Raw genomic sequence first — 72,089 nt, 5'->3', positions numbered from 1 at the left:
AGCATATAAAGGGTGGAGTTCCACTTTGTAACTACCTCTTGCATCAGCTGGTGACCGGCCAAATTCAACATCTCTTGCAGGTGCTGCAATTTTCTACATGCACCTGCTGAATGGCAAAAATGCCCAGAAATTTTGCGGGTCACGGAGAGCATCTCCTGCACGGCCCTGTCATTTGAAAAAAAAATTTGCACCACCAAGTTCATAATGTGAGCAAAACATGGGACGAGTTGAAATTCACCCAGCTGTAATGCTCTCACAATATTGGTGGCATTGTCAGAAAGCACAAATCCCAAGGAGAGACTTCCCTGAGTTTTTCTAAGAGGTGGTCAGCAGTATGCCTCTTAGTGAAACAGGTTATACACAGAGTAGCCTGCCTCTGAATAAGCTGCTTTTTTTAGATGCTGCTGTTGCTGCTGAAGGCAATACACCCACCCAGTGGGATGTTACAGTCATGTAATCTTGCATTTGCCCTGTTCCACTTTTCTAAATATCTGTGGTTCAGTGGACAGTGGGTAACACAGCATTTTGGAGGACACTAATTAAGTTTTTTTTAAAGGTCCCTGTACTGGCTGGGAATTGCTTTTCTAGTGAAGTGGAACCTAGCTGGGATTTGGTAGTGGGGACAGAGAACCTCAAGTAACTGTCTAAAACCCACTGCACTAATGGCAGATATCGGATACACATCTAATACCAGCATAGATATTATGACATCAGTGATCCACTGTGCAACTTGGTGACTGCTGTGAAATTTGCTCCCCCTTGCAAAGGATTGTTTAACAGTCAATAGTTTTTTTTAGAACTACTACTAGTAGTCTTCCTGGTCCCCTTCTGGGATGAAGATCCACTCCCAGCAGCAGCAGCAGGTGTAGCGCTCAAGGATTCTTCCGTGGAATCCAGGATAGGCGAGGACTGCGTTAACCTTATCATATTGGATGCAGGACTGCTTCCAATCATGATTGAGGATATTGTTGATGAAGGTGTTGGTGGGGAAGATGCAAGTTGCTTGGATCTAGCAGAGAGAAGGACGTTAGCCGATGCTGGACTGCTTGTTGTTACTTTTTTAGCCAAAGTTTCAGAATATTGCAAACACTTTTGATGAGTGCACTGTAGATGACATAATAAGGAGGAGGTTCCAAGATGGTTAGGGTCCCTACCTTTACATACTCTGGCATGACAATGGGTAGAGATGGCTTGACAATTGTCTGGATTTGAGTAGAAATGATTCCACACATAAGAAGTGGATTTTTTTTGTTTTATGCCCAGGCATGACAATGGACTTTTCCTTATCATGGACAACAACTGTTTCCACTGGGGCCTGATTTACACACACAACATCCTCATCAACAACATCCTCATCAACAGCATCCTCATCATCAGCATCCTCATTATCAGCATCCTCATCACCAAGATCCTTATTAGCATCAGCTACACAAATATCCTCCTCATCCTGGTGCACTTCCATAGAAGCATCATCAATTTCATCATCAAGTCAGCATGTTGACTTGTGCTGCTCATCCCCACATTTGCAGGATGCATAACAAGTGGTGGAAGGTGGCTCCTCTTAGAGTACAGTATTGGAAAGGTCTGGCTCACACATGGCGCCTGCCAACACACTTAGACTCTCCTCAGGGATATGTGACATTTCTGAGCACACAGTTGGTTCCTGTGCCTCAATGATGTTCATTTTTTTGAAACATCTACAGGGAGAAGGGGTTACATCATCATAAAAGGCAGAACCACCAGTCAGTCAGCCTGGGGCGGTGGGTGCCGGGTTCATAGTGTAATGTGGTGTGAAAAAATCGAAGTATAATATTGTCTTTTGCAGTAGAACTACAGGTCCCAGCAAGCCTCCCCCGCATGCATGTATGTGTAGAACCACAAGTACCAGCAAGCGGGGCATTAATGGCCCACTGGTACCTATAGTACCCCTGTAAAAGACATATATATAAAAAAACAGATACTGTTTGTTTTATTATTTTACTGTTCTGCACCTTCACCTGGGGGCCAGCAGCCTTTAATTTCTTTTTCATGGCTGCCACCTGCCCCAGGACTTCCATGGCGACTTCACCTGGAGGGCGCCACCAATCCAGGACATCCGAGGCATATTCTTGCTTCGGCAGGTCTTCTCTCCTGCCACCGTGCCAATGGACTGGCCAGAGGATGCCTTGCGCTGGCTTTATATAAGCCAGGCAAGAGGGTGGGACGATGATGTCACAAGCCATGATTGGCTACCGGTGGCCATCTTTGAATTTGAAAATGGGCACGCTCGGTTCTCACCATTGAAGTCAATGGTGAGCACCATTCATTGGCTGAGAGGCGGAAGGCTCACCTCTCTCAGCCAATTAGCTTTCAGCAGCGGGGTTTCCATAGTGAAATCCCACCACTCTGCTCTAATACGCGTAGTACTGCCCTTGTAGGACAGTACGAATGTCCGTGGGTCTGTGCGCTATTCTTCTTTTGTTTTACCAAGACCCCATGGATTTCCTACTTTGGACTGAAGAGGACCAATCCACGCATAGGAGACTGTGAGTATGGATATTTTTTCACTGGTACTCTATGGATAATCTACTGGAGAAGGAGACAGATGGTTACAGGGTGAGTATGTGTGCATGTGTGTGTACATGTGTGTGTACATGTGTAAGTGCATGTATGTTTAATAAACTTTTACTTTGTATGGTGTGTGTTTCCTGTGTTTATTTAAATATTTATTTTGCTGTAGAACTACAGGGACCAGGGGGCCTGCAATGCTCCACATGTTGGTACTTGTGTTTCTCCAAGTACCAGCATGTGGGGGAGGCTTGCTGGAAACTGTAGTTCCACAGCAAAAGACAATATTTAACTTCTATTTTTTACACCACATTACACTACCAACCCAGCACCCACCACCCCAGGGGTTCCTTTATTGTGGGGGTCCCCAGCTCCCCAGGGGTCCCCAGCCTGGGGTGACTAGTGGTCAGGGTTGATGCTTCAGCTCGGTGGTCTGGTGAAAGGTCTCCCCTGGCTGTTGCATCAGCCCCCCGCTAGAGAACCCTACTAATTTTTTTCCCCTGTATTTTCAGGACCGGATCAGAGCCCAGTACTGGTTGTGCTGAATATGGGGGACCCTTATGTCGTTTGTCCCCGGTATTCTTGCAACCAGGACTGGTTCTGATTAGACTGGTGTTGGTTGTGCTTAATACAGGGGACCTCTACATTGTTTGTCCCTTGTATTTTGCACAACCAGCACTGGGTCGTTACTTTTTTGGGGGGCATTTTCCCTTCAGTTTTGTCTTCATCAAGTGAAATGCATGCTCAATCGGATTCAGGTCAGGGGATTGACTTGGCCATTGCCTAACATTCCACTTTTTAGCCTTAAAAAACTCTTTGGTTGCTTTTGCAGTATGCTTCGGGTCATTGTCCATCTGCAATGTGAAGCGCCGTCCAATGAGTTCCGAAGCATTTGACTGAATATGAGCCTATAATATTGCCCGAAACACTTCAGAATTCATTCTGCTGCTTTTGTCAGCAGTCACATCATCAATAAATACAAGGGAACCAGTTCCATTGGCAGCCATACATGCCCACGCCATGACACTACCACCACCATGCTTCACTGATGAAGTGGTATGTTTTGGATCATGAGCAGTTCCTTTCCTTCTCTTCCCATCACTCTGGTACAAGTTGATCTTTATCTCCTCTGTCCATAGGATGTTGTTCCAGAACTGTAGTGGCTTTTTTAGATGTTGTTTGGCAAACTCTAATCTGGTCTTCCTGTTTTTGTGGCTCACCAATGGTTTGCATCTTGTGGTGAACCCTCTATATTCACTCTTGTGAAGTCTTCTCTTGATTGTTGACTTTGACACATATACATCTACCTCCTGGAGAGTGTTCTTGATTTGGCCAACTGTTGTGAAGGGGTTTTTCTTCACCAGGCAAATAATTCTTTTGTCATCCACCACAGTTGTTTTCCGTGGTCTTCCGGGTCTTTTGGTGTTGCTGAGCTCTCCGGTGCGTTCTTTTTTTTTAAGAATGTTCCAAACAGTTGAATTGGCCACACCTAATGTTTTTGCTATCTCTCTGATGGGTTTGTTTTGATTTTTCTGCCTAATGGTGGCTTGCTTCACTGATAGTGACAGCTCTTTGGATCTCATATTGAGAGTCGACAGCAGCTGATTCCAAATGCAAATGTCACACCTAGAATCAACTCCAGACCTTTTACCTGCTTAATTGATAATGAAATAACGAGGGAATAGCCCACACCTGTCCATGAAACAGCTTTTGAGTTGATAGTCCCATTACTTTTGGCCCCTTAAAAAGTGGGAGGCACATATTGAAACTGTTGTAATTCCTACACCGTTCATCCAATTTGGATGTAATTACCCTCAAATTAAATCTGAAAGTCTGCAGTTAAAGCACATCTTGTTTGTTTCATTTCAAAACCATTGTGGTGGTGAATAGAGGATAAAATCTGAAAATTCTGTCAATGTCCCAATATTTATGGACCTGACTGTATATATATATATATATATATTTTTACAGTTTTACACACAATTAAAAAGATTTGCAGTAGCAGGCAGGGTTGGGCTGTGATCTGCAGGGCTGGGAAGGGCTCTTCTTCACTGGCTACCATGGGTTTGCCTCCGGGAACTTCAGATTCCCAGCGGCTCCGCGGCAACAGCAGGAAGTGTGGATGGAGTCGGACCAGCTCAGAGAAGAGGCATCAGGATGTTATGAAGAGAGAGAAGGGGAGGGACCTCCTCTCCTCCAGCTGGACCACTTGCTTTAAACTACTGTGGCAGACACCAGCGTACTATAATGAGTCAGTCTGACTAATTAGAGTACTTGGCTTGCCTGCTGATATTGCTGCTGGTTGGGGACCCTTTCAATGCACCGGCTGCACCACTGCTAGTTCTGCACCTGGAGCCGGCTCTGCTGCACGCCCTCAAATCCTGCGCTCTCCTTGGCTTCCCCCCCAAGTTGCAGTCCTCCATTGCAACCAATCAGATTCACCTTATAGATCTGCTGCAAAATATGCTAATGAATGCTATCCCAATACCATCCACTTCCAGCATAGAGACGCCCACTACCTCCCATTACTGCTATCTGACATCCGTAATACTTTGCAAACCCCATAAACATCGGGAATATGGAGTACCATCGGTCCCTCATGCAGAATTACAGCAGCCCTGACCTTACTTACAAATTGCTAACCTCGTTGCACGCAGTCAGCACTGAAGCTGCGTATGCAATTGCAATGGCTAATTTATGCACGCCTATGCAACAGCATTCAAATGGAAAGGCACGCCTGTCACCACCCCCAAACGCTCACTGCCTGTCAATCACTCTGCGATGGCTCTCTGTGGTCTCCGTGATCACAGTGGTGCCTTCGCGCATGCGCACTGCGATATATACGCATTCACAGTATGCAACAATCGCCTGTCTGTGTATGCTTTTGCAGTTGCGATCCTTAATGAATCAGGCCCTCAGATGGTAAATAGTGATTGTATATAAGTCTGAATTTATAAGGTACTTCGAATTTTACATGCTATTTTTGTTTGGTTTTCACATAAAAACATTTCCAAATAAAGACTATAACTTAATATTTTATAATATTCTTATAAATACGTTATATAAATAAGTTTACAAGGAATGTATAGGAAAGGAAGACGTATAGAAAACAACCATCAAACATCAATCAACACTTCTGTTCGTGTTTATGCCCGATATTTATAAGGGCAGTGCTTTTACTGGGTGTGGATTAACAGATAGACAGTCAAAAGGTCGACAGTGTCTAGACACCAAATGTTAGACAGTCAATAGGTCGACTGGGACAAAAGATCAACAGGTACAAATGGTCGACAGGCTCAAAAGGTAGACATGAAAATAGTCGCGAAAAATGGTTGACACATTATTTTTTTGTTTTTTAGCCCTAATTTTCACCCTAACTCTAACCTTTCCCTTGGTGCCTAACCCTAACCCTCCCTCCTGGTGCCTAACTCTAGCCGTCGGGGTAGGTGTCTGACTCTAACCATCCCTTCTAGTGCCTAACCCTAACCCTCCGATAAGTGCCTAACCCTCCAGTAAGTGCCTAACTCTAACCCTTCCTCCTGGTGCCTAATCCTAACCATCGGGCTAAGTGCCTAACCCTAACTCTCCAGTAAGTGCCTAACCCTAACTCTCCAGTAAGTGCCTAACCCTAACTCTCCAGTAAGTGCCTAACTCTAACCCTTCCTCCTGGTGCCTAATCCTAACCATCGGGCTAAGTGCCTAACCCTAACTCTCCAGTAAGTGCCTAACCCTAAAAAAAAAAGTGTCAACCAATTTTGTGTTGACCATTTTCATGTTGACCTTTTGACCCTGCCGACCATTTGCACCTGTCGACCCTCTTACATGTCTACCTTTAGTGCGTTGCCCTTTTTCCATGTCAAACTTTTGTCCCAGTAGACCTATTGACTGTCTAACATCTGGTGTCTATCTAGACATTGTCGACCTTTTTACTGTCGATCTATAGTCCAGAACACACTTTTACTAGCCATCTCTTGCTAATAAAAGCACTGCCTTTTTATAGAAGTGTCGGGTTTACAAACAGATACTTCATAAATAAACCTACTAATATAAATTGTGTGTTACTCAAAAAAAAATCTGTAAATTAGCAATTACTTTACATTTTACATATATTACACATACAGTATGTATGTACATTTTTTAGGCATATTACACCTTCCTGGACATATACAATATATTGCAACACATACTATTTCTTTCATAGTAGATACTTAACATACTGTACTGTGTTTTCCACCCTCCGTTGGAGCTTTTATGGTGCCAGTTTAATTTATATTCTCTATGTGGTAATATTTTTAAGGTTTTTTTTTTTTTTTTTTTAAAGGGATGGATTTAATGGTTAATGCTGTCCCTGAATCTGTCTCTGGTCTTTTTCATGGGTAAGCATTTTTGACAAGCTTAATCTGCTTGTGGTCTGACTTCAGGTGTGTCTTAAATATCAGTAGTATATACTGTATCCTTGGATTAGCTTCCTCATCAGTTTTCTATCTCAGTGACAGAGAAACAGCTGTCCTGCTCACTCATATGTATGGCTGATCTCAGAGGAGATACAATTGCATTTTTTACTAAGTTTTCATACTTTAGTGACAAGGAAGAAGCAGATGTCTGTTGTCAGATATTATTATTATTTATCTATTTCCTGGACTTTAAGGTCCAGTGGTGAGAATAATTGTATCTTTTTGTGTGTGACATTACTAATATCTTACACATTCAGACATGCATTCATACATTCATATCTGTAGAAGCAAGAGAGGCACTAGTTACAGTATATCTATCTATCATTACATTTTATATACTGTAGTTGAAAAAAACTTTCCCCGCTTAATCCATTCTACAAACTATAAACACAAAACACAAGAGAGTTTGCATGAGAATCATTATTTTAAGAAAACTAGTTTTGCAAGGTATTAAAAAGGTACAGTACTCTATTTTCCAGAATGACCTAAATTGTAGACAGTATGGTTTGTTATACATAGCATGACTTCAAAAGTGAAACAAACAAACATGTTGATTCTGTTAATTTGCTCCCTGTTTGTTATCACCAACAATAAAATTAATGGCTGCATTTTCTATGCTGCAATTTTGAAAGATGCCTATGTAATGTCACATATTTGGCCAGCTTAGCAAAATGGGCTTTATTTTGCTATAGCTATAAAGACACATAGGGGTCAATCCTATTAGGTGCGAATTGCGAGGTGCGAGTTGCTATTTTCTCTTCGAATTCGCAGAGCGACTTAATTTTGCTATCCCATTAGCAACTCGCACTGAATCAGTCAGACTGAATTCGCAACTTTCCACTCGCATCTCCCTAAGGGTGAGAGGTGGAAAGGAAAATCTTTATTTTAAGGTTAAAATGTCGGGACATTGTGCTGAACCCCTTGAACACCCCCTCCCCCCCCCCCCTAATGACTAATTAGGCAATTAGAAGTTTCCAGTTAGCTTAAATAGTCCAATAATTACATGTCATTGTTTGGGGTGAAAAAAAATGTCCTCAAATTACCCCAAAATCAACTTTTACATTAGTTTAGGTACCCCAAATTTGATTAATTACAATATTTTTTTAATAAAAAAATAATTGTTTTTTATCATTTTTAAATTTTTCAAGGTGGCCTCAAAGTACCCCAAAATCACCCTTTTTCCTACTTTTTGTTGCAGTTTTAGTTTAATTAATTTGAGATTAAACGAAAAAAGTTAGTTTTTGTTATTTTCTTGCATTTAAAAAAAAACACAAATCATTCATTTGAGACCATTTAAAAACCTACAGTACCTCCCTAATGCCCACAAACAGCCTTCTATATGGTCCTGCTAACAAAATTATTCATTTTGGGGTGTCCAGGATGGCCTCACCACTTTTTCATGCACTTCTCGCAAATCTCATTTGGCAATCAATTTGCACCCCTCCACTGCGAGTAGTACGAATAGGCATTTTTACTTAGAGAACTCTCGGGAGCACGCTTAGATGCAAAGTCTGCGATTTTCAAGTAACAAACTCGCTACTCGCAATTTGCACCTAACTGGATTGACCCCAATGCCTGTCCAACTCTACATGAGCCCCCTTGTGTGGTTTTCCCATCCAGTGTTTTATAGTTGCTAACAAATGCAGCTTGACATTTTAGAGTAATATATTCCAATTCAACATGCCCAACTCAGGTCGCTCTGGAAGTAGAGAAATTATTATCTTAGCTGTGATAATTTGTTAAAGATCCAATTTGGTTCCAACTCAAGTTTAATATATACTTTATTTTACAGGATTGTTTTATCATTTCTTATGTGTACTATTTAGAGTGAGAAATGTTAATTAAATTGATCAAGTTATTAACTGTGTAATACAGTTGGGCACAATTGATAATTTTTTTGTTTATATTTTTTTTTAGCTGATGAGTTTAGTTTATTAATACATTGTTTATTTCAAAATGATAATGACACAACTTTTAATGCCACTTATGTTTTCTTACTTATTTCTGTTTATTTGTTTATGTGTGCTTATAATGGTAGTTCAATAATTAATTTCATGCAGTCCCATGTTTTGGTTTCTATGTTACCAGTTGTTAATATTTATAATACTGTCAGAATACTTGCAGATATAATAGTTATTTAGCTGGATTAGATACCAGGTGCCAATTTTCTGCCACCTGGCTTCTATTTTATGACATTGAGAGGTCTATTTGGTGTGAATTTCTGCTTAGTCTATTATGGGTCTAATAATTGTTTGTTTTTTTAATATGCAAGCAGCAGAAGACTCTACCGCCATCTGGTGACCAGAAGGTATACAGCAACAATAGTATATTAATCTTTTTTTAATGGATATTCAACAGCTGGAACATTATATGACTTCCATTGTAAATTATATACCAGTCAGCAGTTTTATTGGAGAGTCTGAATTTAAATTGGCCTGAGTGAGCATTTTTTGGGGCTTATTGGGGATGACATACTGTGTTCTTATTTTCCACTCAGTGATGTTGGCAGGTTTGGAAATATAGGGGAAAATGTAATACCCTGCTATTTTTTGTGACTTTGATGTAGCTAAAAATCATGCTGAAAGTTACGTGATGTAATAGCTTGCAATTCGCCAACTTGCTGGCAATGTAGAGCCATTTATAAAGCCACACAGCGCCAGCATTCCAGCATGTTTCCAACCTGTTTGCTGGAAGTAACCAAGTTAATTATTGCATAGGGTCCACCCCAACCACCCAATAGCTAAACCCAACACTAACGCTTCTACCCAGGCAGGTATTGAAATACAATAAGCATGAGGTTCCCCCAATCTTTCAATTAATAGGACTAGGCTTGACTAACCAGGGCTAGTGGAACCAAAGAGTGGAGACTCACAGTGTGTGGTCACCCTTCCCCCCATGATTCCGTCAGCCCTGGGCTGGTCTGGCACTAGGGCAGGTTTCCCAAAGAAGGTGAGGCCAGCAATACAATTTGTGGAGACCCCTCCTAAGTATAACCAGTCCCTGTGCCAATAACACAAGCACTATTCCCCAAACCCCTGTCTGTGATTATGGGGTTAATCATTGATTAATTCTAGAATTAATATTGTCCTTTACAGGCCATCTATAATCCCAGCAAACACTGTCATGCCCAAATTTAAGTGCTGCCATGGCATGCTGGTACTTGGTGAACCACAAATGCTAGCATGCCCTGACAGAAAGTACCTGCTGGTACCTTTAGTGCACCTGCAAAATAATTTTATTTTATTTTTTTTAAAAAACCACAGGACACAGAAAAAAATTGATAAAAAAAAAAAATTTTTTTTTTTTTCATTTAAATTTACTGAGACCCCTCTTATTACTTACATTTGGGAAAGGTCCTCTTCTATCCATGTAGGCATCCTCATACTTGGCAAAAAAAACACATCACATATGAATGACCTTTTCTGACTTGACAGAGCGTGTGAGCTGCACACATTTAATATCACCTGTCTTATGTAATTGTACATTATATTCTAAAGAGTTTAGGAAGCAATAATAATTTATTCTTCTGACTAGTCTCAGACATTTTTAATTTATATTACTATAGATTTACAATGTACTTTATATGCAAACAAACTGCATTTCTAAAAGTGCTGACATCCACATTATTTCAGCATTACCTCATTGTAAACCATAGTCATCCCTGTTGAACCCATGATGACAGTTCACCATCTTCTGTCTCTTAAAAAAGTGTGTGTACTCCAATGTCTTATTCTGACTTCTGGCTTTTATGAAAAGAAAAAAAAGCTTGTCATTTATGGTGGCTGCTGGGAAAAGATCAATACCATTTTCCTCTCAACTACTTCATCAACATTCGTAGAGACAGCGGAGTTGAAGATGTTACAAACACAAATGTTGCATATCAGCAGAAATATTTTTAAAGCATACAAAAGCAATTATGTTATGATTTAATAATAGCTGAGCTGACACTATGTTAATATACTGAAGTGTCGTAATAAAGGTACAAATGTGTTTGTCTTACTGTCAAGATTCTTTATCTTTTTCTATAAGTCACTTAAATTGAATTTCCTGCTGACTCTCATTCTGTCTGATTGAGAGTACGATGTTCTTTGCTCTAAGTGGGTATATATATATTCAGGTTCAAAGCATATAAATTGACTTGCTTGCTTTAAGAGTATGTGTCATTTAATTTAGGAGACATTTTAACATACCATAGCCTGAGCTTTCATTAATTGTATTAGTGCTACACAAAGATGCATGAATGACATGGTATTTAGTACTCCTTATACAAAGTATCTACTTAGAACTGGAATGCCTCATGCTTCCAGTTGTTACCTGGGGGGATTGGCCATTACTTTCTGCGGGAAGAATCCCGCTGGGCCGATTGGTTGTGGGGCCGCTTTCCAATTGAGGCCCGCTGCCTGACTCCCGTCACCCGGCCCCTGTACAATCTGTGTTTTACACAGGCAGCCCGGCTGCCTGTTAGTGCCTGGCCACGGCTGAGCCTCTCTTGCGAGAAGAGAGGCCAGTCTATTAAAGCCCCACCCACCCAGCTTGCCATCGGCGTCATCGAGGGGTGAGGAAGTGGTGCGGGCAGGGCCGACGCAACATGCTCAGCAAAGCCTGCATTGCAGGAAGGCACCTGCCTGCTGCAGTGTTGCTGTTGCCGGCTGCCTCCCCCTGGCCAGAACCCTCCCCCTCCTCCTATCTCCTTCCCTCCGCTTTCTCCCTTCCCTCCCCTCCCCTCTCCTCAGAGGCAGACATGTCACAGCACATATATTGCTGGCCCGCCCGTTCTCCAGATAAGCAGCTGCACTGTCATCGACAGTCCCTCGCTGCCACCGCCAATCCTCGCTGGGCAGGACCCAACAGGTAAGTTGACTACTGGTGGGGTGATGAGAGGGGCTTTTTTGAGGAGGGCTGTGCTGAGGAGAGCTATGAGGGTGGCTAAGATGTGTGGAGGGCTGTGCTGAGGGGGGCTATGATGTAAGGGGGCTATGATGTGAGGAGGCTATGATTTGAGGGCTGTGCTGAGTGGGTCTATGATGTGAGGAGGGCTGTGCTGAGGAGGCTGCGATGTGAGGAGGACTGTGCTACAATGTGAGGAGGACTGTGCTGAGGGGGCTAAGATGTGTGGAGGGCTGTGCTGAGGGGGGCTATGATGTGAGGGGGGCTGTAAGGGGGGCTATGATGTGAGGGAGGCTATGATGTGAGGAGGCTCTGATGTGAGGGGGACTGTGCTGAGGGGGCTATGATGTGAGGAGGACTGTGCTGAGGGAGCTATGATGTGAGGAGGGCTGTGCTGAGGGGGCTAAGGTGCGGAGGGCTGTGTTGAGGGGGGCTGTGATGTAAGGAGGGCTGTGCTGAGGGGGATAAGATGTGAGGAGGCTCTGATATGAGGACTGTGCTGAGGGGGCTACGATGTGAGGAGGACTGTGCTGAGGGGGCTAAGATGTGATGAGGACTGTGCTGAGGGGGCTACAATGTGAGGAGGGCTGTGAGGGGGCTACAATGTGAGAATTGTGCTGAGGGTGCTATAATATGAGGAGGGCTCTGATGTGAGGAGGGCTTTGCTGAGGGGGCTACAATGAGAGGAGGACTGTGCTAAGGGGGCTAAGATGTGTGGAGGGCTGTGCTGAGGGGGGCTATGATGTGAGGAGGACTGTGCTGAGGGGGGCTACGATGTGAGGAGGACTGTGCTGAGGGGGCTACGATGAGAGGTGGGCTGTGAGGGCAGCTATGATGTGAGGAGGGTTCTGCTGAGGGGGCTAAGATGTGTAGAGGGCTGTGCTGAGGGGGGCTATGATGTAAGGAGGGATGTGCTGTGGGGGCTATGATGTGAGGTGAGCTGTGGGGGGCTATGATGTGAGGAGGGCTATGAGGGGGCTATGATGTAAGGTGGGCTGTGAGGGTGGCTATGATGTGAGGATGGTTGTGCTGAGGGGGCTAAGATGTGTGGAGGGCTGTGCTGAGGGGGGCTATGATGTAAGGAGGGCTGTGCTGTGGGGGGCTATGATGTGAGGTGAGCTGTGAGGGGGGCTATGATGTGAGGAGGGCTCTGAGGGGGCTATGATGTGAGGTGTTCTGTGAGGGCAGCTATGATGTGAGGAGGCTTGTGCTGAGGGGGCTAAGATGTGTGGAGGGCTGTGCTGAGGGGGGCTAAGATGTGAGGAGGGCTTTGCTGAGGGACTAAGATGTGAGGAGGGCTGTGCTGTGAGGGGGGCTATGATGTGAGGGGGATATTATGTGAGGGGGCTATTATGTGAGGAGGTTCTGATGTGAGGGAGGCTTTGATTTGAGGAGAACTGTGCTGAAGGGGGCTGTGAGGAGTGCTGTGAGGGGAGAGGGTTCTGCTGTGCTGTGGGAGTATGTTGTGATGTGGGGAGAGGGTTGACACTGGGGGCACAGAGGAGATGGTGCTGGGGCAAAAAGGAGATGGCAATGGGGGCAAAGAGGAGCTGGAGCAGGACAGTGAGATGTATTGGAGAGACCCAGGTGGATGGTATTGGAGAGTGACAGGGGGATGGTGGTATTGAGATACAGGGGGGTAGTACTGGCGAGAACCTCTGTTGCATGTTGATGACATTGGCTATATTCCTACGTTAACAGGCGGCTTCCGGACCATGTGATCTCCTGCATGAATAGTGAAAACCGGCAACTGCCAAGACATAGCCTGTCCAGGGAGGATCAATTTCTTCAGTTTCCTTGTTGCAGAGAAATCATATAGGTAAGAAAATACTTATTCACATGCTGTGTTTATTCACTGGAAAGAGGAACTGAGGGCATATCCATCAGCTCCCGGAGCGGTGGGCATGCACCCAGCATGATGAAAACAAGGGGAGTAGCTTGTGGGCGTAGCATTTCACATGAGGTCACACCCCTAGCCACAAGGGCACACTTTTTTAGGTGCACATGGGGCCACTGTTGCAATTTTTTCCAGGGCCACTTTAAATTCTCAGTCCGCCCCTTGTTGTTACATATGTTTGACTAATATTTAAAGTTAGCCAAACGCATGTAAACAGGTATGACAATAGAATCCATTATTTCTAATGTCCCTATATATCATAACATTATTACTATTGTTATAGTCATTGTCCAAATGCTTATACCACAAATTGAGGACACTAAGAAAAAACTTCAGTTGGTCTAAACCAGTGGTGTCAAACTCGTGACCATCCAGCTGAAGTGGCACTGCCACTGTTTTGCTATTAGGGCATGCTAAATCTGTGGCAGGGCATGCTGGGATATGTAGTCCCACAGCAGCTGGATGGCCACGAGTTTGACACTCTCTAAACATTTGAGTAGTGTATTGGTAAATAGGGTACAACACATACCTATTTATTGAACTGTAAGATTTATGCAGTACACTCAATAATACAGCACTTGTTTTTAGATTGTACTGTATATCATTTGATACATTTCCCAAAGGTTGCTCTTACATTATGCCATATGAAAGTCCCCCCAACATTAGAAACCACTAACTGGATGAATGAATGGAATGCCCTGTTAGCTTTCATATACTGTATTTTAGACTTTAACACTATAACAATTCTGGAAGAATGCTGTATCACAACCTACTGGTCATAGCAGGAGCTTCTTTGATAACTTGTTTTAGGCAATGTGCTTAAAGTGTGGGTTTTGTGGGTGTGCTTAAAGTGTGGGTTTTGAGAAGTTGCCCACAGCAACCAATCCGATTCTACTTAACATTTATCTAGCACCTTCTAGAAGATAAAAGCTAGAATCTGATTGGTTGCTAAGGGCAGCATCTCCACTTCTAAAAACCTGCACTTTAGTAAATATACCCCCAGGCATCTGCAAACCCCCTATAAACATATCACAGTTAGACCTTTTGGGAACCAGTTTTCAGAATGGCATTTCAGTAATGCAGTGTTTTGCACTAGTCCAGTGGTTCCCAAACTGTGTGCCTTGGCACCCAGGGGTGCCTCAGGACACTTGCAGGGGTGCCTCAGGTTGGTGGTCCTGCACCAAGTCACATTATTTATGGCCAATGTAATGTAAATATATGGACAAACAGAAGCACAAACCTGTCCACCACCACATAACTGAACCTAAGGATGACCGGTAAGCACAATTTACTTCACTGTACTACTTCACTACATTGTTTTCTGAATTTCACAATCATAAACTTTTGGCTTAGGGGTACTGCTGATACAGTAGGGCACCTTGGTTCCAAAAAAATTGGGAACCACTGCACTAGTCTAAACCTCAGATGTGCTCAAGGACTTTCCTATGAAATACACCCAACATACGTAAATAAAAATGTATCAGTTTGAGTAAAAGCAAAATATTTAAAAAGAGAGTCATTAATGACCAAGTCAGGCACTAAATTTGTTTGTTCTGGGTTCTGCCTTTACTTTAGTATCCCAGTAGGCATGCTATATGCATGTTTTCCTTATCCACTGTTTGCCTGAAATGACATCTTTATATTTGATCAAAATTCATGTTCAGACATGGAAACTGCATTCCTGTATTATGCTGTCTTTCTCTATGTCTAGGACATTGGGCTCATAGCCCTATTACATAGTGAATCACCAGCAAGTATAAGCTTGAAAGAAGCAATTTATGAATAGGTGCATTGTACAAGTCACCTCATAAATCCAGGAGACTAATCATATGCAGCTACTCCTCAATGAAACAAGCATAAGAACTTGTTAATCATGTCCATTTTAATCATGAATTAAAGTGTGGAATCAATTATTGCAGGTGAATGCTGTGTTCACCAGACTAATATATCGCCAATATAAAAATGCATTAAAGTGTGCTGTCATCTATCTTAATTTCTTACAAACATATCTAATTAGCATGTTTAATTTACCAATAAATATGAAGAGTGAAGAATGATTATGTCACTTACAGCTTACACCCAGTGAATATTCACATCCAGGGCAGGATTTAGATGTAGGCTGACCCAAGGGCCCCCACCACTAGGAAGCAGGACTGTATACTATTTTGTTATTGCATACTTATAATACATTACTGCCCCAGCATCTCCTGGTGGCATTTGGTGGGAACCCCGTTCCACATGCATCTGGAGCCCACACTCGATGGTGCCCTCTGCTTTTCTTCTTGATGTGATGTTGCCACGTCACATAGAGCAACGCAGTCAGGGAGAGAGAGGAGTAAAAGGAAAGAGCACTACAGTGCTTCTGAAGACTAGAGAGAAGAGAGAAGAATGAAGGAAATGAGAAAGGAGAGCCAGAGCTAAAGTAAGTATTGTAGGAGGGAGGGAGTCACTGAATGGCATATGTATGGAGAAGGCTGAATGATGTGTATGGCATATGTGAAAGCTCCAAATTAAATATAAATAGGGGAGGGCACAGTGAAGGCCAGGCACAAATAATAGGTAAGAATGGGGCAAGTCAAAGAAAACCAAACCCAAATGAACAAAATATAGGAGAGAGGGGCAGGCAAAACCAAGCCAAAAGGGAAAAAAATGGGGGAGGGGAACTTTTGTCGAGAGAGAGGATAAACCCATAGGGGAGTCTGGAGAGACCAAACCCAAATGAACAAAATATAGGAGAGAGGGGCAGGCAAAACCAAGCCAAAAGGGAAAAAATGGGGGAGGGGAACTTTTGTCGAGAGAGAGGATAAACCCATAGGGGAGTCTGGAGAGAACAGTGGTGGGGGCTCTGGAGAGGAAATTGATAAGATTACTACATAGGAGAGGGAAGCGGTATGGTTTACCGCTGGTCACATGTCCGGCGGTTGAAATCCCGACACCAGCAGGCTGGCAGCAGTGGAAATCCCGTTCATTTAAAGGTAAGTACTAACTAACCTAATTCCCTCCCCTAACCCTCCATTGGGGGTGCCTAACCCTAACCTCCCCCCAGTACCTAACCCTAATCCCCCATCTAAGTGCCTAAACCTAACCCCCCTTTCCCCGCTGCATAAACCTAAGTCCCCGGGGGGGGCCTAACCCTAACCCTCCCTCCCCCTAGCCTAACCCTAACCTCCCGGGGGGTGTCTAACCCTAAGTCAGCCCCGGGAGCCCTAAACCTTACCCTCCCCCCCTGCAGCTGTCCGCGCCCGGCATCACTTCGATCGGCGTCTGTAAAATTACAGGCGTCTAGATTTAGAAGCCTGTCATTTAACCCTCGCCGGGATAAAGCAGTCGGGATGCTGGCTGTCGGGATTAGGTCCGCCGGCTTCCCAACTGCATACCTAGGAGAGGCACCCCATTTACTACACACAGTAAATGGGGCATCTGGTTGCTAATCTTTAAGGAAAATAATAGGAATAAAAACAGAGAAACACTAACGTCTCCACATACAACCTGCCATTTAGAGGAGATGGGAGTTAGGAGTTTAAAAAGAAAGGCATTTCTTCATAGTATATAAATATATAGTACATAAAATGCTATAGAACATAACAAATATACATATAGAAGCAAATGAGTACTTACAAATGAGTGCACATTCAAAAGCAAAAAATCCAGATTGAAACCAATGGTTTCCCCACTTTTGTCAATTCTATCTGCGTGACAAAATACATAAATTCCTAAGGTGCAATGATTTGTCTTATGTAAGGATATCATTCTTTATGGGACTGGTTAACCCTCGTTGGCCTTGATCAGGAGAGCCACCATAGCTTTTCAGCCTAGGGCACCCCACAGTCCTTAATCCGGCCTTGTTCACATCTTCAGCTATTATACTTGTATTATAATAAGGGTGTAATTACAAGAAGCTAAGAACTCTTCTGGAGGATAGTGTATGGTCTCACATTGGAGATGATCGTTCTGGATGAGTATTAGGCAACATCTGTTTGGGTGAAAATGACAAAATGGCAATGTGTATGACGAGTGATAAATGTGCAAGTGGAATTGACACAAGATTGCAAATTTGCTAATCAGCACTTGCAAAAGCTACCACTTCTTGGTGTGTTTAGGCAGGAAATGTAACCCATTCATAACAAGATATGCCATGTTTTGAATAGTATTGCCATTAAATGTCTTTCTTAAACATGCAGAGTGGTGGCTTTTGAAAGCAGCTGCTTAGTAAATGTACACCAAGATGTCAATATCCTCACAAACAATTGGCCATGTAACAACTTTAAGGGCAAGCTGGGCAGGTGTGCCTCTCGAGTCGAATCCTTATTGAGTGCTTTGGACTGGACATATTGAATTTGTTAACCCAAGGGATGACTTGATCGTTTTTTCTTGTTTCACTCATGGAAGGAATATAAAGAACATAGTAGTTCAGACTGATATTTCCAACTTTTCTTCCTCCACAGTTCCTATCAATTTTCTATCCAAAGCCCCCGAATGTTATAAATGTCTACGATGTACCACCTGCCGCAACATGGTCATTGCTCCCACCTTCAAACATCCCCACAAAAGGAGAGTGTGAGCCCCGAAACGTCTGCCTTTTGATCTATTATAATCTAAATACATTTTGAACCTTTTGCAAATATCTCCGAGTGCCGCCTTTCTTTTCAAATATTATATATATATATATATATATATATATATATATATACATACACACACACACACACACACACACACTGTATATATGTAGTATTATCATTTATCTGTATTTAGAACTTGAAAAAAATAGTATTTTAGGTGTATGAAGGTTTATAGTTAATTATACGAATGCCACTGCAGGGCATCAGTGCTGCTTCTTCCTTTTGAACTGTTTTGAAATCCTCTGCTGCCTGTCTGATACCAGTATGATGACTAATTCACTGATTTGAACCAGCAGCAGGGGATTTGAAAACAGTGGTTCAAGTGGATGAAGCCTACAGTGTTGTATATATTATTAAGCACAAAAAAGAAAAATAGTTTTCTTACTAAAATAAATGTAATTTAAGTAAAAAAAAGAAGTACAAAGCAAACAAGTATATACACACACACACACACACACACACACACATTAAATGAAGACCAATTGGATTAGCTTTACAAGCGACAAAACATAGTATAATTTATAATTTTGTATCATTTGAAGTTTTATAAGTACATCATTCAATAACCTCTGTATAAAAGATAAAGGAAATGTTTAAAACAGTAGTACTAACAATATACTGTATGTAAAATGTATCAAAATTCTTTAAAAGGCAAGCCACAAGTGTTACTGTAAGTGCAAATTATTTAACTGATCTAACCCAAAACTCATAAATGAACAAAATGTATGTATCTATGTATCTTAGTGGAAACTTCTAGAAATAACCTGCACATTGTTTCATCTCGATCCGTCAAGTTAAAATTAAGCAATACCAAAAAACAAAATTTATTGACATCGTCAATCATGCGTGGGCCGGTAAGAAGTAGGGGAATAGGTGCTTCGGGCCCGCGTTCTGTATTGTGCTGCTGGTCATGTAGGCCACTCCCACGACAGGGCCCTATAGTGACGTACAGTAAGTGCGGAAATGCATTTATATGCCCATACAGTTCACCAGTAAAAGAAACTTGATCGCTCGCCACACTTCTCGCACTGTTGGATCCAGCATCACTTCCGGTGCGAAGGGACCGCCCGCATGTGTCCAATGGTGTGGATGGGTGGAATGGCTGTGTTTGCTGGGGTGCAAGTATTTGCCCACCAGATTGATGACACAGGTGAGCTTAATGGGTTACATATCTATATAAGCGGTTTGGTGTTATTTCTATACTGGTTATCCCTTGAAAAAGGTGCATGATGCCAAAACAGCTGTGGGGGCAAAGCTGAGCTGCTATATGGAGACTGTCAATAATGAATAAAGAGATGTCTCTTGCTACTAAGTATTACTGTATTTATTCATGCTCCAAGGTGGCTTATATATTTTAACTGTGGATGATTAATTAAATTATTCTTGCATATTATATGGAGGGCTGGTTTTCCTCCTCTTGAGTTCTGGAAACAATGGAGGATGGTATACATTATTGATTTTGTTTTAAAACGTTCACTTGCACATTATGAAGTGTGTGCGATCATCTTTCCTTGAATATAATATATATATATATATATATATATATATATACACACATACATACATACATACATACATACATATATATATATACACACACACACTTATGTATATACTCATAAGAATTTTAAATTTTCTTAAAAAATGTATGGTAAAAAAATATACATTTTAGTTAACATATATTAAAAAAAAAGGCAGAAAAATTTTATTTCATCCTTTTACACATATCCAAATACAAGTGGAACATATAATAAAACTCACATGATAAATTGTATATTGCTATTGTAGTAGGACAAATATTTTATAAAAAAAACATTTGAATTCAAAATTGTGGTTTAGACCTGCTGGTTTTAATGTATTGAGATCAGAAATATACCTAATTTCTCCTCTAGCAAGTCTGATATCACGATCATTGATCCAGCAATTGTCTTTTACTGAGACAACCCCACAAATATTTTTAATACCTTCCACAGATTTGCCATGTATTTCTTTAAAATGTCCAACCCATCTTACTATCACAGGTCTTTTAGTCTTACCTACATATACTAAAATACAAGTACATTCTGTAACATATATAATACAATGAGTGTGGTAAGTGCTGGAATCTGAAATGTTCACATTTTGACCCTGTGTGTGATGTTTTGTAATTTTGAGATTAGCACTACAACAAGATTTACACATTTTACATTCACCACATCGGTGAAAACCTCTATTTCTAGGGAGGAATATATTACCGCCCATATGTAAGTGACTTGATACTAAACTATTTTTCAATGTTTGAGCCTTTCTGTAAATAAATTTAGACTTGGATGGTAAAACCGTACATAAAGTAATATATTTTAACAAGAGTTTTCAATACTTTTTAAAAATCGTTCAATAGTTTAGTATCTTTTATTAAACCTTGTGCTAAAGGCCAAACCAAAATAATTGTTCTTGCATTTTGGTTCACTAACATTATTAAATACTGTAGTATAGTATTTCTATCTAAAAGACTAACATTTTTATCTTTAAATGTATTAACTCTCTCACAAACTTGTTTTTCTTATACCATAGTATATCTACACTTACAGCGTAACCATAATAATTGTCCCTTAGGGACATTATTCAACAATTGTGGAAGATGTTTACCATCTCTTCAAATATATGTTTTGGAATTGGTAGGATTAGTGTAATTGCTAGATCTGCCATCTATAACCTCAATTTAAAAGGTCTAAAAAATTGAACTCTGTATTACTAATCGAGAAAATAAGTTTGATATTGAGGGAATTGCTATTAAGATATTTACAAAATATCTCCAAATTATTTCATTATAAATCATATAGTTAATATTGAATGATTTTATTTATTTATGTATAAACTTACTTATTTTCACAAAAAGCAGCAACTGCCAATCCTTCAATAACTTGTTTTTTAGTCAAAACATTGTTTGCTTTTTACCATTTCCACCACTCTATCTTGAACCTTATCACCACTATATCTTGAACTTGTTAGAGGAAGCATTGACAAATTTGCATAATTTTCTATTTTTTTTTTAGGGAAATGTAAAACATGACATTTATTATTACTCATGGTGTCTATATATTATCTATTATATTATAAATGATTTAGAGGTGAATCGTTATTTACAACTGTAGAAAGAGGAAGAGACTTCCAGTTGCCTAATTAATTTAAGCTATAAGTCACTGTACCTTAATATTTGTTTTGTGAATTCTTTGCTTTCTGGTTCAAATAGGCTTAAAGAAGAACTCCACTCATCACTAAAATCTATTTGGGGGAGTTGAATAAGTTAAAAATAAAACTTGATCACTGCTCATTTGTTTTTTTAACACTGTTTGCAAGGTCGGTGCAAGACTTCTAGGCGCCCTAGGCAAAACTTCACCCTACCGCCCCTCTTCCTTCCCAAAACCCTTCTCTTAGCCATATACCTAAAACTATAGATGAGTGGTTTGGTTTTAATAGGGTATGTTTGAATCTCAAAAACAGCACCTTCTTGGCTAATTCGCGCTTACGAGCTAATTTGGCGAAAAGAACCGAATGAAAACAGAAAGTGGGAAGATATCAATCCTACACAGGGAGCTGTACTCTGGTTTCTTCGGCTATATATGAGTTGTACCCCTTTCAGACTTCTCGAGAATCCCGGGAATTTGGCCTGCCTCAGCCAAATTCCCAGGTAGCCGCGTCTGTCTGAAAGGTAACTACCCGGGAACACGTTCCCGGGTAGCCGCCCCTGCAATCGACCAGGGTTTTTCCCAGGACTTAAATCCCGGGAAATTACCCTGCTCGTGTGTGAATGGTGCTACCCGGGCTTCACCAAAAAGCTCCTGATTGGCCTGGACGCGGCTGCCTGTTGATGAGATCATCAGCAGCAGCCGGACAGTGGAGGGCAGACGCCACAGATGCACACATAGCGCTAAAAAGGCAGTGCAGTGCTGCAAGGCCGATTTAGGTCCCACAACAGCTGCAGAGTGGCCCGCAACACTACCAGGTGAACATGGTGCTGACAGAAGAGAGAGTGCATGTCACGGCCAGGGTATTTCAGCATGGCGCTAGGCAAGTGTTACCTGTGAGGTCATTGAGGCGCGGGCTGTCTGGTGGCGGAGCTGGTGTCTGGCGGGGGGCTTTGGCTGCGTGCGTTGTTGTGCGGGCCTGTTGTCACTCTGCGCTGGTAAGGCCTGGCGGCGTCTCCATTCCGTTTGGCATGGACGCCGCCATCTTGCCATCTGGCCATGTGATGCGGCTGGCCAATCCTGGTGAGTCACATGCTCCCTTCGGCCAGTAACAGCATGGCATGGGGTATTTAGGAAGGGTCAGTGCCTTCCTTCTTTGCCAGTGCAACGTGTATCTCAGCTGTCTGCAACAACGACATGCATGCCTTCAACAACTCCTGAGAGCAGCCAGCAGAGCCCGGCATTATCGCAGGTCCTATTTGATGCGCAGATGAGGATTCATCTAATACCATCATCATTGAACCAAGCACTGGCACAGATGTGATCTCTCCAACGCAAAGGCAAGATTCTGAGTCTGAGCCACAGACCCAGGGAGACAAGCCCACCCTACGCGGTAACAGTAAGTTTAATTCAAATAACTTATGTTCTGCTGCATTAATCTTTGTAATGTTGTTGTTAAATTTGCAGTATATAGTAGTATATAGTAGAAACCATATTGTTTCTGCATTCATCTTGTAGTGGAGGACGGGCACCGCATGCAAAGACACGTGCTGCTTTTTGAATTTGGACCATTTATTGTTTTGTGTTTCAAATATTTTTTACATCTGTTGCTCAATGTTTTCTCTCTTTTACTTTCAGTTTTCACAGTGCCAACACGTAAAAGGAAGAAGAGCAAAATTGATGTTGCTACCAAAGCCATGACAAATATTCTTTGTGAACAACTACGCGACCTAGATTCGGAATGGCAGACACAAGAGGATGCCAGTCTGCAGCGGTTCATGGCCAATGAGAGAGAAATGCAGTGTAATTTGCTAACGGAAAAGATAGCTATTCAGGAAAGGCTTAGTCGCGATAACCGCAAATTTTTTACTCAAATCTTGAGCACAATCCACTACAAAGCACCACATTTTCCACCACCCACCCATTTTGGGCACCAAGCTAATTATCCAAACTCATTTGGGGAACCATCCCAGTATGTGCAACAACCTCAGTCTCCCACCTCATTTGAGCATACATCACAGTATGACCAGCACGCTACTTTCCCCACAGCATTTGGGCAAACTACATACAAGTATGCTCAACAACAAGCAAAGCCGCCCCCAGCATTTAGGCAGACATCCCAGTATGCGCAACAAGTAAAGTCCCCCCCAGCATTTGGCCAAACATCCCAGTATGTGGAACAAGTAAAGTCCCCCACAGCATTTGGACAAACTACATCCCTAATATCCAAGCATCCGCAAACACCTCAGTCATCCTCAACATTTACAGATAGTACATTAGATGATGTACTCGAAGGTCAATTTAAAGATACTTTGCCAGCTAATACTCTGGGTTTTTGTCAGGAGTAAGTTCCTGTGACAGAGTTTACAGTTTACTGAAATATTTAACTGTGGTAATCAAATATATCTAGTGATGTTAACTAGACATATCCATATGGTGATGTTGAAAATGTTATGGTTACTGCTTGTCATTTTATTTTTTAAGGATATTGAGAAAGTGTAAACAAGGATATTCCAAAAACTTCTGGTCCTATTTGTTTCATTTTAAAGGCTTGTTTAATGCCTCACAGCTATATGCGCACTTAACATTGTTCTCATTGTCTACGCTTCGACAATATCAATCCATACATACATATGGAGTACTTTGGGTTCTGAAGTAAATGTGCACTTTTATTTATTTTTATACTATTGTTTGGTCTTGAATTGTGTTGTATTTTGTGCAACATTATTTCCTATGTAAGAAATATGGAAGTGCTTTCAAACTTCGTATGCAACTTAAACAAAAGGCCTTTATTAAAATAAAAGATTTTTTTGAACAACTCAAAAATTAAGTTATTGTATTTATTACAATAACACTATAGAATTAATGTTTTTTGAAATGGTGGTTCTAATCAATTCTGTGTCATTGGTTCGATAAGCAAGTGAGGTTGATGAAAGGGTAGAAGGATCACTCCCAACAGGCTCCTACACGATGTCCCACTCTGGCAGGTATTCTTCTCGTTGTATCTCACAGATGTTATGCAAGATACAGCATGCCGCTACAACATCAGTAATCAGCCGAATGTCCACATTGTTTCTTTTAACAAGCAGCGCCAACGTCCCTTCAGTCTCCCGAATGCATTTTCAACAACCATTCTAGCTGAATTGAGGGTATGGGTGTAGGCGATCTGCTCGTTTGAAAGCACAACCTGTTGGCTGTACCCTTTCATCAACCACCTTCGTAATGGATACGCAGCATCCCCAATGATGTGGATTAGTATCTCCACTCCATCCACAAGCTGGGACTTCTGCAAATGGAAACAAATATTACAGTTATTATTAAAGGCTTTACAGGTAACAGTGTTGTAATACACTTGGTGCAGGTATATCTACTTTCCTCTATTTGTAGGTATACACATTGATTACAATTTGTCACGAGGTATTTGGCAGACATGCCTGATACAGCATCAATCACATTAAATGCAAATGCATTTACTGCAGATATGGTATATCAGAGCAAATTGCAGACGACATCCCAAAAATCATGTTGTGGTTCGGTATGGAAGATAATACATATCAGTTTTGCCATAAAAAGCATGACATAAATGTGGGTATACTTACCTTACAAGGAAACAGCCAACCATTCTGCCTCTCCTCCGCAATCTTGTACAGATCAGAATTGGCCAGAACACGAGCGTCATGAGCACGACCAGGCCAGCCAATGAAAACATCAGTGAAGCTGTGAGAGCAAGATAATATCCCGTTAAAACTATACATATAGACCATGTGAAGTAGAATCTGATTGGTTGCTAGGCCCAACATCTCCACTTCAAATAACCCTCACTTTATTAAGTATACCCCTAACTTTTAAATACACTACAATATATAATTTTTTTTATTTCTGATAGAAAGCGTATATAAGATCTGGTTACAACTATACATATAAATTTTTTAAACACACAACATTTTAGATACTTTGCATGCAGATCACAATATATATCTAATTAAAAGTAATAAATGTGGCTTACCAATACCGATGGTCAACGATGGCTTGCAGAATAATGGAATGCCATCCCTTTCTGTTATAGTAGTCTGCTGGGCTGTCTGTGGGAGCAATTATGGGGATGTGGGTGCCATCAATTGCCCCAGCACACTGTGGGTAACCGCAGCGCAGAAACCCGGACACTGTCTCATCCAGTCGCTGCCCATGGGGTAGGGCAATAAACCGGTGGTACAAAGCATCCAGGATGGCCTGGGTCACTTCACGCACCAAAACACAAAACCGTGGAGATGCCTACACCAAACAAGCAGGATATTGTGCGGTACTCGCCAGGGGTAGCATACCACCACAAGACGATTGCAAGTCTCCTGCTCGGGACAATGGACTGTCTCCATCGAGTAGTGTGCCTGGTAAGTGACGGGGTCAGGAGTTCCAGGATGTAATTAAAGGTGCCTTGCGACATCCTAAAATTTAATATCCATTGGTTCTCTGTAAACCCCTGTACCGTAGCCCAGAAAGCCTCTCCATGTTCTCGATCTCGAGACCATATTGTGTGAAATGAACCTCCGGTCACTCTTAATTTGGACAAGACGTTGGACATTACCAAGACTCTACTCCGGCGTAGGTAATGTCGGCGCTTGGACGCCCTCTCCACCACAAAATGCTCCCTTCTCAGGATCTCACACTGTACGATTAAGAACAGTGTGAGCAGCTTCAGCCATGCCTCAGTTGCTGCGTAGCACACCAAATCCACCAGAAAAAACAAGGTCTCCATGCTACACAGATGCTTGTAAATACAGCAGTGCCTTATGGGTTCCCCTCCCAGACCCATTATACCAAGCCCCCACCTTTGCATGACCTCATTAATGTGTGCCAGCATAACGTCCACTTAAAATGACAAAACTGTGATTTTCTGTGTAAAACTCTGAAAAACCCTGCTCTTGTCTGAATGGTGCTACCCGGGAATTTCCCGGGTACAAACTGTAGTGTGAAAGGGGGGTCTCGACCAAATACCCGGGATTTTCCATAGGAGAAATTCCCGGGTCTGAGCAGGAAATTTCCAGGGTTGTATATCTGAAAGGGGTATAAGAGATAAGTGCAATACAAACAGTGAGGATTATTTGTTAACATTGATGCATAAAACCAGATACACCAAATAGATATTTGCTTTCATTGTTTAATGTCCTCTAGATGAATGAAAGCTAATTACTGATTGTTCTCTGGTTTTAGTGAAGATCTGCAGCATTGTCAGTGAATGACCCTCAGTGCATAATGCTCTTTTCACGTGATTAATCTGTGGATGTTGAGTTTTATTAAGGCATGTGCCCTGAGACATGTCTTGGGTTTCAACTGAATGTTCTAGTACAGGGTGAATGGATTCTTTATACTTACAAAATGTGAGTAAGGGATCATCCGTGTCCCTGAAATTTGATTTATCGAAGCACAATTGGTTTATTAAAATCTGGTGTGCAGGTTCCTCATCAGTCTATAAATTCTTGTTGCAGTGCCCTTATAGGTGCCTTCCAGCATGTGGTCACCTAGTAGCCATCTAGAATAGCTTTAGTAGAATATTTCTGTTAAAACAAAATGTAACTATTCATGTTTTGTATCACTGCAAATTTCTAATTAATTAAGTGGAGCAGCTATCGATTCCTGCCTGTCTATACCTTCTAAAATTGTTGCTATTTAGCGTTATGAGTCGCACAAGAATAAAATGCTTTCAGACTTTGAGTGTGGGTCCAAAGCACAAAAACTTATTAGTCAATATAAAAACAGATGGTTACACACTGTGATCTAAATACAATTAGCGCAAATAAATTATACAGACCCAAGGTACAGTTGTTACATACGCACACGCTCTGGACCCAGATCCAGGCATCAAAGTAGACACCTCAGTCAGCAGTAAAGCAAGCAGACTGGCATCCAGGTTTAGAGAGCCCACATATATACTCTAGCACAGATAGGCAATACAATAGAACAGTTTTGCATGATTCCATTGGTTCTTTTTTCTGGTTCTTCTGTTACAGTACAGTTCATAGGTCAATTCGTATGGACACAATCCAGCCTCCAACAGCTCTTTGTGTCCTGTTTCCTGCTGCATAATAAATCTAAGCTGGCTACATTACAGAGTACATTTTAATGTTTAACTCTTTAACTCTCTTTGCAGACACATGTTGCGATCTTCTCACCGATGGTACTGGAAATCTGCAAAGACACAGTAGATCAGTACAACACCAAACACAGTCTGCTTACCATGTACTAAACCTTAGATATCAAATTACATTTATTTCACAACATTAATAATACTGAATAAACCTTGAATATTACACTTTAATGTTAAGGAACCTTTTTATGTAAGTGTGCAAGTATTGGGGAATTGAGAAAAGACGCTAGCGTTGTGCGACTACGTGTTTGTGGAGTACACCATGGTATGTGTTTTGCAGGGTTAATCATTTTATATATTTTAGTGACTGTCTATATTTATATGATGAGGACTTTTAACTTCTTTCTATTGCATGGGAATCACACGACGCTAAATAATAGCATCGCCGTATGTACTTATAATGGGCGAGATTCACTAAAATGGCGCTGGGCGGCCAGTCGAAAAATGGCGTTGTGCAGATTTAATTTTAAACCGATCCTGTCTCAGCCAATTATCCGGCTTCGACACTGCTCAATAAGTAAACAAAGATTCAAACTCACTGTCAAAACACCAACTCACTACCCTTCTGATACGAACACACACAATTCCACTAATGCCAGCTCACACTGTCCACCCATGCTAAATAATTTTGCTATTGCCCATAGCAATACTCACTCAAGTGCTGCTGATGCTCATATAGTCTCTGGGCAATGAGTGTCTTCTTTATTATAGGGATGTGCAGGGTCAGATTAGTTCGGATTTTCCCGCCATATTTGGATTTTTCCCACCAAAAATCGGGTCTCAGAAAGAGGCAAAACATCATCTTTCATGGACAAACATCATTCGTGAACAAAAGTCCATGAAAGATGATGTTTGCCCATGAAAGGTGAAGTTTTTCCTCTCTCTCGACCCGATTTTTGGCAGGAAAAAAAATCAAACTAATCCGAGCCTGCACATCCCTACTTTATTAAATGAGCTGACTGAGACTTGATAGAGGTTTATTCCAGTTAGCTAAGACCTGATTCTACCCACAGATACAAATACCATTGGGAACAGCAGCATGCTCATCTCTGAAGAAAGGGGAGAAGAGTAGGGGAGGTGAGAGTCAGGGGCAGGTGCCCAGCTGGCTGTGGCAGAGACCTGGAACTGGAAGTGACTAGTGAGGTTGTGTGTGCAGTGACAGGTCACAGTGGGGTGGAGCTGGATAGCGATGTTTGCAGCTGACTAGACCCATGGATAGCAATCTTTGCAGCTGATAAGACCCACAATCGCCACCAGTTCCATGTAAAAGAAAGAAGTTTCTTTCATAATCATACTTTTTTTGTTTTGTTTTGCAGACTCAGCAACACCCTGCAGGCACCGACCCTGACTGTTCTGATACCAGTGACAGGAAGGCTGCTTGAATTAGAAGTGGATACTGCTTGCTGCTGGTAGCTAGCACTACCTCACCTTCAGCACAGAGTCTGTAGAGATTTTGAGTATTCATCAGTGACCCGTCCAAGAAGATAATGGATTTTGATTTTTAAAAACTGTAGATCAATTCTCTAGGCCAGTGCAATACGGTTCACGTTTTTCAGGTCATGTCGCTTTGTGGGTATGTAGATGGAATTGCAAACTATGCAGTGGGGGGGTTTATCCAAAAATGTGCTCTACTTCAGACAGACCTCCTGCACCAGGTATAAGGCTGGTGTAAGTGTGTGCTGATAAGAATGATAGCTAGCTAAACAAGTGGATGGATAGGGGTTGTGCGGCCACATAGATGTGTGCACCTCTGCATATAGGTGAATATCTGCATATTGTTCCATGCACACAGTGTAAGTGCAGTTGTGACTTACTTGCATGCAACTCTAATCACCCATTGTCTGTTATAGCTTGTAGCGGGTGCACCACTGCACCCGGCGCCAGTGACCTCCATTCCTGGGGGTAATGGACGGACAGCCGGGCATGCAATGATTCATATGCATGCCCAGCTGTCCGTCCATTACCCCCAGGAATTTCAGTTTTACCCCAAATGGGGTAATCTACCCCTGTTCCCCAACCACTGGTCTAGCTGTATTTCAGAACTTTTGTCAGGATTATGCTGAGTGAGCCCAATTTAATGCTGTATGGCTTTGAAATCCCAGGCATTGCAGCCATATTAATGTCAGAGATATTGTTAAGGTTCAATTAAAATCCAGAGGTTGAAATAAAATATTTATAAATTAGAAATTGTTGGCATATTGAAAATGCCATGTGCAATTGCAGTCTGCAGAAGTAATACATCTGTATTGCATTTTCACAAATTCTACCTCATATAATGCTTACAAAACAAGGTCTTTGGGACCTCAGTACTAAAATATCTTGAAGCCCATTCATTATAGATCACACAGTTACTCAAAAGGCTCCTGTCATCTTTAAAACAAATATCCCTCCATTATTGTCTAACCTATTTTTTATTTTACAAGCTTCTCATGTTCCCCCTTCAAACCTGTAAGGGTCACACCACTGTTCTATAGCTTTGTACAAAACAAAAGTATAATTATGTACCAGGAGTAGGATTTCCAGACAAGCATCCCTTAGTGTGTGTGTGCTCTATCTGCTACAGGGATCTTGAAAACTATTGTATTATGTGATTGAAATGAAGGACTATAGTTATAGTTGTGTACATTCATTCTATCTTCTCCAAACATGGTGGCCACAAGCTTCCAGTGGCTAAAAAAAAAAAAAATCAGAGCTCTAAATATATTTACAAGCATTGAAACAATGTACTGAGCCTGAAAGGAAAATACATATTTAGGTGGTTTAGTCAACTAATGTTTTTAAAACTTACTACACATTAAGCAAATGTATACATAAATATTTCAACTAAAATTGTTCATAGCTAAGTGTATCAATGGCTTTTTGTTTTTTAATTGTTGATGTACTTGTTTTAAATGTAATTCACATCATGGCATGGACTTTATGGCTCTATGTTACATCAGTTATCATTCACTTTGCAAATAATTTTATAAATACATTGTAATACAAACAAAATTCTGTTTTTGAACTACACACCCTTATATTTGTAGAACTGCATATGTATTTGTGTGGTAATATCAGGGGTGGATTGTGAATTTAAAGTGGCCCTGGAAAAAATTCTGAAAGTGACCTTGTGTAGATGGGACAATATGGACTGCAGGACATAAAAAATAGGCTGGAGAAAAAAATAACAAAATGTACCTATAATGGTGTAGCGTGATATGGCGTATTGCTTCCTCCAATAGTCCAGTGTTCACCCTAGGAAGTGGACAGTGATACTACCTTTTATAAACAAGGCAGATGCAGCACGAATAGTTTTTTCAGGTGTGTCAGTGTCTGTTCCTCCCACATTATACAGTACAATAGCGCAATGTGGGAATCATTGGTTCTTGGTCTTCTCCTACATCGACACCCTGGAGAGTTAGCAGTTGTGCAGTAACTGTTGCAGCTGTCATTATGATAGCGAGTGATTGTTACTTTACAACAGTGAAGGACAAATATTGGTGCCTGTTCAACAGTAGTTACTACTGCATAATGTGCAATATTTATGGTTTATGATTTACAAATTGGGACAAAACTTAGAAGAGGGCACAGGGGCTTGGTCACATGGAACTGGATGTGTGCCACAGTAGCTTAGTGGCTTGCCTAGCACTTTTGAAACACTGAGTCTCCCCTAGCCCACTTCTCCTCCCCCCATATAAACTTCAATGTCCCACACACCTGCTTCTGGTATAAACAGCATTAAATTGGGCTCACTCAGCAAAATCCTGACAAAAGTTCTCAAATACAGCTAGACCAGTGGTCGGGGAACAGGGGTAAATTACCCCATTTGGGGTAAAACTGAAATTCCTGGGGGTAAAGGACGGACAGCCGGGCATGCATATGAATCATTGCATGCCCGGCTGTCCGTCCATTACCCCCAGGAATGGAGGTCACTGGCGCCGGGTGCAACAGCGCATCCGCTACACCCGGCATCAGTGACCTCCAGCCCAGCGCCGCAGGAAGGTTCTAAGCCGAATGCCCGCTGAGATGTTATTACCAGCGGGTGCTCGGCTCATTCCCTGCATCGCCGCGTTAGCCGGAGGCTGGAGTTCTCTTCTGAACTACAGCTTCCGTCTCTCTCCATGCGCACTATGGGAGAGACGTCTCCCATAGTAATGAGGAGCAGCCGGGCGGACAGGACGGCAGCGGATGCAGGAGCGGGGATTAAGGTTTTCTTTTTTTTAATACAAGCGGCGCTACAGGGGCATAACTATGGGAGCACAGCTACAGGGGCATAACTATGGGGGCACTGCTACAGGGGCATAACTATGGGGGCACTGCTACAGGGGCATATCTATGGGGGCACTGCTACAGGGGCATAACTATGGGGGCATTACTATAGGATTTCCTTCCTTTCAAATCAAGGGGTAACGTCGGCGTACCTAAATATGTTTTGGGTTAAAGGGTAAAAAAGTTCCCTGACTCCTGAGCTATACAGTCCCCCTTAGCCTGGGAAAGACAGACACTAGTATCATGTAATATGTTAGCATTATCAAAAATATTAGGCATAACTGTTAAACATCAGATCATCTGCTCATATTGGCAGCTCATGATTTCCCAATTCTGAATATATGGAGGTATTCAATATATTGCCCATATGTAACCAACAGCCCAACTACATTATTCTCCTTGCTGACAGTAGCATGAGTGTCAATTCGAATGGAAATGTCTTGCAGAGGGAACAGGAAAGCTCTTATTAACAAAGTGTTAGGTTGTAAAACCTGACACTTCTGTTCATGTTTATGCCCAATACTGTCATTAACAGGGCAGTGCTTTTACTAATAAGACATGGCTAGTAAAAGCACTTACCTTTTAATTATCGGACATAAACACAAAACAAGTATCAGGTTTTACAATCAGACACTTCGTAAATAAACCCCTAAGTCTTGCAGGACAAGGATTACCTAATTTTGTTAGACTAAGGGGTAAATTTACAAAGGGTCATTTTGTTTGTTTTGTGAGATTTCCAGTCAGTTTTGCAATTCAGAAATTTACTAAAGTCAAAACCAATAGCAAAACTACCAAAAACCTGACCGTAGAACAATGGACCAACAATTGATCTTTTTACATAGATGACTGTGGAAACTGGAGATTTACTAATGGTCAGCTTGTAAAATGACCAATAAAACAATAGCTAACTTGAAGAAATAATAGACCTGCCTGTGGCAGGCAAGTTGGGGAGATGCACTGCAAATTTCACTATGATCTGTTCAGGCTTCGTTAGATTAAAAAGAAAGGAAAGGGTGAAAAATAATGTAAACAAAATGTGTACATTTATTCAAAACTCCAGTAAACAAAATGTGTTTACATTTATGAGTAACCAGTCGTGGAATTCTCGACCTGATTTTGCACTTGAAAATTGTGGGGAAAACCTGTGTGGGGTCCCTCCATTTTTCAATAACCAGCACCTGCCTGAACCAGCTTACACTATAGCAGAAAGATCCACACAGCATGGGGTCCTCCTGCCATATTATATAAAACTAGCCCCAAACTTTTTAGCCCAGGGCTGACAATCCTCGGAAAGTTGGGACACCAAAATTAAAATGGGATCCCACGTCCCAAAGATCAGCTATTACTTGCATCCTGGAGATACAGGTCCCTGTAAGTCTGCCCTGGCATGCAGACTTGCTGGGATCTGGGGGAGACTTGCTGGGACCTGTAGTCCCACTGTAAAGAACAACATTGCAATCTATTTTTTACACCATTAACCCCACATCTGCCGCCACCAGGGACAGGGGCTCTGTAAGGAACCAATCCCTGTGGTCTGTAAGAAGTGCAGGGATCGCTCCTTCAAGAGCTGTTTATACTACTGCGTATGTGCATTCTGATAACTGCACATGCACAAGTAAAGAATGACGGAGCACTTTATTGCAAAATGTAGCCCATAGGTTACAATGACAGGGGCCAAGTGAGCTTGGTAAATTCAGCAAAAAAGAATAGAACAAGGAAAGAAGAGAAGACCACTTGTCAGGCGCAAGAATTAAGCTGCCAATAGTTTTTAAAAATTATTCCTAATAAGAATATCACCACAATTCTAAACAATGCACAAAATCAAATAACGGAATAAAAGATAAAAACTGCGGCGCTAAATCAATATATAAAGATAGTACATTCCTTTTAGAAGCAATGATGTCAAACACTGGATAGATTCAGTGAGAGTCGATATTTCTCTGGATGTAGTTCTGAGTATAGTAGTTGCTCTGTTACAGCATAAATGGAGACATCAAACAAAAAAAGGAACCAATGTGTAGTACTGTTTTAGACACCATCAAACATAAAAATGTCATTCAACATGGGATGTCTATTCCAAGAAAATTATCGCGTACCCCACTCACATCAAGTGTGGCAAATACATATAATAAAAGGTATCTTTAATGCTGGTATTATTCCTAAATGGATCGGCGTACCAAAACTCACTACTTTTTGTTGTATGTAAAAACATATAACGGTATCTTTATTGCGGATTAATTTGGATAGGTGGATGTAACCCCGTTCAAATAGATGTAAGTACTTTATGATACCATACCCAAACTCACGCTGTATTGTAGATGTTAAATCATGTAAAGGCTTCTTCAAGATACAAGATATAGGGTCGTACCCCAACTCACGTGAAGTAACACAGTAGGACTCCTGTAACGGTTTCTTTATCCACCAAGTTTGATCCTTCAATGTCAAAAACTTCCAAACTATAGATCCAATACAATTTTTGTATTTGTCCAAACAATTTTAATCAATAATCCGGAAAAAAAATTCCACAATAGTATACAAAAATATAAAAAAAAATAATAAAATTAAAAAAAAATGGTGCAAACATATCACCATAAAAAATACAAAAAATAAAAATAAATAATGCAAAAAGAATAAAATTCAAGTATTTGGCTACTCACACCTTCAGTAAAATGTCAACGTCGCGTTTCGGTCCTATGGGACCTTTTTCAAGACATGCTGCTGGTGTGGGGAGCTCGATATTTATGTGAGAATAGACAAATCAATTGTACACAGGAAATGGTCATCAGCTCTACAGTCACTCATCTAAACCAGGTGGAAAGTTATCTATAAATAACCTATCTGTATATAAAACTTTATTCAAAAATGGGAAATAGTTGCTGACTGTATAAACATCAAAGAAGTAACATTCATTTAATATTCAAAAAAAATAAAACGTTATATGTATTATTAACGAGTGCCCAAACTTCCGGTTGGTGCATCATGGGAGATGTAGTCCAAAATGATAAATAAATTGGTGGATATAAATAAACCAAAGTCAATCACTAAGAGAGAAGAATAGACTAATTTAGTAATGATGGTAGAGTCCCAAACGGCACATTGATCAGTCGATCACCATAAATCCAAAGATGTTTTCATCGTACTGTATTCCCGGAAACCGGAAATTATGTGTGTCCGTTTATTCTGGATCCGGAAGTGACGCAACGCAACTCGAAACGGGAAATTGTATAGGTCGAGAATCATGCGATATGTAGTCCGTACTCGTAGTGTAAAGTAACATAGATAGACTCTTTCAGCAGCTAACTTGCATCACCATGACGACCATCGTAACATCAGTATAAGATCTTCAGAACGTGCAAAACGGGCAGATATATGTGGAGATAATTTCCAATGAAGACTGTATTCCCCGAAACCGGAAATTACGTGTGTCCGCATATTCTGGATTTGGAAGTGATGCGACACCACTCAAAGCCGGAAATTGATATGTCGAGGACTATGGGATATGTAGTCCGTACTTCTCCGTACTTTATCATTTTATAATATTGTCTATGACTGATTTAATATTCTGTTTCATGATGTCAATATATTATACACTTATTTCTATTTATCTCCACATATATCTGCCCATTTTGCACATTCTGAAGATCTTATACTGATGTTACGATGGTCGTCATGGTGATGCAAGTTAGCTGCTGAAAGAGTCTATCTATGTTACTTTACACTACGAGTACGGACTACATATCGCATGATTCTCAACCTATACAATTTCCCGTTTCGAGTGGCGTTGCGTCACTTCCGGATTCAGAGTAAACGGACATACGCAACTTCCGGTTTCGGAGAAGTACGGACTACATATCCCATAGTCCTCAACATATCAATTTCCGGCTTTGAGTGGCGTCACGTCACTTCCAGATCCAGAAAAAACGGACACATGTAATTTCCGGTTTCCGGGAATACAGTACGATGAAAACATCTTTGGATTTATGGTGATCGACTGATCAATGTGCCGTTTGGGACTCTACCATCATTATTAAATTAGTCTATTCTTCTCTCTTAGTGATTGACTTTGCTTTATTTATAGCCACCAATTTATTTATCATTTTGGACTACATCTCCCATGATGCACCAACTGGAAGTTTGGGCACTCGTTAATAATACATATAACGTTTTATTTTTTTTGAATATTAAATGAATGTTACTTCTTTGTTGTTTATACAGTCAGCAACTAACTATTTCCCATTTTTGAATAAAGTTTTATATACAGATAGGTTATTTATAGATAACTTTCCATCTGGTTTAGATGAGTGACTGCACAGCTGATGACCATTTCCTGTGTACAATTTATTGGTCTATTCTCACATAAATATCGAGCTCCCCACACCAGCAGCATGTCTTGAAAAAGGTCCCATAGGACCGAAACGCGTTGACATTTTACTGAAGGTGTGAGTAGCCCAATACTTGGATTTTATTCTTTTTGCATTATTTATTTTTATTTTTTGTATTTTTTATGGTGATATGTTTGCACCATTTTTTTAAATTTTATTATTTTTTTTATACTTTTGTATACTATTGTGGATTTTTTTTTTCCCGGATTATTGATTAAAATTGTTTGGACAAATACAAAAATTGTATTGGATCTATAGTTTGGAAGTTTGACATTGAAGGATCAAACTTGGTGGATAAAGAAACCGTTACAGGAGTCCTACTGTGTTACTTCATGTGAGTTGGGGTACGACCCTATATCTTGTATCTTAAAGAAACCTTTACATGATTTAACATCTACAATACAGCGTGAGTTTGGGTATGCTATCATAAAGTACTTACATCTATTTGAACGGGGTTACATCCACCTATCCAAACTAATCCGCAATAAAGATACCGTTATATGTTTTTACATACAACAAAAAGAAGTGAGTTTTGGTACGCCGATCCATTTAGGAATAATACCAGCATTAAAGATACCTTTTACTATATGTATTTGCCACACTTTTTGTGAGTGGGGTACGCGATAATTTTCTTGGAATAGACATCCCATGTTGAATGACATTTTTATGTTTGATGGTGTCTAAAACAGTACTACACATTGGTTCCTTTTTTTGTTTAATGTCTCCATTTATGTTGTAACAGAGCAACTACTATACTCAGAACTACATCCAGAGAAAAATCGACTCTCACTGAATCTATCCAGCGTTTGACATCATTGCATCTAAAAGGAATGTACTATCTTTATATATTGATTTAGCGCCGCAGTTTTTATCTTTTATTCCGTTCTCTTTGATTTTCAGCAAAAAAGAAGCCCCCATGGATAACTAGGAATGTTGGCAAAGTATGCAGATGTGTCATGATCATTTTTGGGGCGTGACACAGACTGCATCTGCGATCCCGTCTGCAGTGAAAGTGGCTTCAGCGTCTACATTCATTCATAGGGTTACTCAGAAGACCAATAATCGAATGATCTATGACTGATGCTGCGTCTATGTATGCAGATGCTAGGATTTGCAAAGTTGCAGGTGGGCATTTCAATACATTCCTCGGCATGAGGCATCTGCAACATTTGTATACTTTCACACAGCAGCCATGTACGGGATTGTAGGTGTGATGGCATTAGCATACAATTCTCAGTCAGGCCCTCTGTCTCTCTATGTGCACAGTGTAAATCACAAAGTAACAATTCCAATTTCAAAAACACAGTAAAACTGGGTCAACAAATATTTTTTAGTTAATTTACAGAGTGGATGATCCAGTGTACAATTCCGTATTATTGCTGGATAATAGCAGCACATAGTAAGCCATTGTCACCAATGTCATACTTGCCTTCTCTCCAGTAATGTCTGGGAGACATCCTGATTTTGGGGAACCCTCCTGGGATCCGAAGAGAATAGACCAGCCCCCCCACCCCCCCCATCGATCCTGTGTGCCGAATGGCAAGCGGGTCCTTCCTCCTCCGCAGCATCATCTTTGATTCGGGAAGATGGCCCATGCTCACAAGAGAGCAAAGGTTATGGCACAGTGCCAGTCTTTGCTTTCACTGTGTGACACCATCTTACCATAGATGTCAATGGGTAGATGGCGCCGCTAGCCGGCACAAGGTAAACATACTGTATGGGTGTAGGGTGTGCAGCGGCGGGACCCACCATACACCCTGCACCCATTATTATACACCGATGTCCCACACACTTCACACCTCCGCATCCCATACACCCATAATGTTGGAAAGTATGACTAATGCTTATATTGCATTATGTCCAACCTTTTATAGCAATGGTTTAAATGTACAAAGACACTGAACCATAATTTACTTTCTAGATAAGTATTAAGTAAAATATATTGTAAGCAAATCAGTGTTACATACCATAATATCAGCTATTCTAAAAATTATACTTATTCCAAAGAGCGCAACCACTGTAAGTGATCCTAGCATCAATAAACACTTGGTAATTAGACCTTTTTTATCTTGCTTCTTCAAGCAATTCAGCATAAGGTTAAGAGGTTTATGCTTTGAAATATTATGTTTATACGTGTAATGTTCACTGTAATAAATACACATAGTAAAGGCAGTATTAAGCAGGATATAAAATGCCCATGATGCATTTTAGGATATACTTGTTTGCATGTTTTAATGTTCAAAACTTATACATGGCAGTCATGTCTGCAGAATATCTCATTTTGGAACATTTAAAAACAAATACTGATTACTCATATTTATAATTAAGTTTATTAATATATGAAGTGATGCAAACCCATTTATGTTAGGAATTCACTTAGCTATTATTAGTAGCAGCAGCATGTGCATGAAATTACTATGCGCACCAATATTAATCTAAAGTAAATTTTAAGTGAGGATGTGTGTGTCAGAGTTCAGCCGGGGATCGGCCGTCCCTTACCGTCCCGCCGGCTTCCTCTGACTTCCCGGGCAGTCGGGCGGCGACGTGGGAGGTGCTGAGCATTCTCCCTGATGCTGGTGTCTCGGGCGGCCTGGTGCACGGGGATCAGAGTTCCTGTCATGGGCGCCGCCATGACACTTCCTTCTCTGACTATCCTTCCTTCCCTGACAGTCTGGCCGGTCAGCTGACGCTGTGGACCAATCAGTGGGCTTCCAGTGGTATATATCCGGCTCCTGTGTATCAGGTAGTTGCCTGAACAACCATTGTCGCTGCTAGTGTTACTAGTGGTCTCTCGTTCCAGGTTCCCTTGCTTCCAGTGATCTATTCCTGTGTGCAGCTATATCATCCATCTCACCAGTGCTTTACCATCTCAGCCTGTGTGCAGCTATACCATTCATCTCATCAGTGCTTTACCATCTCAGCCTGTGTGCAGCTGTATCGTCCATCTCATCAGTGCTTTACCATCTCAGCCTGTGTGCAGCTATATCATTCATCTCATCAGTGCTTTACCATCTCAGCCTGTGTGCAGCTATACCATTCATCTCATCAGTGCTTTACCATCTCAGCCTGTGAACAGCTATATCATTCATCTCATCAGTGCTTTATCATCTCAGCCTGTTTACAGCTATATCATTCATCTCATCAGTGCGTTACCACCTCGCCTGTGTGCAGTATACCTCCATTCCACCAGTGCGTTACCACCGCCGCCTGTGTGCAGTATACTATCCATTTCACCAGTGCTTTACCATCACAGCCTGAGTGTAGTTATACATACCCACCTCTCCAGCGTCATAATCTCTGGCTGGCTCCAGTACCACTACCCACCTCGTTACTGGACTCTGTGGTCCCTACCTACGTGTTACAGTATTGCACCGTGGTGCACTCTTTCTAACCGGCAAGTTTATCCGCAGCCTGTCCTCTACAGTTTTGTTATAGTCTATTATTTGGATGATATTCTAATTTTTTCCCAAAATTTGCAAGATCATCGCCAGCATGTCCGCGAAGTCTTGTCACGTCTCCGGAAGCATCATCTTTATGGAAAAATATCCAAGTGCCTTTTCGAACAAACCTCGGTACCCTTCCTAGGGCACATAATTTCAGGAAAGACCCTCCGGATGGATCCGGAGAAGTTAAAAACGATTCAGAGCCGGACGCAAGTGGCTGCTCGTTCGCTCCGAGCGATGTTTGCCCAACTGCGCATGCGTACGGATCGTAATACGCATGCGCGAACCACTCAGTGCGGCCGAAATTCATGTGCTCGCAAAATAGCGAATGCCTGATAATTTGAGTGACAGAAAGAGGCGTATGTGGGTGGTAACAGGGGAAGGTGCTTGAAAACGGGGAGTGGAGATCCGATCGCAGGCGTGCTTAAAGGTCAAAACGGGCGTTTTATGGGTGTGCATATTTAAAACAGCAGCGTCATTGACCACGTCACTGGGTTCTTTTATAGCCAGAACTGCTCGCAAAATTGTGGTAGCAAAAACCAACCACAAGAATAGCGAGCAGTTCATACCCTGGTCGATGTACTCGATTAATCTAATAAATAGCGGACATGACGTAGGATGCGAGCGGCCAGGGGGCGTATTTTTCCAAAAAACGAACGCAAGTTTTGTTCGCTCGTTCAGACCTAGAGGCGTGAACAGACCGCAAACAGCGAACGGTTCATTTGAATAGCCACCCCTTGTTTTAGAACGAACGACCGCAAATAGCGAGTGGCTCTGAATGAGGGCCTTGGGCTCATAGCTCTCTGTTTGCTGGCCATTCTGGTATCCTCAAGACTTACAAGTTCCTTCAGCGTTCCTATTGGTGGCCCACAATGAAAGGGGATATTCGAGAATTTATTCTTTCATGTGTAAAATGCGCTCAGCATAAGACTCCCTGCAAGAAGGCAGCAGGTCTCCTGCGACCCTTGTCCATTGCTAATACTCCTTGGACCCATATATCCATGGATTTCATCTCTGAACTACCATGCTCCCAAGGATACAATACCATATGGGTAGTGGTGGATCGCTTTTCTAAGATGGCACACTTTATTCCATTGATGGGTCTCCCTTCTGCTCCTCAGTTGGCAAGAGTCTTTGTTAAGGAAATATTCAGGTTGCATGGACTTCCTAAAGAGATAATTTCCGACTGCGGAGTTCAATTCGTAGCTAAATTTTGGAGAGCCTTATGTAGCACTTGTGGAACCAAGTTAAAATTTTCTTCAGCCTACCATCCACAAACTAAAGGGCAAACCGAAATAGTTAACCAAGAGCTGGAGACTTTCATAAGACTCTTCGTTTCCTCCTCACAAGATAACTGGCTGGATCTATTACCTTGGGCAGAATTTTCACACAACTTTAAATATCACACTTCCTCCAAAGCCACTCCTTTTTTTACGGTGTTTGGGAGACATCCTCGAGTCACAGATTTTCAAAATTTGCCTACAGTAGAGGTCCCTGCAGTTTCTGAATTGGTGGAATCTTTCGCAACCGTTTGGAAGAGGGTTCATTCCTCTCTGAAGCAGTCGTCCAAGAACTACAAAAAATTTGCGGATAGACGACGTTTCGCTGTTCCACTGCTGAGAGTTGGAGATAAAGTCTGGGTATCCTCCAGGAACATCCGATTGAAAGTACCCAGTATGAAGCTAGCCCCACGCTTCATTGGTCCTTACCGTGTTCGCAAGGTCATCAACCCAGTCGCGTATAAGTTGGAACTCCCTCCTCAACTAAGAATATCCAATACCTTTCATATTTCTTTGCTGCGTCCTCTAGTGCTGAATTGTTTTCAAACTTCTGCTCCCAAGTTACCTCAAGTGCAAACTTCTCAAGGTACAGAGTTTGAGGTAGGGAGGATTTTGGACTCTCGATTTACCAAATCTAACAACCTCCAATATCTCATTGACTGGAAAGGGTACGGTCCGGAAGAAAGGGCATGGATCAGAGCCACAGACGTTCACGCGCATCAAATGGTTCGAGCCTTCCATATTAGATTTCCTGGTAAACCTGGTTGGTGTCCGGTGTCCACCATGAAAGGGGGGGTACTGTCAGAGTTCAGCCGGGGATCGGCCGTCCCTTACCGTCCCACCGGCTTCCTCTGACTTCCCGGGCAGTCGGGCGGCTGGTGCGGCGACGTGGGAGGTGCTGAGCATTCTCCCTGATGCTGGTGTCTCGGGCGGCCTGGTGCACAGGGATCCGAGTTCCTGTCATGGGCACCGCCATGACACTTCCTTCTCTGACTATCCTTCCTTCCCTGACAGTCTGGCCGGTCAGCTGACACTGTGGACCAATCAGTGGGCTTCCAGGGGTATATATCCAGCTCCTGTGTATCAGGTAGTTGCCTGAACAACCATTGTCACTGCTAGTGTTACTAGTGGTCTCTCGTTCCAGGTTCCCTTGCTTCCAGTGATCTACTCCTGTGTGCAACTATATCATCCTTCTCACCAGTGCTTTACCATCTCAGCCTGTGTGCAGCTATATCATTCATCTCATCAGTGCTTTACCATCTCAGCCTGTGTGCAGCTATACCATTCATCTCATCAGTGCTTTACCATCTCAGCCTGTGAGCAGCTATATCATTCATCTCATCAGTGCTTTACCATCTCAGCCTGTGTACAGCTATATCATTCATCTCACAATTGACTTTGAAATAATCCTTTCCAAGCAGATGCAAGTATGAAAGCTGCCATCCAGTTGCAGAGCTTTACCACCTCAGCCTGTGTGCAGCTATATCATTCATCTCATCAGTGCATTACCACCTCGCCTGTGTGCAGTATACCTCCATTCCACCAGTGCATTACCACCACCGGCTGTGTGCAGTATACTATCCATTTCACCAGTACTTTACCATCACAGCCTGAGTGTAGTTATACGTACCCACCTCTCCAGCGTCATAATCTCTGGCTGGCTCCAGTACCACTACCCACCTCATTACTGGACTCTGTGGTCCCTACCTACGTGTTACAGTATTGCACCATGGTGCACTCTTTCTAACCGGCAACCCGGTAGAGTGTGTCCACAGTGCACACTTCCTTGTACCTCAAGTACAGTGTTCCTACGTGCCCCTTACTGGCACAGACCCTTTGGGCCACGAGTGTTCGTCTCTCCTTTTTCCCGCGGGCTTTGGTCACCTAGTCAAAGGACCGCGACTGGCTTACGAGGTGCAGCTCAAGCCCATATCCCGATTGGTGGGGTCACTGGCGAACACCATCTAGTGGGTTAGATTCCGCACCTTTGACTAGGTCTCGCCAACGACCAAGACCCGTGGATGCGGAGGTCGTACATTCAGGCCCCTCGCCTCCGTTTCCTCCCGCAGCCTCAGGCCTCAGCTTCCAGAAAAACCGCCTCCCAGCGTGACAGTGTGCATTTGTGTCCCACCCTTAATTTGCACCCCAAAACAATTCACACAAAGAACTATACCTCCAAATGCATGCAAACAATAGCCAGTAGTTTTTTTGTGTAAAAAAAAACCCAAAACCATTATTTAGTTCAAAACATTTGCATTGTGTGTTATTCTTCCAGTGTAAGTGAGGGTGTGTGTGATGGTGTCCCACTCTTAATCTGCACCCCCAAAACAAACCTCACTAAGACCTATTTCTCCAAGTGCATACAAACTATTGCCAGTGTTTTTTTGGTGCAAAAAAAACAAAGCCATTACAAAACATTTGCATAGTGTGTTATCCTTTTAGTGCAAGCGAGGATGTGTTCAGTGTTGTTCCACCCTTAATCTGCACACCAGAACAATACTTCAGTGTATATAAATAATTTCTGGTGTCAAAAATAAAACCAATCATGGATCAGTTGCTAGAAGAGAAGGAGCAGCAACCCAGTACTAGTGCTGTGGCTGCTGTAAGTCATGACAGTACTTCAACATCTACTAAAGGTGATCAAAAGGAAAGAAGGTTTAAAAAGGGCACCTGAAATCTAATCAATATTTCACAATGTTAAAGAAAAAAAAACATCACCTCTAACAATAGCAGGAAAATTTACAGCCGAAAAATTTAAAATTGCCAGCATGCCATATACCACATGAGGTGGCAAAGAAAGGCTCAGAATATTGCTTTTATTTGCAAGTAGTGGTCCTGCTACTGCTGTGTCATTCACTAGAATGCCTATTGCAGAATCCAGGACCAAATACAGTCAGGTATCTTCTGTAACTCACAAACAACACCGTCTCACCTTTAAAACAGGCAAATCAGTGCTCAAAAAACCATTAAGGCTAAAGAACTGTGTGTTCACAAACTTCACAATCCCTGAGAAGAGTCTAAAGGTGTCCATGACTGCTATGTGTGAGTCTGACATTTCTGAAACTGTAATCCTAGAGAAGGCTCCTTTCAACATTTCTGCTCCCTCTGCAAATGTGAGCATAAGTAACATAAAGTTACATAAAAATTGAGGATGCTACTGTGGAAGTGCAACTGGATGAGGAGGATATTTGTGTATCTGATGCTACTGCAGATGTTGATGAATTTTTTGGAGAAGATGTTGATAAAATTCTGGAGAAGGATGTTGTTTGTGTCAAAGTAAGTCAGCCACAAGTGGCAGCAGTTTTTGCCTGTGAAAAGTTCAATAAAACCAAAAAAAGACACCTCTTTTGTGTGGAAATATTTTTACCCAAATCATAACATTTGTAAAGCCAACTGTACAATTTGTAAGGTCAAAGTAAGTAGAGGTACGGACGTTAACCATCTAGAAACTTCCTCACTGTTACGTAATTTGCAGCAAGTTCATGCAAAGTATTTGGGAAAATCTTAAAAAATCCTGTACAAAAAATAATAAGCAGTCCAGCATCAGCTGCCAGCAGCATGGATAGACCACCATTTGCAATGCAATCTCCACCACCAACACCTTCATCAACAATCAGCTGTAGTCCTCCTGCATCCAATTTGCGAAGGCTAACTGGCTAAGGTGAATCTTTATCACAGAAGGGGACCAAGAAGACTTGTAGTTTCAAACAACAATTGACTTTGAAATAATCCTTTCCAAGCAGATGCAAGTATGAAAGCTGCCATCCAGTTGCAGAGCTGATCACTGAAGCTATGATGCATATGTTAGCATTAGGTCTGTGTCCAATATCCATCATCAATGCATCTGGTTTTAGACAGTTAGTTGAGGTCCTGTGTCCCCGCTACCAAATTCCATCTTGATTCCATTTTACCAGAGTAGCTCTCCTGTACAGGGATGTTATAACTTATTTTGGCCTAGAAAATGCCATCTTAATTACAGATCTGTGGACAAGCGGCTTTGGTCAAACGAACGATTAGATGACTGAGCGCTCACTATGAGGATGTATCATCTTCAGCAGCAGTAGTATTTAGCACACAGTGCCAGCTCATTCACAGACAGGCTACTCTCTGTATCACCAGCTTCACTAAGAGGCATGCCAGTGCCAACCTGTTAGAAAAACTCAGGGATGTGATAGCAAAATGGCTTATCCCGCTAAGTCACTCCTCAGGGTTTGTCATTTCCGATAATGTAAGTAACATACAAGCATTACAACTGGGTGAATTTGAATAAACACCATGTTTTGCCCACACGGTAAATTTGGTGGTTTAGAATTTTTTTTTTTAAATGATAGGTGTGTGCAAGAGGCCCTGTGGCCTGTAAATTCAGGGAATTTTTAGCATTGAGCAACCACATGTAAAAGATTGCAGCAGCTGCAAAAACAGTTCAATTTTCCATTCCACCAATTGAAGCAAGAGGTAGTAACCAGGTAGAATTCTACACTTTATATGCTTCAGCAACTGGAGGAACAGCAAAAAGCTATCCAAACCTATATTACAAGCCATGGCATAGGGGGATGAGGGGGAATGTGCCTTACTCCAGCACAGTGGAGAATACTCTGTTTTATCAAAGATACTGAAACCATTTGAAATAGTAACCAATGAAGTGAGTCAGACACTGCCAGTCACTGAGTCATGTGATTCCATTAGTTAAACTGCTGGAAAAACAGCTAGAGAAACTGAAGGAAGAGATGAAACAAAGCAATTCTGCTAAATATGTTGGACATGTAGATCAAGTTCTTCATTTGCTTCGCTAAGACCAAAGGGTTGTCCAACATTTTGCAATTGGATCATTACATTTTGTCAACCATGCTTGATCCCAGGTTTAAGGCCTTCATTCAGAGGCGGCCGTATGGTCTACGACCGCACAGCCGCCTCGATGTTTGTCAAGTGCGCATGCGCACGAGGGAGCCGGCTCCTTCATGCGCATGCGTGAGACCCGCTACGACCGACAATGCCGGTCGTAGCAGGTCTCTTTTCAAAGGGGGCAAGCTGTCGATGTTGATTGACAGCTCGCCCCATTTGGAAGGTGGGCCGGGGGGTGGCAGCCCAAATGGAGGTGTTCCCATGGGAATGCCTACCGTTTGGGGACAGAGCCAGAAGCTCTCCGGGGCTTACGACAAGTGAGACCCTACCCTAGGGTCTCGTCATAAGCCCCGACCATCACCCTAGTGGTCATTAGAGCTGTGGGTGTAAACCCACAGCCTAACGACCGCAACAGAGGTGGGCGGTCAGGATGCAAGCGGCCGCACAGTTTCTGAGCGACCGCTTGCATCCTACGACCACCTCTGAATGAGGCCCTAAGTCCTATGTAATATCTTTCCAACTGGCACTGATCTTAAGAGACGCAACGAGCTCCTTGCAAGCAAGTTGTCAGCTAAGTGACACATGGCACATTGATGTATCCTGCTTCAGATTATCCTGCAAATGCTGCTGTTAGGAAAAAAAAAACCTTTTCCAAGAGACCCACTGGTGATGAGGATGAGTCAACTCAGCGCACCAGAGTTAAACAACATTATGATATCTGGTCAGGCTTAAAAGAGTTTCACAAAATTATTGACACCTCCACCATGGCTCAATCTAAAACACTTAGCATCAACAGAATGGTGGAGGATAATTCTAATGACAATGTGCATATTAGCATGTCACACAGTCACTTCGAATAGATTTTGGAGTTTGGGACCTTTTACAAACTAACTTTGCTTCCTCCGGTGTGTACTCGGAAAGAGCATTTAGCACAGCTGGGAACCTTGTGAGCAATTGGTCTAGGAGGCTAGTTCCTCAAATTGTGGAAAAACTGATGTTCATAAAAATTACTACAAATTCTATGAGGAAGACCTTTGCTGCCAATTACAACAAAGTAATGGTGGATTCCAGTGAGGATGAGCTAATATTTTGTGATGCTTATAATAATACTGATAAGGGTGAGGATGACAATGACATCTTACAACTGTAGATATGATTTACAAGACTGGAGGCCACCTTAAGTCCATTGGTAGCTCAAATGAACCACTTCATCCAAAAAAGTGACAGTCTTTGTCGCTGAAGTGCTTGGTTTATTAAACTGGGCATGTCCTTTTTAATATACAACATGAGGGTGGATAGGAGGGCCCAATGATAATTCCATCCAATTCCAGTGTTATATTAACACTAATTAATCAATCAATAAATCAGTCAGTCAATGCTTTACATTGCTTCCACTAACTACTCCTCCTCTATTTACCTGTGCTGACCTCAGGCCTCTGATCTAGTTCTTGTTTACAGAAAACAACCTATAGCATTGTATAGTTTATATTAAACTGCCATCATGTCTGCCATATTCTACTTAACAGCTAACTAGCACCTTCTAGAAGATAATAGCTAGAATCTGATTGGTTGCTATAGGCAACATCTTCACTTCTAAAAACTCTCACTTTAGTAAATTTACCCCGAGGAGTCTATAAGTGAATAAGATCATTGTTGATTCTAGTCATCCGTGTCATTCCTTATATTCTTTACTGCCCTCTAATAAATGCTACATGTGTATTAGAACCCGTACAAGTAGGTTGAGGAACAGTTTTTATCCTTTTGGTAATTTCTAAATTTTATTTATAATATTTGGCTTTAGTTTGTTCTAAGAAGTCTTGTAAGAATCACAACATAATTTAACTTTAAATATAGTATTCATGTTTTTGTAATGACAATAAAAATTGATTGATTGATTGATTGATTGATTGATTGATTGATTAAAAGGAGGCAAGAAGGTTAACGTAGCTTTATCTCCTGCAAAATGTCCACCAACTTGTTCTGAAGCAGCTGTGTTTGTTAATATGTCAGGCTGTTCTACTAAAAGCAAAGAAAATGGCCATCCACAAAAGTCAGCTGGTTTCTTCAGGGACGGATAGTGGACAAGATGAAGGCAGACACTGCAAACCTCAACATACTAACCAAAAAAACAAAGTTCTTGCAAGTGTAGAGAGACTACCTGGTGATGGGGCTGCGATGCTAGCCTGTTCCGAATCTGGCGGTCTTGAATCTGAATTAATTTAGACCTTGTCAATTAGGAAAAAGAGGGGCTGAGCTGCACATTCTAATTTAAACATTTAAACGAGATGCTGCTATGCTGAGACCTGTAGTTCTATTGCAGAAAAAAGGAAAATGCAGTAGAACACTCTTAGCAAGGAGAATACTAATGATCAAAATATATATATAATAAACTCCAACAACTAACATGCTTTTTAAATAAGGTTATTAGTACATGTTTGGCCAAAAATGTTTGCCCATTCACCACGTCAAGGCGAACCCCATCAGGTGGGTCTCCAACATCCCTAATACTAACACATTAAGTCAATTTATGCAGGACTTACCTATAATAGTGCCCATTTTAAAATGTGAACAGCAATTTCGGAGCCTGTGCTGATTAAAAACACCCGATGACAGATAGGAGGGGTGCTAATACCAAGCAGAAGGAGTTTCAGTCTCTGGGTGTACAATACATACACAAATGTAGAGGAAAGGGGGAGGGGGCTTGGACTGCATCCCCTTATTTTAAACATAATAAGAGGTGCTACCATGCTGAGACTTGTCGTACAGTGCAGGAAAAAGCAACTCCCCCTTATCTCCAAGTTCCGACAAACTCATAAAATGACCAATATGGATTGTATTTGTCCTCGGATCCTCCACCCACAGCTTTGATTTGAAAAAGGACAAGTAATTCTAATTTACAAACCACCAGATACGTCTGCTGTGACAGGGGGTTGGATTTTTTTCTGATCATAGACAGTTTTAATTATGTTTTGTTTGGGTTTTTTTGTTTGTTTTTTTTTCGGTGGGGGGGGGGGATGAAGGCACAAAAGAAAGAAATAAGTTTAATATGACATTTTTTTCTTGTTACAAGGTGGACCAAAATAGACTTAACCAACATCCTTGTTTTAAAATGAGAATAAAATACTGTATATTTAAAATATATATTTTCCTCCTAGGGCTCAGTGACCATCTTCATCTCTGTTGAGATTAACAATTTCATAATCTTTGTCATAGACATCATCATCCTCATTGCTGATGTCAAGAAAGTCATCATCTTCTTTCCTCAATATTAGTCCATCCAAACTGGAATATAGACTTATGGTGCGTACACACGTACCAGATGCATGATTTGAACGATAACGATATAGTTCATATCGTTAAAATGATTAATTTTTTGGTCCCTACCAACGATGCGCGGGCACATATGGACGATAGCGATATCGTCCATCGGCTGCGCATGCTGGCCAACCTGCTCGATATCGAGCAAGTTACTATAGGAACCCGCGAATAGTCGGTGAGTTGGTGGTGTGCTGGATGATTGATATCGATCATCCAACACACCAGGGAATGTGCAGGATGATCAGCCAGTGATATCATATCGCTGGCTGATCGCTACAGGTGTACACAATATTACATACACATTTGTGAACTATGGTGTTCCTTAAACAATTTGTAGTTCATTTTGATGAACACCAATTTCTCAAAACTTGTTGGTAGTAGCCTCCTATGTCACTCACTCACAATGTTCCCTGCTGTTTCAGAGTACACACTAGAAGGTGGGCAGCTAAAAAACTCCATAGCTAGTGGGTACACGCTCCTCTAAAATTTATTTTTTCCCTCCCAATATTTCAATGGACACGCTGTGATGCTAATTTGTGTACTGGCATTAAAGGGTTCCTCCACCATTCTACAAATACACACTGCATCACAATGAGATGTGGCAGAGTTGTCATGGTGAAAATTGCATATATCACTTAAGCCTGACCAGATGTCATAGCAACAACCTTTCAATTCACTGTCTGTGAATCTTTATGAAAAGTTTTTACTATTACTACTACTACTACTTCACACCGTATTTGGACTATCAACAGTCTCACAAGGATCTCTTTGCATGTCTTAAGATATGGGTCATTTGGGAATAAAGGCATGGCATTTCGCTTAAATCTAGGCTCAAATATGGTTGTTTAAAATGCAATCATCATTTTGCAAGATCTTGCAGACACTTGGGTCATTGTGAAGGGAATGAAGACATTGATTTACTAGGCCAACATACTTTGCAGAATCACTTGCTTTTCACCAAGAGCTAATATTGTTCGGACTATACCCTGCAGAACATCGTCCAGGAAAAGTAAAAAATTGCATAGGTCATGGAGGAATGTGAGTAGTGCTTTAGTCCAAAGCAATACTGTGCATAGTACTGCTTGGTGCAGCACTCCCTTCATGCTGCTTGGAGCTGATGGTCTACAAAAGGTAACATCCCTCTTTTTATTATGCCTCAGGGCATGCCCCCCTCTCTAGACTCTAAGGGCCTCATTCAGACCCAGTCGCAAGCACTGAGCACTTGCAACTGGGTCGATGTTTGCCCACTGGGCATGCGCACATCGTAGCCGGCTCCGACGTGCACATGCGTGAGATCCGGCTAGCGACGGCTGCTCCGTTGCTCTGGGTCTCGCACCAAAGGGGGCGAGCTGTCGATGTTGATTGACAGCTCACCCTGTTTGGAAGGCGGGCCGGGGGGTTGGCCGGCCAAACGGAGGCGTTCCCAATGGAACGCTTGCCGTTTGGGGGCGGCCCTACTGACATCAGCAATGATGTCAGTGGGGAACTTCCTGCTTGATCAGAGCAGGAAGCTCCCTGGGGCTTGCGAGTGCCGAGACCCAAACTTAGGGTCTCGTCGCAAGCCCCGATGGTCGTGATTGTCCTGACCATCGCGACCAGCACCCTGGTCGGTTGCCAAGCTGTGGGTGGTAACCCACAGCTTAGCTAGCTACCAGGAGGCCGCACTTCAAGATGCAAGCGGCCGCCCTCAATCAGAGCGATCGCTTGCATCTAACGACCGGGTCTGAATGAGACCCTAAGTCAGGCCATGCCCTCCTTGCATTCTCTATATATTATGCTTCATGTTTGCATATATCCTATTAGGCCTAACATCTTACCCCATTTCTCCTACTGTCAATGTTACTATATAGTCCTATCCTCTTTAATATCTCCCAAGAACCACTAAGGCCATTGTCCTACCTCCCCCTAATGTATCTTACCCCTCCATCTACATTTTAAGTTTTTACGGGCAGGATCTTCAACAGTATATGCTATACAGTACAGATGGCCAATTTATAAATATACATCATGATATGGATGATAGGAAGGGGGTGCCCAGACCCTTAGGTACAGTCCTGTTGCCACAATTGCATCATCATACTCTTGAGATGACCACTTACACTGGGAAGTGGGTGGCATATTGGAGACTGGCCCTTTCTATTGAGAGTATGGACGAGCCCCTGAAATCAGGACTTTCAGGATAATTGACAAGCATGGTGATGTTAATAATTTTATTTAGGTTAGGACTCTAGGAGAATTTGAAGGAGGAAAGTAAATGCTAGGATTAGATGTCAATATGGGAATAGAATGAGGATTAGTGTAATATTTGGGAGAGTGGTTTAGGAAAGATGTCACCAGCAGCTAGAAAGAAGAGAAGATAAAGATTTACAGGGTGAGATTAGGATTTAAAAATGTGAGCTGTGTGCTTGGAAATACAGGAGGGGGAAGACATTGTCCTTATGAAAGAGTAGAGGTGTAATGTAAGATGATGAACAGAGTGAGTTAGAGCATTTCAGGAGGGAGAGATATAAAAAAAATCAGACAGAACATTTTAAGTAAACAAAGGCTAAAAAAGCAAACGGATAAACCTGACAGCTTAAGCTTTAAGAGCATAAGACAATATTAACATGCCCTTAGTGTTTGCAGGCAGAATATTGTGACACTTCCCTTCTGTTCTAATTCCCATGATACTCTAAAGGTCTAGGTTACATACATACATACTGACCAACGACTCTAAAAATATTGGGTTATACAGTTAGTATAAGGGTATTATATATAGACTGAAATCTAATTAACAGAAACAAGTTGTAAGAGGCAAGTGTGAACATTTGAGTCAAGTTAATCACAGCTGACTGCCGTGGTAAAAGAATTAGATTGAGACAAGACAATGCTAATAGAACAATTACTGTAATATAACAGAAATTGCGCTTACCTGCCATGCTTGGTTTCACTGTATGGTGCTAATCATGGTTGTGTCTCTGTTTGTCCAATCCACCTGACAGACATTCAACCATGGAGAGAAGGACAGAAGCACAGATAGGGAGTGTCAGCCAAAAATGGTGGAGAAAAAGAGGCTAAGATGGGGAAGGGGAAGAGGAACAGATGGTAAAAATGGCAGAGGCACAAAGGGTTAATAGTGCAGTTGGGGAAGGGACAGAGGGCCTGATTCAGCAAGGAACACAGACGCACGCAATCGGTCAATGGTTTTGCTCTGTGCATGCATCGCTTTGCGCGTGCACGAACCGGCCAGTGCGATGGAGTATGAAGGAGTTCACATCTCCAGGGACAAGCGATTGACAGGAAGTGCTATTTGTGGGTGGTGACAGGGGAGTGGTCGGGCAAATGCAGGCATGCCTGTGCGCTTGGACAGCATTTCAGGGGCGTGCACAATTAAGCACAAAGGAAGTTGCGCTATGTCTGCGGGAGGGTCAGGTAATCCTCTATTGTGCGCATGGGTCCGATGGTTCTCGATGTTTCAGCTGTCTTGCCAGATATAGAGGACACAAGTAAATGGAAGTGGTTGGTATTATGTAGTGCTGGGCGTCTGCTTATTGTGCTGCGATTGCTGTGCGTATGCATTCATTAGGATATTCTCTCAGCGGCCGGGTGCGTGAGTCTGCTTCCCTGCATTCCTTGCTGAATCAGGCCTAGATACATAGTTGGTAAAGTTGGCAGAGACACATATGATAAGGGGTGATAGAGACACATCTAGTAGGAGGGATCCACGGGGATTAGGTACTGATTAATTTTAAATTTGGCTCACTCAGCAACTGGCCCAGGCCCCGGCTGAGCCCCTTCAACAGTAATTAGTACCCACTCCCCCTCTCACCACCCCTTGGGATACCCACCTACTTTGATTTCTCTGGCCACTGATGGGGGCTATGCCAGGCACTTATCATTAGGCCTTGTCCCCTCATGACATTCATGATTTACGGGTCTATAAAGAGGAGGTGGAGACAAATGATGCAATTCTCAATGAAATGTGTCATTTTGGCACTGCCCTCCTCATAGATCCATACTCCCTGTCCCATTGACTTCTCTACCAGGGGTGCAGGGAACTCCCCAAAAATTTAGGAGCCTCCTTGACATTTCTGGAGAGTAGATAAGTTTGAGAAAGAGCTGGTAAAGGCACACATTTACAGGGGCAGAGGTAGAGGTAGGGAAGGGAAGGGTTCAGAAGGGCAGATGGGGAAGGAGTTTTCCTATTACTATGTCAGTAACAGGGAAAATGAAGCAGGGGGAAGGGTGGAGGAGAAAAGAGCAAAGCTGGGTGGACAGACTCATATAGGTGGGAAGTAGAGGTGGTCTGCCCCCCCCCTCCTATGAGAGTTCCAACTCCCACCAACCAAAAAACTTACTTTGCCTGCACTTATGATCACAGGTCTGACAGGAGGGCCCTGCTGAGAACAGCTAAACTATTAACTGTTTTGGGACACTTCATTAAACAATTCTCAATGCCAACATAATTCCCAAGTGTAATATGCCTCCTTCTTATGTTGTAAACGCCAGATAGTTGATATACAGTAGCATGCAGTTTCAGCACTCTCATCTACTAGAACCACTTCTTTGTGTTTGGAAATGATATCACACAGATTTTGCTTTTGATAACTCCAACATTTTTAAAACAGCTCAAAAACATGCTGAGAACTTTTACTTCAAAATAGATATTTTAAATTAATATAGCATTGACCGCACCCAAGAGAAGGCAATTTTTCATGAATCCTGAAGAAGAGATTGGCACTTCTTAGACAAGGTCAGGTCACTGATTTCAAACAAGTTGAATGTACTTCTGTTACAGTCACAACCACAGAGGACATATCAGAGTACATGTGGGAATAAGGGATACTGTGTAATCCAATAATTGTGGATCAAGTTTACAAACATGCGTTCACTTTATACCAGTACACAGTTTTCACAGCACAGGCAACTGTACAACATAATCATAATGTTTTGCCACACAAATTATCCGGTTCACAAATGTGCATGGGACTCCAGACTGGATGGTAAAGCAGTAAGTTAATCTTGCCACCACTAGCCCTATTGATGCATAAATAGAACAATTTTTCTTTGTGATCATCTCTAATTAAGACCTTATATTGGTATTGTTTATTGTGGGGCGTGAATTATCCCAGATATTAATATTTTGGTGCCTACACAGTATTATATAAAAACACTGACCTTTAGATTCTGTCAATGATATAAACTAATGCAGTAAAAAGGGGGGGATGCAGATGCACACTCTAAATACTAGGAATACTATAGCGGCCCATACATGGTGTGATTTTTTTACACGATGTGGACGATTTACATCGATTGTAATGATCAATCGTGCATATCGTCTGTAGTTTTTGGACATTTACGATGACGATGCACGTCCCCGCCGTCGTAGAGCTGCATCGTACATCTTATGAGAAAACCGTAAGATTACGACCGGTTGTGTACGTTGTGACACACATCGTAGTAGTTTTTGTGTATTTATGATCTGATGTACGAGGTCTTGCAAAATCCCTGGCCACTCCCCTTCTCCATTTTGAGATTGAGAGAGGACAGAACGGAGAACAGCTAGCAGCATCGTGCACATTGTGAGACTTGGCAAGTGAGTATATATAACTCCATTAAAGTAGGCCAGGTATTGCTCCCTGACCTGTTTTGCCCATGCACTTGGTAGTGTCTCCCTCACTGTGGGTGTTGCGACAGAGGGCATTTGGGCAACCTCATATGGTTGTTCCTGGCTGTCCAAGTTCATACCCGTTGGTCCAAGTTGTTTAGAGTTTTTTTGCCCACAAAAAATGGTGTAGGACACAACAGATCATGACCTCAGAATCAATTTTGTCCACACGAATGTTTATAGCCATATGGAATATCCGGAACTGACTACACGTAATTCCAAAAGCATTTTCAACTATGTGCCGGGCCCTGGATAGGCGATAGCTGAAAAGGAGTTTCTCTTTGGTCAGTCCCCTTTTTCCATTCGGCTTAATTAAATGCTCATGTAGAGCAAATGCCTCGTCTGCCACAAACACATTGGGCCTGATTCAGACCCGCTCGCGAGCGCTGAGCGCTCGCAAGCGGGTCGATGTTGGCCCAGTGCGCGTGCGCACGACGGAGCCGGCTCCGTCGCTCCGGGTCTCGTACCAAAGGGGGCGTGTTGTCGATGGTGAGTGACAGCACGCCCCCTTTTGCGGGTGTGCCGGGGGCGTGGCTGCCCAGACAGAGGCGTTCCCATGGGAACGCCTACCGTCTGGAGCCGGCCCCACTGACATCACAAGTGATGTCAGTGGGAGTGCTCTCGGCTCTGACCTGTTATTTTCTGTGAAATTTATATGTGTGTTCCTGTAAAGGGAAAAAGTTTCTTGAAGGAATATTTCCTCGCCACTGTATCAGCCAGTGTTTGTTGATATACTAGTTTGGCTAATATAAAGACCATGGACCTGATTCAGACCCGCTCGCTAAGCTACGCTCGCTCACTAGGAGCGATTGTCGCCCGTCTGCGCATGCGTCTAAGTAGCAGTGCGCGTGAGCAAACTAGCATCTGCGATGTACAATCGAGCGCTCATAGTATACAGACAGGATGCTACTTTGTGTGACAGATTGCGGCATTTGTGGGTGGTAACAGGGGAAGGTGCTTGTGAACGGGGGAGTGGTTGTGTGAACGCAGGCATGTCTGACCGTCAGAACGGCGTTTAATGGGTGTGCATAATTAGCAAAGTAGTGTCATTGCACATGTTACTTGGTTGTTTTTTAGCCTGAACTGCTCGCAGTGCTTGGGGTAGGTTAGGTCAACCCCAAGCGCTGTGAGCAGCTCTGATGGCCCTCGATGTTCAGATTAATCAGACACCTCCCGGAGATGACATGTGCAGCGAGTGACAGGTGGAAGGTTTTATAGTCCAGCGTATGCTAACTGCCGTCGCTCACTAAGTCATAGAGGGCATCCTTAAAGCGCAATATCGATAGCTTGATTTACATACCCGGCCCCTTTTGCAAACGAGCGATCGCATCTTGTGAGCGGCACTGAATCAGGTCCCATGTTGGTTTTGTTGTACCCCAAAAAACATTGGTTACACACCATTAAATACAGCCATGTTGGTTGTTACATGTGTTTCCAAATAAAAAAAAATGTACACAAAAAAACATTGTTGTGTTTTTACTTACCTTGAAGTACTGGAACTTCAAGACTTTCACAATGGCCTTACAGGTGTCCGGGATGATGCGCCCCAACACCTGGGTGGAAATGAGGGTCTCGAACTTCAGGTCTTCAAACGACCATCCTGTAGCCAGGTACCTCAGGGTAGCCACACCAACTCCTGGAATATGGCGTCATCCATCCACAGGTAGTTGCGATAATCGTCCGGGTTGTTTTCCCTAACCTCCATCAGCAGGGGCATATGGGAGCGACTCTCCCTCCTAGTCAGCCACTCCTTGGTCCAGTAGGGCCGCATCCTCCTCCTCTCCTCAGGTCCTACAACTGTCAGCCTCAGAAGCTTATGGCGATAGGAATCCATCAGAAAGAAGAATACACACAATTTGTAAAAGGCAAGCCTTAAAACAAATCAAAACACACTAGCAAAGTACAACATTCAGCAGGGTATAAAACCTAAAAATAAAGTCTCACTAGTTACTGAGCAGAGTGTGCACAGATCTAAAATGGATGCTGCCTTTTATACCCCCTAGCTAATCCCTCCCCTATTCAAATTCCAGAAGATTTATTATGAGATGTTTAGCAATAAACGATGCATTGTTAACTATTTGTAATCGGAAATTGCATCCGATCGTATGTCCAATCGTACAAATCATAGAGAGAATTTTAAGGGAAGAATTTCAAGGGCAATCGTACTACACATCTTACCAACTGAAAATCACACAGTGTATGGCCGGCTTTAGAGGTAAATTTACTAAAGTGAGATTTTTTCAGAAGTGGAGATGTTGCCAATAGTAACCAGATTCTAGCTATTATCTACTAGAAGGTGCTAGTTAAATGTTAAGTAGAATCTGATTGGTTGCTATGAGAGACACCTCCACTTCTAAAAACTCTCACTTTAGTAAATTTACCCCATAGTATCAAAATATATATAACAAACTATCAATTAACATTGTTTTCTATTAAGAACCTCAATAGAAAACAGTCTATTATAAAATGGAGTATATATAGTGGAAGGTAAAGCATTGATTACTATATGGAAAAGTAAAATTGTAAACATGGAACAATCAATAAAAAAAAAAGCTTCCAAATACGAGTTTTCAAATGCAAACTAAATCCAAACAAATCACAGGCTTCAGTCCAATACAGGCGATGTAAGCCAGAGTATTGACTAGTAAAAAAAGATAACAAACTTATCCAACAAGAAAATCACAGGTCTCAGGCCAGTTCAGGTAAAAAGGAGTTGGAGTAACAGGCTAGTAGCCTTTACACCAATAGAGCAAGGTGGGCAAAGCCCATAATGAAAAGTGGTGCACAATGGAATTGTTCTTGGGGCCTCCCATCCACCCTTATGTTGTATATTAAAGAGGACATGCACAGTTTAACAAGTCACGCAGTTCAGTGATAGGGACTACCACTTGTTGAAGTGCTTGGTTTGTTTGGGCCCCCACAAAAGCAAACATTCTAGTGGTTGGGTTTAAGGCTAACAGTGTTAATCATCCTCAAAATTGAAGATATCATCCTCATCCTCATCACTTTTGTTAATACCATCATCACACAATACTAACTCATCCCCAAAAGAATCCACTGTTGCAGTCTCGGCTTGTGATTGGCAGCAAAGGTATTCAGCTTTGAATTTGTAGTTCATTTTGATGAACAGTTTTTCCAAATTTTTTGGAAGAAGTCTACCAACCTTGATTGCTCACAAGGTTCCCAGCTGTGCGAAATATTAATTCCAAGTACACACTGTAGGGAGGGTAGCTTAAGTACACCATAGTTCATTTGTACAAGGGGCTCCAAATTTCCTTTTTTTTCCTCCCAGTGTTCAAGGGGACTGTGTGAGATGATAATTTGTAAATTATTATTATTAAAGTAATTATCCACCATTCTACTGATTCTAACTGCCTTAGTCATGGTAGTGGTATGTGGACATGTCTTGTAATCCTCACCAGATGTCATAATGTTTCTCTCTGGTGCACTGAGTTGACTCATCATCATTAGTGAATCCCTTGGAAAAGGTCGTTTTTTTCCTAGCATCAGCATTTGCAGGAGAAACTGACGCAGGAGATGCATCATGTGCTACTTGAGCTAACAACTTGCTTGCAAGGTGCTCTTTGCATCTCTTAAGGTAGTCAGTTGGAAAAAAAGACAATACATAGGACTTAAACCTAGGATAAAGCATGGTTGCCAATTGCAAGATGTTGCATACCCTTTGGTCGTGGCAAAGCAGATAAAGACCTTGATCTACATGTCCAATATACTTAGCAGAATCACCTAGATTCATCTCCTTCAGCTTCCCTAGATGCTTTTTCAGTATAAATAAGAGTATGATCTTACTCAGGCTGGCAGTGTCTGAACTCACTTCATAGGTTATAATTTCAGTAGCTTGCAAAAAGCATAGTATCCAGTGTGTTGCAGTAAGGTGATAACTTGTCCCCTCTTGATATCTCATGGCTTGATGTGTATGTCTGATGGTTTGTGGATGTTACTCCAGTTGCTGAAGCATATAAAGGGTGGAATTTCACCTCGTTACTACAGCTTGCTTCAGTTGGTGGCATGGCAAATGGAATGGTTCTTGCAGCTGCTGCTATGTTCTACATGTGGTTGGAGATTGCTGAAAATGCCCAGAAATTTTACAGGCCACAGCCAGCATCTCCTGCATGGACTTGTCATTTTTTTAAAAACATTCTGAACCACCAAATTTGTTCTGTGGGCAAAACATGGTTCAAAATCTGAACTTCACCCAGTTGTAATGCTCGTACAATGCTTCTTAGTTAAGCCAGCAAAACAGAGTGGCCTGCCCTTGAATGAGCTGGATTTGTTTGTTAGATACTGCTGCTGAAGGCAATATACCCACCCAGTGAGCTGTCACAGTCATGTATTATTTAGTTTGACCAGTACAGCTTGTCCACATATATAGTTAAGTGCAGAGTCGGTACAATGGCATTTGGTTCCTCTTGTGAATGATTGTTACATTAAAGAAATGTTGTTTGAAACTACTAGTCTTCTTGGTCCCCTTCTGTGATGAAGTTTCACCTCCAGCAGCAGCTCAAGCATGCAAGGATTCTTCATGGGAATCCTGTATGGGGAGTCAGCTTGCCTTTGAAATTTAGATGCAGGAATTCTTCTGATTGCTAATGAATAGGTTGATGGCGAAAATTTTGGTGGGGGAGATTGCATGCAGAGGTATCTATCCTTGCTGTGCCTAGATGGTTAATGTCCCTACCTCTACTAACTGTGTTACGGTTCTTGCACAGTTGTGTAAGACCTCTAGAGCCAAAGAGATGATCTTACACCAATAACAGCCATCTGTTGTTCCCTTAGTGATTTATACTCACACCGTCACTTAGGTGGCTGCCTGGATTTAAGCCTCCAGAAGTAAAGGCTTACACAACCGACGAGAGACCACAGGAATGCTGACTAGAAACAAGGAAGAGCTGGGGAGTGGCAGTCCTACTACTGAACTAGCTTGAGTGAGGCTGCAAGCAGATGGTTACTTGTACAGATGTGAAGGACAAGGTACACTAGCAGCAACAGATGATGAAGGTCTCATGTATGTCTTCGGACTAAGGTGCAGCTAGGTCAGACAGGAAGCAGGTAGACAATGAATACAAGCTGCAGAGCAGGAGTGACCTGGAATGTGATACTGCAGGATTTACAGACAAGGACTGGAGAGGCAAGACAACCGATGTGGCAGGGCCGCATTACAGTTTGGACAGGACAGGCAGGAAATGCCTTATAATGTGACTGGGCCACTGGCTGAAGTAACAGACTAGGTTCTGGATGCAGCCTTGAGGGTCAAGGTGCTACAGGAACAACACGGTGCAGCCTTGAGGACCGAGGTACGACAGACACAACACGGTGCAGCCTTGAGGACCAAGGTGTGACAGGAACAACACGGTGCAGCCTTGCGGACCGAGGTATGACAAGAACTACACAGTGCATCCTTGAGGGCCGAGGTGCAACAGGAACAAGACAGTGCGGCCTTGTAAGCCCGAGGTGCAACAGGTAATGAAACAGAGTAGCCTTGAGGGCCAAGGTATGTCAAGACCTACACAGTGTGGCCTTGAGGGCCAAGGTGCAACAAGAACAAGATGGTGTGGCCTTGAGGGCCGAGGTGCAACAGGAACTACACAGAGCAGTCTTGAGAGCCAAAGTGCGACAAGCCACTGACTGAGCAGACAGGTGAACACAGGCTCAGCTGGAACACAGGCTGAGGCAGCTGGGTAGAGAACACTGCTGGCTTGATTCGTTTGGACACAGACCGAAGTGGCTAGACAGGGCTGTGGCATGGAAATACCATGGGCTGCAGAGAGGTAGGTTGCGGCTGCAAAAGTCACGGCTCTGGGATGTCTCAACAGTGAGGACGTGAGAAGATGGAACCACAGCAGATGACTCAAAGGTGACTTCTGATCAAGCAGACAGACATAAGACATAATTTCAGCATGCAGAAGTCAGATAATATCACTGGCAGGAAGTGTAGGGCTGGCTGTAACTTATCAGAAGCGGGGACTAATCGGATCAATCCCTGTAGAGAGCCTCCCTAATGACAGGATACTATGTAGCTGGGCTCAGGGCCTGATTCAGGTTGGTTTGCAAGGCTGCATTTGCACACACACCGCTCCCTGCAAAAATATGCTAATGAATGCAATCGCAGTGCAACCACAGCTCTGTACCAAGATGCCCACCACTGTATAAAGCCACCCACTTGTCATGATATGCATCCGCAAGTAAGCGAAAACATCGGTAACATCGAGTAACATTGGAACCATCCACACTGTTACAGTTGACCTGACCCTACCGCACAATCTGCTAAATCTCCTGTTGCCATCTAGACCTCTGCCAGCATATGCTATCACAGGGGCTTAATTATGCACGCCCCTGTAATGGCGCTTAAACGCCCAGGAACGCCTGCGTTTCTCTGATCACCCCCCATCACCACCCTCAAACGGGCACTTCCTGTCAATCACAGTGTGAAGACTCTGCATGCTCACTGCAATCGCTTCCCGATCACAGTGGCCTTCTCGTGCACACGCACTGCGTCTTATACGCAAGCACAGAATGCAAACATCAGCTGGCTGCACCTTGCAATCCAACCTGAATCAGGCCCTCTGCACACAGACAGGCAGGAATACAGCAATGGGCTGCACACAGACAAGACAGAATTCCAACTGCATGCAACAGCCGGAACTGGAATCAAGGCATGATGCAGTATCCCAGGCACCTAATATGGCTGGGACGTGCCATCAAGATGATCCACTGCTGCGGCTCCTAACACTTTGACACTAAAAATGCTTTGACAAATGACAGGATTTAGGTAAAAATAATTCCACATGGAAGAGGTGGCTTTTTTGGACTATTGCCCAGGCATGACAATACGTTTATCATCACTAGAGATGAGCGGGTTCGGTTCCCTGAGAACCAAACCCACCTGAACTTAGCAGATACTATGCAGATCCGAGCCGGCTCGGGTTTTCCGCCTGACTCAAGTCTCAAAACGAGGCAAAAAGTCATCATCCCGCTGTCGGATTCTCGCGGGTCTTCGATTGTATAAAGGTCCTGTGATCGCCGCTATTTTTCATTCTGACTGTGGAGAGTGAAGAGGGAGGGAGGAGGGAGCTGTGCTGCACAATTGTGACTTATGAGGTTGTCCTGTCCATAGGGGCTGGCTGTTGTCCATATTAATCCATATAGGGGCTGGCTGGCTGTTGTCCTGTCCATAGGGGCTGGCTGGCTGTAGTCCATAAGGGCTGTCTGGCTGTAGTCCATAGGGGCTGGCTGTTGTGCTGTGTTATCCAGGGGTGCTCTTCTTCACCCCAGTGTAAAAGAATTAAATAAAAACAATTTTTTGTATGTGTGTGTGTTAGCCACATTATCAGCAATGGAGCTGCGCAGGGGTGCTGCCTGTGTCATTTATCAAGAGGCTACTGCCTCATTCGGATGCTCTCCCTCCCAAGTGCCCCCCAAAAAATAATTCATCAATGTGTTTTTTTTTTCTGTGTGTGTGCGCAAGCCATGGTATCACAAAACATCTCTGCTGAGATTTGCATAAACATTTTCAAAGGTGAGGATATTGTTTAAAAAAGGGAATAAAGTAGCTAAAACTGTGTTCTCTGATTATAGTGTCCCTAGTCCCTATCCATGGCCCCTCTACCTGAATTTCAGTGTGTCAGAGGGGCAACTCCATGCAACCATTTTCCAGAGTGCAGTTGCTCCTCCTGTAGCCCAAGTCAGAAGATGTGTAGGGAGTGTGGTGATGATATGGACTAAAATGGAGCTCACATCCACTAAAGTGGACAATGAATCCCCAATCTAACAGGGAGCACAGCTGTAATTTATACACAACACAGGATGGGATAACGATATAGGCTTGGGTGATGGTATAATCTGGGGTGATATATACATCATCTTCTTCACACAATATTAATTTGTCCCCGCTGTAATCCACCATTACAGGTGCCTCTGTAATTTTTGCACGTAATTGACGGTAAAGGTCTTTCTCGTAGAATTTGCAGTTCATTTTGATGGGCATCATCTTTTCCGCATTTTGGGGAAGTAGGCTCAGGCGGATCACAGACAAGGTTCCCGGCTGTGCCGAAAACTCTTTCTGAGTACACACTGGAAGGTGGGCAGCTCAAGTAAAGCAAAGGCACTTTAGTGTAAGGGCCTCCAAATTGCCTCTATTTCCTGTCAGTAGTTATTTACATTTCTTTAGATCGGTGTCCGTAAGGAAGAAAAAACAATGTCTTCATCCCTTGTGGGATGAAAATCCACTCCCAGCAGCAGGCATGGCACTCAAGACACAACATAAGACTTAAACCTTAAATGTTGCATTTGCTACTCTGTTCCGCTTGTCCACAATATCTGCCCTGGTTAAGTGGACAGTGGGTACAACGGCAGTTTGAACTGAAGGTCACTAACTAACTATGTTTTTTTTAATGTCCCTGTACAGGTTGGGAAATGCCTTTAGGGAAGGTTTGCAAAGGATTATTTAACAGTCAATTGTTTTTGGAAAGCACTCTTCCTGGTCCCTTCTGGGATGAAAATCCACTCCTGGCTGCAGAAGCAGGCGCAGGATTCTCAAGAAAGACAATGTAAGGCCTTAAATCAGGGGTAGTCAACCTCAGTCCTTGAGAGCTACTAACAGTTCACGTTATCCAGACCACCTAGCTGGTGCACAGGTGTATTCATTACTCACCAACATATTTGGAAAGATCCACAGGTGGAGTTAATTATTTATTACACTTGTGATTCTTTGAGGAGATCTGGAAAACATGCAATGTTGCTAGACCAGGGTTGGCTACCCCTGCCTTAAATCATAGATCTTATGCTTTTTCACATTTCTGTTATGGTTAAGTGGCACTTTGAGGCCACTAACTAACTATGTTTTTTTATGTCCCTGTACAGGTTGGGAAATTCTTTTTCATGTGGAAAGCACGGCTAGAAGTTTTCCTGGTCCCCTTCTGGGATGAGAAAATCCTAGTCCAGCAGCAGCAGCAGGTATGGAGCTCAAGGATTCTTCTGGGGCAAGGACTCATGTGAATGTGTCAAATATTTTCCTCCCCTCCCTTTCTCCCTCATAAATTTTCTTCGGAAACAAAAAATTCAATTAATTTTACTACCAGTCAACCCTTCCTGTCCCTGCCCTGCCTTCAACTACATACATACTCCAACTCCCTCAGGCCTCTCTTGAATAATAAAAACATTTGTTTCCTGATGTGCCATGTTGGAAGTTGAACTGCCACGTGTTTTTGCCACCCACTGCTGCCACTTAGCTTAGTCAACCAGTTAGCTTGGTGCAAATTTTGGGCCTAAACTGGATGAAAACAATATAGTGAGCTGTGAGGTGGTCAAAATTGACTGGAAACAAGTGGAAATAAATGTTATCGAGGTTAATAATACTGTAGGAACATAAACAGGCCCATTTTATGTGATTTTAGCTGTTTTTATGATTTTTTTAAGAAAAAATTCAGATCCAAAATCAAAACCGAAAACAAAACACGAGGTGAGGTTTTGGCAAAACCAATCCGGAGCCAAAACCAGGGGAGATCCAGATGCAAAACCAAAACACGGGGGTCGGCGCACATCTCTAGTTAATATAATAATACAGGTGATACATGTGCATGGGCAATTACAGGTATTCATTAAATAGATTTAGCTCTTATTGTTTCAGGATGAATACCCTTTAGTTTATGAATTCATAAATTACCTACTTATTCTTTGTACCCATTACACTTTCTGGCTGTGAAATTATTAATGTTGTTTTATCCTGCTCTATTGAAGATTAAACATCATTTGTGTCTATCTGTTAATAGGCAAAACAGCTATTTGGTAATGAAATCCTGTACTAATTAGAACTAGTGAATGGTCTGTGGCTGGCTGCAGTACAAAGCATTGTGCCCTGAGAATGACCTCCGGCTATGGCAGCCTCTGTACTTACATGCCACATTCTTCTGTAGCTGTGACTCATAAAACTATATACACCCCACCACTTCTTCACAGTGAATCAGAGACTTCCAAGCTGCCACAGGTTTAATCTAATTTAATAATTGGCAGATTCTTCATCTGATTAATTGTTATTAGGAAGAATTTCCTCCCACCTGCTGAGCATTACTGCTAAAATAGTTTCCTACTAAAACTCACTATTTATCTTCCATTTGCAATGAATAAAAGTTTTGATGTACTGCACATTAACCACTTAATTGATGATGTTTTTTTACCACCAAAACCAGTCAGAAATTGTCAGTTTGTGTTAATTCAATAAAGTTTGAAAGGTATTATTAAAAATATGCCTAATATCCCTTTTACACCAGAGCTAAAACCTGGGTTATTGCAGGGTTAGACTGGGTAGCTCCTTGATGTAAAAGGTGACAGGGTTGGATTCCTGGGACGAGTAACCCAGCAATCCAATCCAGGTAATTTGCAAGGTTTAACATGGGAATAACCAGTGAAACCCTGAAGTGTAAACGGCGCGATCCGGGTCACGATGACCCGGATCATGCTGCATGCCTGCCGGTTGGCTGGCTTCAGTGGCGCTTGGAGATTATGTCATCTCCAAGCATCCACTTCAACCCCGGAAACGCCGGGTCACTGCAGACCCAGCTCCAGTGTTAATGGCGCCAATTTAGGAATATCCTGGGTCGGTGCCGGGGAAATTCCGGGTCTGATCCGGATTGGAACCCTGATTTACGCAGTTCTGTTGAATAAAAAAATATAACTATTAAATTTCTTTAAGCCTGTGATCTGTGCAGTGCTTATTATTTGGACGTGTTTGCTGTCATGTTTAAACTTCTATTTGTTGTCGATTATGAACTGAAAATTCAATCCAATGGCATTTAGAAGTGCAAAATGTGAATGACATCGATTGACACCTGACGGATGATGCAATCCAAAATGCTGTCAATATCAGTCATTTTAAATTGACTTAAATTTGTTCTAAAACTGACCATTAGTAAATATACCCCTCTGAGGGGCCGATTCAGACCCGGACGCTAAGCTGCGTTTGCTCGCTATGGGCGATTGTCGCCTGTCTGCGCATGCGTATGCAGAAAAATACACATGCGTGAACCAGTCTGTGCGATGGGGAAGTGCTCGCTCGAAGCCCGCAGACGGGCCACACCTTTGAGTGCCGTTTGTGGGTGGTAACGGGGGAGTGGATGTGTGAATGCAGGCGTGTCTGAGCATCAAAACTGCGTTCTTTGGGTGTGTGTAATTAGCATGTCAGCGTCATTGTACACTTCACCTGGTTGTATTTCAGCCTGCAGTGAGCACACTGCTTGCGGCGGGGCAGGGGCAGGACACTTCACCTGGTTGTATTTCAGCCTGCAGTGATCGCACTGCTTGCGGCGGGGCAGGGTCTACCTTAAGGGCTGTGAGCAGCTCCGATGGCTCTCGATGTTACTGAATAATCATACACTTCCTGGATATGATGTGTGCTTAGAAAGAAAAGTGGGAGTCATTACACCAGTGAGCACACACTCTGCCGTCGCTCTCTAAGATATAGAGGGTGTCCTTTAGCCTGGCTGTGCAATCGCGGCATTTGCATATTCGCCCCCTGACAGCTGCGAGAGAGCGCAGCTTAGCGTCCAGGTCTGAATCAGCCCCTGAGTCTGGATGTCTCAACTTTTAAACAGGCAAGTGCACAAAAAGAACACTAAGATTGAAGGACAAACTGTGTGTTCACAAACTTCACAGATCCCTGAGAAGAGTCTAAGGGTGACAATGAGTGCTGTGTGTGAATCTCACATTTCTGACTTTGTAATTGTAGAGATGCCTCCTTCCACCATTTCTGAGCTCTCTGGTGACATAGACATTGATGATTAATGTATTGGACAAGAAGAAGTTGATAAAATTCAAGAGGAGGATGTTATTTGTGTCAGGAAGCCATCCACCAATAGCAGCAGCTCTTCCCAGGGATAAAATAAAAGATGTTGCCATGCCTGGGCATAAAATAAAAAAATCTGTGTGGATGTATTTTTACCCAGAACCTGACAACATTTGTCAAGGCATCAGTACCATTTGTGAGGCCAAATCAATAAGAGGTATCGATATTTACCATTTAGACACTTCCTTCTGTTACATAATTTACAGCTGTAAACAGCATGGATAAATCCTAGCACTTGCAATCTCCACCACCACCACCTTCATCATCAATCATCCTCATTAATGATTGGAGGTAGTCCTGCACCCAATTTACAAAGACTAACTGACTACGCACCTTTCCAGGATTTGCAAGAAGAATCCTTACACATTAGGGCTGCTGCTGCTATGCTGCTAGGGGTGAATCTTCCTCACATATGGGAACCGAGCATTAGCAAGAGGAATCAAGTATGACAGTCGCCCACCTGTTGCACAGCTAATCACTGAAACCATGATAGCTATTTTAGCATTAGATGTGTGCCCAATATCTGCTGTTGTAGACATATTGTTGAGGTCATGTGTACATGCTACCAAATTCCACCTTAATTCCATTTTACCAGAACAGCAATTCCTCACCTTTACCAGAACATTAAACAATAAGTTAATCTTGTACTCACTATCCGCTTACAGTAATTTAAGATATGTGGGCAAGCGGTACTCGTAAATCCCAAGATTGCATGACTGTAACAGCCCAGTGGGTGGGTGTACATCCTTCAGCAGCACACAAAAATCAGGTATATTATATCAAAATGGCTTACCCCACTTAGACTCTCCTCAGTATTTGTAATTTCCGATAACACAAGTAACATTGTACAAGCATTACAACTGGGTGAATTTGAACACATACCATGTTTGCACACACAATAAATTTGGTGGTTCAGAATTTTAAAAAATTACAGGTATGTGCAGAAGATAATGGCTATGGCCCATAAAATCTCTGGGCATTTTTGTCATTCAGCAACCACATGTAAAAGAATGCAGCGGCTGCAAGAACAGTTCAATTTGCCATTCCACCAACTAAATCAAGAGATAGTAACCAGGTGGAATTCCACCCTTTATATGCTTCAGCAACTGGAGGAACAGCAAAAAGCTATTCAAACCTACACTACAAGCCATGACATAGGGAGAGGATGGGGAATGTACCTTACTCCAGTACAATGAAGAATACTATCTGTTTTATGCAAGATACTGCACCTATTTAAAATAGTAACCAATGAAGTGAGTTCAGACACTGCCAGCCTCAGTCAGCTGATACTGTTAGTTAAACTACAGGAAAAGCAGCTAGAGAAACTGATGGAGGAGATGAAATGAAGCGATTCCGCTAAGTATGTTGTAGATCAAGTTCTTTATTCACATTGCCAAGACCAAAGGCTTGTCAACATCTTGCAATTGGATCATTACATTTGGCAACTATGCTTGACACTAGGTTTAAGTCCTATGTATTGTCTTTCCAACTGACACAGAGGTTACAAGATGCAAAGAGCTTCTTGCTAGCAAGTTGTCAGCTCAAGTGGCACATGGCACATTGACAACTCTTGCTTCAGTTTCCCCTGCAAATGCTGCTGTCAGGAAAAAAACCACTGGTGATGAGGATGAGTCAACTCAATGCACCAGAGTGAAACAACATTATGATATCCGGTCAAATTTAAGAGTTGTTCACAATTATGAACATCTCTACTGTGACTCAATCTAATACAATAGAATAGATTATTTTAATGGAAATATGCAAATTAGCATGTCACACAGTCCCTTTGAATACTGGGAGGAATGAAAACTAACTGTGCTTTATTTAAGCTCCCCAATCTTCGGTGTGTACCCAGAAAGATAATTTAGCACAACTGTGAACATTGTGAGTGGTCGGTAAAGGAGGCTATTTCCACAAAATGTGGAAAAACTGATGTTCATAAACGCGAACTACAAATTCTATGAGCAAGACCTTTTCTGCCAATTACAGCAAAGTGTAGAAACTTTTGCAATGGTAGATTCCAATGGGGATGAGCTAATATTGTGTGATCATGATAATAATACTGATGAGGGTGGGAATGATGATGATAATGGCAGCTTAGAACTGTAGAGATGATTAATAAGACTGTTAGTCACCTTAAGCCCATTGGTAGTTTGTTTTGTGGGTGCCCAAACAAACCACTTCAGCCACAAAAGTAGCAGTCCCTATTGCTCAAGTGCTTGGTTTGTTAAACTGTACATGTCCTTTTTAATATACATAACATAAGGGTGGGTGGGAAGCCCCAATGACAATTCCATTGCACACAACTTTTCATTATGGGATTTGTCCACCTTGCTCTATTGCTGTAAAGATTGTTACTCTGTCTCCATTTACCTGAACTGGTGTGTGATTTGCAGGCTGCAGAAGTTTGTTCTATCATGCACCACTTTCCATTATGGGCTTTGCCTAGATTATGTGTATTTAACAGGCAGTGTTTATTACTGCACTTTACTGGGGTGTTGTTTTGTATCTTGCAAAACCATCCATCATCAGCTTCTCTTCCAGGTGTATTGACCCCGTTTCATTCAGCTTGTCCACTGATACAGAGTAGTATCATCATCATATAATTAATAATTATCAACTTCAACTAGGCTGTTGCGCTGCCTTGAATCTCTTGTATTGTCCTAAGGTCTGTGATTTGCTGTTTGGATTCAGTTTCCATTTTAAAAATCTCATTGGGATTTTGGAATCTTAATTTTAATAGTTTGTTCCATGTCTCCAATTTACTTTTCTTCATAGTTTTTAATAATGTTAGTAATCAATCAATGAATGCTTTACCTGGCTTCCACTAAATACTCCAGAATTTTTTGGGGGGACTAGTGGGGTAATAATGTTATGTGGGTGTTAAAGGGGTATTCAACTGGTACCTGGTATGGGTATTAATAATATGTAGAAATATTCATATTATGTTTGGGCTAGTGAGGGTTACTAATAAAATGTGGGTTCAGGAGAAGGAATTTGAATGCTATTAACCTGATATTAGGACTGGTAGAGGAAAATAAGCTTATTTGTTAAGTGGGAATGCTGTTGATTTAATATTAGGGCTGGAGGGGGACAGTGAAATAAATCTATTAAATGGAAATTCTATCAATGTAATGTTGTGAGTAGTGGTAGTGAAATATTTCTGTTTATTAATTAATTAAATGTTGGGCTGGCAAGTGAATAGATTTATGACTATGAAGGGTATTAAATGAATTTTAAGCTTAAAGGGAATGTTTACCTTTCAAATGGGAATGTTATTTATTTAATGTTGATGTTTTGGGGGAAGGAACAAGTCTTATTTATTAAAATGAAATACCATTCAATTAATATTGGTCTTATTAAGGGAATAATGCCTATTAATTAAATATGGGTGTATCAAATTAACATTGTGACTGACCCAGGGAAGATATGCATATATTTCATAAATGGGTGCTATTAAAACAATGTTGGGTCTATTTGGGAGGAAATAAGCATATTTATTAAATGTAAATGCTATTATTTTAATTTGGGGGCTAGTTGGTGGAAAAGTATTATTTATAAACATTTATCAATTTTGGATTTGTTAGGGATGTAGGTGGCATCATTATCAAATGTGGCTGCTGATGATTTGCAGTTGTGGAATGATTATTGATGGGGATGAGGGATGCTATAGGGAAGAAGTGAGGCAGCTTGTGGGGGGGGATAATTTACTTTTAAACGGTAAGAAAACTAAGGAGGTTGTGGTTAATTTTTGGAGGTCAATAAAAACTGTGCATCAACTGTTCTTCTTAAATGTATCAGAGGTGGAGATGGTTAGTGCCAGGTTTTCAGTTTTTGGGAACTAATTTTATTGATGACCTATCATGGTCTTGGCATATCTCAGCTGTGGTGGGAAAGGCACAGCAACGCCTGTTTTTTTTTAAGGAGACTTCGAGCAACAGGTTTACCTAGATTGATCCTTGTTTACATATATTGCTGTGTAATTGAAAGTCTCTTAACATATTACATAACTGTGTGGTATAGAAATTTCAAGTGCTCTGACCGTAGATCCTTAGATAGGGTTGTTAAAACGGCTGAGAGAATTATTGGTCAGTCTCTGCCAAATTTGGAGGAGATTTTTTACTAAAAGGAGTTTAATTAAAGCAAATAAGATTATTTCTGATTCAAGCCATCCATGTAAATCTCTATTCTCGTTGCTGCCATCAAAGGTATAGGTGTATTAAATGGGGATGTAGTTATCAGACTGGTGGATGGCATACCCCCGGTGTGATTCCCGACCCTGGAAGTCCGACATGGGACTTAAGATAGGCATCGAAATACTGATGGCTATCTTTATCCCGACGTCGGAACACAGACAGATGCTAGCCCGAACCAGGTAAGTCTGGGGCGTCTAAGCTGTTAGCCGTGGGGGGAGGATTAGGTTTAGGTACCATAGCGGGGTTAGCATTTGGGGGGGAGGTTAGGGTTAGGCACCCCTAGGGGGGGTTAGACATCACTGGGGGAGTTAGGCACTAAGGAAGGAGAGTTAGGTTTAGGCACTAACGGGGAGTGTTAGGGTGCGGGATGGGGAGGGTTAGGGTTAGGCTACAAGAAGGGAGGGTTAGGGGAAGAAGGGGGAGGGTATGTATACTTACCCGACCCTGTTGGGATATCAATCATTGGGATGCCGCTGTCGGTATTTTGACAGAAGGCAGCCCGACAGCTGGCATTACATAATGATTCCTCTTAGATGCAATACTAGTAGACTGTGGTACAGTTTATTTCCATCTGTGATTGTTAGTTTAAATTGTTAGCTGGTAGTATTTTATGGGTTGTGAGTTTTTGATGACACATATTTGTAATGTGGAAGTGATAAAATAAAGAACTTGATTTTAATATTTTGGGAGGGAAGCCTAAAGTATTGACTAAATGCTCAGCATTGCAGGGCATTACTAGTATCTAGCTCTTTCCAAACAGGGTGCCAATATTCCAGGATCTTGCCAAGCAGTAACTGAACTTAAGACATTAGCAGCAGCAGCAGCAGCACAGTTAGTCAAACAAGAAGAGCAGGTGGCAGGTGGGAGATAGCAGTACAGGGTTGGAGTGGTGATGCCAGTGCTCTCTCTCATCCAGGTCACTATAGTAGAGGATATGTGAATAATAGGTACTCTAGGCCTGATTTAGAGTTGTATGCAAACCTGATGGTATACATACAACTCCGATGGTTACCAATCAGTGCATGCGCAGGATCTGTACTCTGTATGTGTCAATCTGTGTCTTCTACCACAATTGCATTGCCCCCTAAGCCACAGCATGATTGACATGCTGCAGCTGTTTTGGGGGCAGGGAAGGGGCAGCAATGGCCAGCGTCCCAGAAGAC

Source organism: Taudactylus pleione, unplaced genomic scaffold (assembly GCF_031769625.1).
Source record: "Taudactylus pleione unplaced genomic scaffold, aTauple2 ptg000041l, whole genome shotgun sequence".
Classification (NCBI taxonomy): Eukaryota; Metazoa; Chordata; class Amphibia; order Anura; family Myobatrachidae; genus Taudactylus; species Taudactylus pleione.
Note: the sequence above shows the minus strand (reverse complement) of the source record.